The sequence below is a fragment of the Teleopsis dalmanni genome, chromosome X, assembly GCF_002237135.1.
Source record: "Teleopsis dalmanni isolate 2A chromosome X, ASM223713v2, whole genome shotgun sequence".
Classification (NCBI taxonomy): Eukaryota; Metazoa; Arthropoda; class Insecta; order Diptera; family Diopsidae; genus Teleopsis; species Teleopsis dalmanni.
In genome coordinates this window covers 4,107,603-4,179,691 of record NC_051848.1, presented here as the reverse complement: position 1 = coordinate 4,179,691, position 72,089 = coordinate 4,107,603, and the positions used below count along the sequence as shown (strand labels likewise).

At 29.2% G+C, this 72,089-nt stretch overlaps 2 protein-coding genes and 2 long non-coding RNA genes across 5 annotated transcripts; 1 reads left to right on the top strand and 3 right to left on the bottom strand.

Moving 5' to 3' along the window:
- Window positions 1-10,630: 10,630 nt before the first annotated feature.
- On the bottom strand, window positions 10,631-12,626 carry LOC119689314. Of its 2 annotated transcripts, XM_038104116.1 has the most exons (4): window positions 12,559-12,626; window positions 12,403-12,503; window positions 12,165-12,338; window positions 10,631-11,771 (listed from the first exon to the last, which is right to left on the bottom strand). In XM_038104116.1, exons 3-4 carry the CDS (start codon window positions 12,288-12,290, stop codon window positions 10,746-10,748), a joined length of 1,152 nt encoding a protein of 383 aa, XP_037960044.1. In that variant the 5' UTR covers window positions 12,291-12,338; window positions 12,403-12,503; window positions 12,559-12,626; the 3' UTR covers window positions 10,631-10,745. The 2 variants fall into 2 exon arrangements, with proteins under 2 accessions (XP_037960044.1, XP_037960045.1); XM_038104117.1 differs by having other exon boundaries at window positions 12,165-12,332; window positions 12,403-12,626.
- A 13,844-nt stretch (window positions 12,627-26,470) lies between these two features.
- Window positions 26,471-64,432, top strand: LOC119689311 (insulin-like growth factor-binding protein complex acid labile subunit). The gene is made up of 12 exons (XM_038104114.1): window positions 26,471-26,600; window positions 31,816-32,013; window positions 38,341-38,468; window positions 39,841-39,984; window positions 40,196-40,300; window positions 41,927-42,053; window positions 42,236-42,432; window positions 44,078-44,233; window positions 48,564-48,710; window positions 50,153-50,315; window positions 51,031-51,162; window positions 63,238-64,432. The coding sequence occupies exons 1-12, from the start codon at window positions 26,471-26,473 to the stop codon at window positions 63,915-63,917; spliced, it is 2,307 nt and encodes a 768-aa protein (XP_037960042.1). The 3' UTR covers window positions 63,918-64,432.
- LOC119689313 lies at window positions 57,243-57,656 on the bottom strand. Its single transcript, XR_005253402.1, has 2 exons — window positions 57,471-57,656; window positions 57,243-57,397 (listed from the first exon to the last, which is right to left on the bottom strand). It is a non-coding gene; the product is annotated as an uncharacterized LOC119689313 (long non-coding RNA).
- LOC119689312 lies at window positions 57,882-60,490 on the bottom strand. The gene is made up of 7 exons (XR_005253401.1): window positions 60,375-60,490; window positions 59,702-59,928; window positions 59,584-59,636; window positions 59,372-59,524; window positions 58,088-58,189; window positions 57,975-58,025; window positions 57,882-57,913 (listed from the first exon to the last, which is right to left on the bottom strand). It is a non-coding gene; the product is annotated as an uncharacterized LOC119689312 (long non-coding RNA).
- Window positions 64,433-72,089: the final 7,657 nt, after the last annotated feature.

The window sequence follows — 72,089 nt, the reverse complement described above, 5'->3', positions numbered from 1 at the left end:
AATAGAAAATGGAATGCGGAAATTTTTTAACTTGCACTATAGGGCAAAAATAGAGGAATGAGTGAGAGGGAAAAAGCTGAAAGCAAAATGCGAATATTGTAAAAAAAATAAAATTATTGAATGAATGACAAATTAATTTCAATAAAATTCCTTTCATTTCATTCATTTGACATAGCAGTGCAGGAAGTAAACGGCACTTGGCACTTCATACTTCGTTTGGCGCGGCTTCCATGGAGTTCCATGGAGCTTCCATGTGCCATTATGCTGCCTGCCATCGCGATCGAACGAGGTTTGTATTGCGTTAATTAATGAGTTTGTTTGGCGGTTTATGACAGGAATGGCATAAATTTCAATGGGAAATTATGCGAAATGAACAAATACAACAAAAACAAAAATTTATATAAAAAAAAATATTATAAAACATTATTATTATTGTGGTTACTGTTGTTGTTGTTGTTGTTGTTGTTGTTGTTGTTGTAGTTTATTTCTGTGAAGGGTTAACATTTAATGAGGAGAATTAAATTTGCATCTCTTTAAATTGCCGTGAATAACTTCAATTCATGAGGTTTAAAATTTAAGATTCGTACTTGTGCACTGCAGTAGAGCCTATTTTGCATCTTCAATATTTACAATAAAATGAGGGGAGCGGAGAAGAGCTGATCTGAGCTAAGCCGGGCTGGGCTGAACTGGACTGTGGGAGCAACTGGGCAACTGTTCAGTCCAATGTGCATAAATTTCGTTCAGGGAAAATTAAATTTACACATTGTGTTTATTGTGCTTTCCCTTTTTCATATATTTTTTATATATTTCACCACATACCAGAGTATTCAACAATATTCAACCATAACCTGCATTGTTTGCATTGTGCTGTGGATAGATTATTTTGCATAATCATTATTGGTTGACCCATATTCGTAGCCTTCCCGTAATTCCATTATGCAATTTTCTTGTAAATTTTTAATATTGTAAACACAGAAATTATTAATTGCCGAGTTCATTGAAAGTAAACACATTAAATTATTTTTTTTTTATGTGCTGAGCATAAATGTTTTAATGAAAAGCGGATTAACTCTAACAACAATGAATATTTTAAGAGCTGAAGCTGTATTTTAGGTATTATAAACCAAATTAAAAATTTCACTGATTGCGGTTGAGTTCAATAGGTTACTGTGTCTATTTTCAGACTCTTTAAACATTTACGAATACAGGAAGTATTAATCTTATTACAGTGTTTGCAACACATCGAATACAGATATCGTATTTCCTTTAATCTATAAGGGTTTTACGATCTCAAGTAACTGGCTCGATGAACAAGTAACCTAAGTAGTATGGGTTAAATAACAGCCGAAACAAAATATATTCCTATTACATGTAATTTGCTATTGACACTTTATTTATATAGAATAACTTATGAAAATTACAACCACGTAAAGCGTTCTATTTTATTTAATTTTATTAAATTTAATAAAAGATAAATGAAAATATACGAAAAGTATACAACTCGGTCATCTCTAGCATGAATTATGACCTTTAAACGGCCAATAAAGCTAACGTACACTGTACGCAAATGGCTTTGCGGTATTTTCGTCCATTCTCGACTTAGCGCTATCTTCAGACGATCGACATTTTGGTATTTTTTAGAATCGATCTTTTGCTTGTTTACGAACTGCTCAGTTACGAATGGTGACTTATCAAAAAAATTTTAATTTGATTTATTTTGATTTGTTTTATTTAATTTAATGTTATTTTAGTTTATTTCAATAATTTTCTCTAGTTTTATCTTATGGTATATTATTCAATTTTATTTAATTTTATTTAATTTTATTTAATTTTATTCTAATCAATTGTATAGTTAACATATATGAAACTAGTGCTCACATACGAATTGAGTAATTATAATTCTCATTGAGTTTAATTGGTTGTGTATCTTTAAAATGCTCTGCTTCTCATGTTGAATAATTACATTTTAATAAGAATAATACTAATATACACACTTTCCTGGTGTTATGCTGTAATTGACGCCCAAGATAATATAATAAAAGATTATGGGGTGCCATCTTTGCCATATTGTTAAAATTTTTTTTTTTTGTAACGTCTCAGGGCATATTATTCAATTTTATTTAATTTTATTCTAATCAATTGTATAGTAAACGTATATAAAACTAGTGCTCACATATGAATTGAGCAATTATAATTCTCATTGAGTTTAATTGGTTGTGTATCTTTAAAATGCTCTGCTTCTCATGTTGAATAATTACATTTTAATAAGAATAATTGCTAATATACACACTTTCCTAGTGTTATGCTGTAATTGACGCCCAAGATAATATAATAAAAGATTATGGGGTGCCATCTTTGCCATTTTGTTAAAATTGTTTTTTTTTATAACGTCTCAGGGCCACCCATACCGACAAAAGACCATGCAAATAATTTTTTTGTTTTGTTTTTATATAAAGAATAAGAACTAGATTAGTTGAACTGAATCTTTAAACTAAAAGTTGTCTTATGAATCATCGCTTAATCTTCAACTCGAAATTTGATAAAAGTTTTAATATTAACTACACTTATGCTAATACATAGCATGGGCATAGAAAATTCATAACTTGTACGAGACGTACAATAGGTTGTTGGAGTGGAGGTCTTGTACACTAACGGCAACTTCTGCTCAAATGATAGCTCAGGACATTCGCTACTTAGTTTATTGGGATTGTGTGATCTAAATGGATAAAAATTTTATATGAATTGTTGTTTCAACCTAAAGTAAACCAATGTATTTCAAAGATAATGATAGTAGTGTAATATCTGTTTGTTATATATATATTAATAAGTCAATATCGTTCCATATCGTTTTCCTTATAAATATTTATTTTAATAACAATAATAATAATAATAATAGTGTAATATATAATATATGCAATTGTTTTATTTGCAATTAAATTGATTACTTCAGTGTATTTTAAAGAGATAATGAGGTATTGTAATATTATTTTTTGCTTATGAATCATATGTTATATATAAGAAAAACAACCTCTCAAAACAATTCATTAGTTAAATGACAGTTGGAGGAAGTGTGTTAGTTTGTGTGTCTATTACCTTTTCCTTTAACGACACAAAACATTTTACAACACTTCTGAATTTAAGATACTTTTCATCTGATACATACAAAATTAATATATATTTTATACTGTTCAGAAATTATTCTGTGGACGATAGAGAAGAAAAGGGCAGTACCAAAGTTTAAAGTTTTGATGACATGAAATTTTTTCTAAAGTTTTGGTTTAAAATTTTATGTTTTACTGCTGAACGAAGGAGACTGTTGACGGCGCCGAGTGGACCATGTGAATTATGTTCTTCTATTAGTAATACTATTCCCTTGTCGTCAAGTTTGTGAAATCTTGAGAGTAACAAGTATGATGGCGGAAGTGAAATTCTCGAAGATTAGACAAAAATAAGTTTTATCTTGGCTTTAGGGATGTCATATCTTTGAGAGTTTCGAGCATCAGCTCAAATAGTTACAGGATACAAATATCTTGTGATTTTAGTAAGTGACATCCATAGTCTGTCAACTACCTTGAGTTGTTTGTTTAATGTTCAAATATAAAAATATTTCACTTAAAGCTAATTCATCTTATGTTTTACCTCTCGTTTTAATTTACTTAGTGTTCTTTTTATTATTTTTGTGAGAAAGTTTTAGTTTTTTTCCCAAAAATTTAACAAACAAAATTGAAAATCCTTAAGATGTGAGGGAGAATGTGCAAAAAATTACAAACTAAAGGTAAACATTTAAATACGAATTCACGGTGAAACTTGGAAATGGCAACAGAAAAACGAGCTTTTCTTTTCGGTTTTTCTTTTCCTTTCAAGTGTGGCAAAATTAAATTAAAAGAAAATAACGAAAAGTGATAAATGTGTGCACATAAAGTATCTTTAAGGACATAGGCAGTGCGCGAAGCAGCCGTAAACGGCATTCCGTATACTTAATGCACATACGCACTCACAGGACAGTTGAGTGTATGTAGCGAGCGAAGTGTAGAGAAGAGGAGGCAAGGGGTGGACAAAAGCTGTAACACAATCGTTTTGTGGCTAAATTCTAAGTATTTTCATTAAATGTTGGCTTTTTTTGTTCCTCGTAAAAATGGGAATGCGTACACCCAAATACATGATAGGCTACTGCCAGACATATGCCCGCCTCAATGGCACAAATACACACTCGTATGTGGCTGTGCGGTTGGATTGGAGCCCGAAAAACATCAGCAAAAAGGCGGACAAGTGCTTTCAAAATATTTTTGTTTTGGTTTGTGTCCGTGTGCGGCTTGAAGGGGGCGCCTACTTGTGTGTGGCGCTTAATGAACACCGGAAACAATTAGCGTCATGTCGCTGTTATTTTCTGGTGCTGCAGCCACAGTCCCCCTAGTTTTCGAAACGTGTGCTAACTAGCCCAGCAGCAAGGCAAGTGGAAGAGCCTTGACGCGTCATGGTTGTGCAGTTTGATTATTTTTCATTTTTTAAATTTTTTGCTTTGGTCCTTCCTACCGGCTGTGCCAAATGAACAGCCTGGTAGCGGTGTACGGATATTGTGGCCACAGCATCTGAAGTTTAAGGAACAATAAGAGTCAAACAAAAACATTAAGCCTGGGATTTGTTTAATTAAGTACATCAATTCTGTTGCTGCATATTAACTACGAGCGCAACTTAATGAAGTATCTTTAAATGTAATTATTGCTTTTTACATATTCACTTTTTATGCGAAAGTGAATGAATAATTTTAATGCTCTTCTCCAATGCACAGATAAAGAGAATAAATTCATTTTAAAAGGAATGATTAATTGGAGTTATATGTGCTGATTTTGATTTTTATTTCATGCCATATAAAATGTGGCTCTTGAGATTACTCCTTTTTAAGACTTAAATTGGTTTTTAGTGACTTTATTGGGTTTAATATAAAAGGAATACTGAGCCTATATTCGAAAACCAAATAAAAGATTCACAATTAAATTATATTCTTTCACTAATTTATTATATTGAGTTCATTTTCAGTAAATAATGGATTTTATTTGGTCTTTATTAAAAAAACAGATTTTTTTTTGAACTTTTATATTAAATTATATACAGGTATTGAAGTTTACAATTTCATTATCAAGTTGTAAAGTTACAACAAAATTCACATAAGATTTTTTTATGGAATAGCTCACATTAGATTTTATAGGATTATAATTGACATTCTTGAAATTCGATTAAATCAATTGGTCAAACGATTTTAGGAAGTCACATATGTAAAGTAAATATTTTTTTTATCAGTATTAGTAACAGTTCATGGTATTGGTTGTATTAGATATCTTTCCGCAACCCTACTTCATGCAAAAAAAAAGACAAGAACGAAATCCATTTCTTCATATTTAGATATTTACATAGATCTTTTCTCCTTACCGATGAAAAATTATCAGAAAACTAAAAAAAATAATGTGATGACTAAATAAAATAAACCTGAAATAAATGAAGGGAAATATGATATCACTGGCTAATAAGGGAAGCATTAAATGTAAATATATCATCCGATAAATTTACTCAAAATCGATGGAATCAGTACTCTAAAAAGTTTTAGCACAGCGACATCTATGAATAAATAATGATAGGTGAATGGTGAACACTTCATTTACTTATTATCAAAATTTCGTCAAACTCTATTGACATTTCGCCGCGAATCGGCTCAAAAAAAAAAATTGAATCAATAGTGAATATCAAATTTTTTTTTTAATTGGATAGACTTATAATAGATAAAGCCCAAATAACGACCCGTTGCAATACCAGGGTTTACTACTGTTCCTAAATAGAAGGGATTTCCGAAAGAACAGCAGTGGTCAACGTACGAGCAACGCTTAAAAGCACGGTTCCGTCAATCAAATGAAACTGAACGAATCTGACAATTATGGACTTATTTCTTGATCAAAGCCAAGTTTAAAATTTTGCAGAATGACAGCTCTATCAGGTCGACCAATCTTTTCCTATTTAATGTTGGACATTAGGCTGACCTTAACAAAAATCATAAAATTGATCCAGTGTCATAACATGTCTCTGCAGTACGCAAAGATCTATTAACACTGGTACCGTAGTGCTGAGTGGGATGAGATGAGAACGATGAACATGGAATATTTTCTGGAAGTACTGTAATGATTGTAATCCAAAATATGACGATTTCACTTGGGTGATTTAAAGCCAGGTAGTTGGTTTTTGTAGCTTGATTGTACACAATTGTACAAGCTAATGTGGTGCTTAAAATCGTAACTAGAGACGGCGTCATTGTTATATAGTCAAAGCTATAAAGTACATATGAAACTACTTCAGTCATCAGTGCCTGAAAATCCATTTATGTTAATAAGAGAAGAAATTCGAAAATCTGACATGATATACATAGCAACAATGAACCAGCATCTCAGTGAGTTAACTGTGAATCTTCTGAACAACAACCTGTTGTTCAGAAGAAAGGCTTCAGATTTTGGACCTTTCAAATAGAGTTTAATTATATTTTTATAAAAATTATGTAAAATATTTGAAAGTCTTTGATATATTTTAAGAACAATCAGTTATGTCATATTAAAAATATATTACAAAATTTGTTATTGGTTAATAAAAATCTGTTTGGAGATTAACTATTTCTGTAAATTAATAAAAACGAAACAAACTTCTTGTCGATCATCTATCTTTCCCAGTGCTTTCTTGAGTCGGAACGTAACTATTTTCAAAATAGTAGAATAAATGATGAATAAAAAATCAACATTATGAGCACTTGGTATATATTTATAGACTAATATAATTAGACAGCCTGTATATCTACGAAGTGGGACTTATTTTAAATTTATTAGAAAAGTGTGTTTTTTTTATTTTTGAGATACTTTTTGAAAATATGAAAAGTGTAGTTACTTGCTGATCACAAGTATTATACTCTGAGACTACATGGTAGAAATGTTAATAATTTTAAAAAATATTTTATTACTGTGTAGTCAGTTAAGCCTTTATTTTGATTTCTCTTTAAAGTAAACAGAAAGTACATTATATCTTCATTTTTTTCGCCTTTTACGTTGAATATGTCATTAAGTATGCACAGATTTTATCCTTTAATTATATCAAACTTTGTCTTACGATGTAGGTTTTTTTTCTAACACTAAAAGAAAAACTTTTTTCATTTGGAATAATAATAACTTTTTTATAATAAAAATCCATTTTATACAAAAAGCGTGCATAATTACTTATTAATTTATTAAGAAACTTAAAACAGTTTGCAGGTGGAAATAACTTTAGCAAAGTGTCAATAAAGTTAGTATCTAAAAAGGATACAAAAAGTATCCTTTTTAATTCGGACCAATTTACATATAATTTTTAATTATCTTTATTTTTGCAGTATGTGTATTTGTGACAGAATGTCGCATCCCTAAGACAATTGGCAGAAAAAGTATCTTTTGGTCACCTGCACAAAAACGTAAAAGTAGGATTAAAAAAATTCTTAAGCAACTTCAAGAAGGGGGCAGCGGGCAGTATTTGAATAAAAGTTAGTAGGCGAAGCAGATAAGAAAAAACCTTTAAGCCAATAAAGCATGCTGAAGAAGTCGTTGCAGATACAATAAAATGCGTAGCAACTCACAGCACAAACTCAAAGATACTTAGATACTCAGCATAATTAACAGTGAAACTTTTGTTTTAGTTATGTTTTCCATAAGATAAAAGTTAAAATAAAATAAATTACCGGAAGGTATGAGCAAAATAAGGACACATAAATAAACAAATTAAAAAGTTTATCTGCTCGCTGGATTACGTTATTTTATGGATATTTCGTTTAAATTTTTATTAAACAAAGTAAAGTAAAAGCACTCCCTTTTCGCTTATATGAAAATGCAAATTTCAATCAGTTGCATTAGTGGGCATTAGTGTAATGTAAAATATAATGTAGTAATAATTTTCTACTTAAGTTGTTTATTATTGTAACGCTGCGGCATTAAGTCCATATTTGCATGAAAATAATTCTGAGGTAAACCTGAGCGACTCTTGAAAGAACTTACCCGTCAACTTGAAAAATTTTTTAAACAAATATGCATATCCTTCGTGAAAGTTAGACATCGAATCAACAAACTGCAGCGAAACTTAAGCAGGGAAATACAAGCTTCCTCGCTTTCTACTACTAGATTTTTAATCTTATGTTAGAAAAAGTTTATATTTTGTATATATATTTTTTTTTGTTTTTTTTGTTTGGCAGTAGCGGTTTTTGTATAAAATTTAATTTTAGTTTGTATTGTGAGAACATTATTTATTAAAATAATCACGTGCTACCACAAATCCTAATTTTATCAATACAACTGACACTCACGTGTGTGTGTGTGCGCACACACACTCTTCTAACCACACGAATTTCTTCTATAAAATTTACAAATAAGCTTAGTAGCACTTATCCTGAAAGGATAAAAGTCTTCAGCGATTACTTTAAATACGTGTACGCGCATACTTAAACCTCCTCGCACACTGCAATCTGCTCACACATACACTCACACTTACAGAAAAGTAGCGCGGCATGTGGTTTTTAGTGCTGCCCGAAGATGTAATGGAGACCGAAACTTAGTAGCGCCATAGAGTGAACTACTGCCACACTTGCTCAGTCATGTTCGCAGCCACGCTCACTTTGAACGCGTACACACACAGCTAACGCTCACATACGTATTACATTCACACACTGCAACACACACTGTAACACATACTGTAACACACACTGTAACACATACTATCAAACACACTGACATACACACCTACGCATATGAACACATACACATGGGAAAGCATTAAAGTTTGCGGATTTCCGCTTATGCAGTTACAAGCTTTCGGCTTGTAATAATGAAAAAAGCCACGTTGTTGTTGTTGTTGTTGTTGTTGTTGTTGTGCGAATATTAGCTGAAATTTGAGGTACTTGTAATGGCAGTTTTAGTAGTTCTTCGGTTTCTAAAACGAAAAATGGCAGTCCCTGCACTTGTAAGTAACACCTTTCGCCATCGTATTGTACCGCGGTTTGTTTAATGGCATATTAGTTTCGTGCTCAAGGCCCCGCTCGCTGTCACATATAAACGGACTTGTAAAAATTAATACCCGTAATTCCTTATTTTGTTGCAAGTAAAGTGTGGAAGAAGTACGCGGGTGGCGTTGTTATTGCGAATAACGAATTTCTATTCATTTTTCAAAAACATTAACGTTCTATAAAAATTTCATATAGCCAAGTAATAAGCAGTCTTATGAGAGGTATTGAAAAATTCGAAAACCAAAGTAGGGGTATATTTCACCAAATTTGTTTCACTCGTAAATGAACCAGTCAAAGCGATTGAAATTAAATAACTCCAATAAATAGAATAAAGCAATTGGGACGACTTAACGTAAACCTCAAGATGTATAGAGTTTAGGTTTAACAATCACGTTAACACTGAAATCAAATCTCTTGGCTGATGTGGTGATCTCTTTATAGATCTGAGAATAGTTAGTAGCAGATCTGAGAATAATTAGTAGCAGTAATTTGGAACCAGATCCAGAGAAGTGAGTAGAAGGAGAAGCAATGCGTGCATTAAGAGCATCATATAATATTCGGTATGAATTGCTCTTTAACACTAAAATCAAATCTCTTGGCTGATGTGTGCTCTTTATAGATCTGTGAATAGTTAGTAGCAGATCTGAGAATAGTTAGTAGCAATAATTAGGAACCAGATCCAGAGAAGTGAGTAGAAGGAGAAGGAATGCGTGCATCAAGACCATCATATAATATTCGGTATGAATTGCTTTTTCTTTATTAAAATAAACAATGAATAAAATACCATATGAATACGAAAGTACGGAGATCACATCAATCTACTTAGCTGACATTTGAATTTGTCTTCGCATTGGTTAGCTACCACCGGTTACGATTACCATCTACTCAGCTGAGTGTTGATTTGTTTGTAGACTTCAAATTATTTTTCTTCGGATAGATTGGTTATCACCGGTTATATTTACCATCCACTCTACTGAGTTCTGATTTGATTGTGGGGCCAAGAAGATTTTTCTTCGCATTATTGGCTTTCTTTATAACTGATGAAGTCACGATTAAGATCCAATCTGTATAATGTTGATTTGATTCTAAAAAACAGACGATTTGTATTTTTTGGACACAACCTTTTGACAATTTTATCGACAAGATAGTAATTTTATGCAATTTTATCGGCTATGTTTTATGACAATTCTGCTTTTGTGCTTTAAAAATAGAAATTTTTACATATGGTAAAAACCTCAACATCTCGAGAAGTAAATTATATCAGCCTATAGCACAGAAAATGTGTATTGTTAAATCCTAATTAAGTCTGTTGTCGATCCACTTGGTAAATCGCAATCGCGTTCTGGAGTAAAGTAAGAGATTTAATCTTTATCCATAGCCACAGATAACACTTATATTTAATTCGAACACTTAAAACGGCATTCGAATTCCATTAACTAAACAATCATCAAAAATGATTATAGTGCCTTCTGATATATTTAAGGTATTATATATTTGTGCGAACATCACATTACGGCCATTCAAATACATTTAGTAAAACTTTTTATATGGTTTGTAGCTACTTTACTTTTTAAAAGTGAGAGAACCAAATAATTATTTCAGACATAACAAATTCAAAAAAATATTTTTTATAGACTATACTATATAGACTATAGACAAAGACACTAAACTTAGATTTAGTGTTACTAATAATTTACGGTTTACATGCAGAATTTACTAGTTGTAGAACTATTGGTTTCACAACCATTTCGACTACATCCATACATGTTTTCTCATCTGCTTTCCAAGCCTTTGCCTCAATGCCTTCAAGCACCTTATCAAAATAATTTTTTCCTGTAAAGACGAACATTTTTTTATTGTCTTTAGTAGTGCTTGAAAACATTATCCCGGCTGGTTTCTTGGACGGTTCGAATATAAATACATTTTCCTTTTGTTTTTCCTTAACACCCATTAAATTGTACAGCGTGGTTGTATCGGTTGTATCACCAATTTCAGACGACAAGTCTTGACACTCCACACCATTGGTTAACATATCCGGCACCGACCCTGACGCTGCGTTTTTAAGGCCTAACCCAAGTAAAGATTGTTTTATTTCTAAAAACTGTTTGTCATTTTCCATATTAGGGAACAACTTCAGTGGTTCGTTTGAAGTATTGAGACAACTCGATTTAACATAACCTTCACCGATACGATTGACGTGGATTTTCTCCTCATTCTTTTCCCTATCAGGAAATAACTTCAGTGGTTCATTTAAAGTATTGAAACAACTCGGTGTAACAGAACCTTTAGCGAAACGATTGACGTGGATTTTCTCCTCATTCTTTTCCATATTAGAGAATAACTTCAGTGGTTCATTTGAAGTGTTGAGCCAACTCGGTGTAACAGAACCTTCAGCGAAACGATTGACTTGGATTTTCTCTTCATTCTTTTCCATATCAGGGAATAACTTCAGTGGTTCGTTTGAAGTATTGAACCAGCTCGGTTTAACAGAACCTTCAGCGAAACGATTGACGTGGATTTTCTCCTCATTCTTTTCCATATCAGGGAATAACTTTAGTGGTTCGTTTGAAGTGTTGAACCATCTCGGTTTAACAGAACCTTCAGCGAAACGATTGACGTGGATTTTCTCCTCATTCTTTTCATTACCAACCTGGCTAAATGAAGGTACGGCTGAAGTTGTGGTTTTATGTTCCGTCTCCTGCTCATCGTCACATTTGACCTAAATGAAAGTGAAAAGTAATATATATAATATAAAAAAAATAAAAAATTATTATATTATGACAAGGGAACGCAATTTACTAATAGAATGGGTTTTGAAGAGGAGTGAAATGGAATAGCAAAATCTTAATTTTAATTAATTAAACTTTCTAAACCTTTTATGCTGTTTGAAGTATCCCTAAATATGTTACTCATCATCAATGATCGTCAAAAATATTTGTTGGTTTTGTAAGTCCAAGTATAATTGTTGGACCAAAAGTACTAAGCTCAGAACTTTATATGTCGCAAATTAAAAGTAATGACTTAGTGTGTTTTTTAACCAAATAAATAAATAACATATAATAAAAAATGTGTAAAATTAAGAAAATTATATTAATTTATAAAAGTAACTTACTGCACCACGTCCGTCCAATAATTGCATCTCTAACTTGTAACATTGGTTGCAAATGCTTGAGGCGTGTAACTTCATATCCTTTTGGCATATTTCGCACTTGTCATAGAACATTTTTTTTGTATTCATTTCTCAACGTAATACAACCAATATTGGTACTATATACTAAATCTATGGCTGTTACATATCATTTAATATTTGCAAATACTATAGTATTATCGTTTAGGTTTTGTTTACTTACCTCAACTTCGTTTTAGTTATTGTCCGCAAGTATCAGATTTCTTTCCGTCCTTCTAATCCAAGATGTATTTTTCAAACACAACCAAACGACAAAAATTAATACTAAATTTTCAGAAATGTTAAAATCAATGTAACTTTAATCAGGATTTATGCCTACTTTGTTAAAATAATTGGTCAGAAAGTAAAATTTTTCATTTCGATTTGTATTTGGAAAAATTCAACGAATGGCTCTGGAATTACAGAATATTCAAGTATCACTACATAAAAACACTTTCCAATAATAATTTTCATCACATTGTAACAGAAGTACTCACCAACTTATAGTATGGATAAATAAATTCACTTGAACTGATAAGTGATATACAGTTAATAAAAAAATATATGAAATTATCTTAAAGAAATATAAGTTTAAACATTTTTTTTACAATTATAACAAATGCACACTTTGTTATTTTGATTAAAGTTAAAGCGTAAATATTGTAGTTAAAGTTTATTTAAGATTCCATGGTATATTAGAACAACCGATATACGCAGAGATCTAAGGATCGACTCAGTAAAAAAATATATCAGAGACAGAGCCCTAAAATTATTCACAAAAGCTGATACGCTGCCCAACCCCGCCTTAACAAACCTCACGTCCGCCTCAGGACCCACAGGAAGATATGCTGTCCTAACAAAAATGAACGATTTTTTGAGAAAAACCGATTTATCACATTAAATTTATACCGCCAAGATTCATTTTGGCATTCCAAAAGCATGTGAGTGTGTTATATTATCAATCGGCAATGGATTAGTATCTCTCCCTAAAAATGTGACCAAAGTAGTGGTTCCTAATAATTATGACATTCTTGAGATTTTTATTATTCACAATACAATAATATTTTAAGTCGTTAGTTTAAATAAAGGGCGGTTTCTGTAGTTGTGACCTCCTCCCTTCACCCACTTTCAGATTATGCTTATATTGGTTTGTTGCTTTTTTTTGTCGGTAAGTGTTTTTTTTTGAAAAGCTATCAATCAGATGATATCAAAAGAGCTTCATGCTAATCGAAATTTTCAAATCTGTATATAAATAACCTGTCAAATATGTGATCTACATAGAAATACTGATTTCTGATAGGTCTTGTTTTCTTTTCAACGCATCTTAATTAATAGTTAAAGAGCAAAAACTCCATTGAAAATGACCAACCGAACCGAATCTACAGTAAAAATGGTGAAATTTTCACCGACTCTATTTTAATTAAAGCTTCACGTGGGATATAACAATATAACATACAATAATTAGTTAGTTAGTTAAGGTGGAGGGTGGACGAGTCCTTCTTAATTAGCTAGAAAGCCGTTTTGAATCTACAAAAACCTCGTAATAGTGGGTAGTAGATAGAAGGTCAAACTACAACCAGCCAGAGGCATTAACAAAGGCAAGAATCTGGCTAATGCTGATGCTGGAGATATATTCAAGTGAATTGAAGAATGGGGCCCCTAGACACTTATTCCCAGTTCTGTCCAGACCTGGATAAAGGCACAACAGGTGTTCTGGTGTCATTTCCTTATAAAGAATTATTTTTCTTAAATAATTCTAGTTAAAATTTTCAAATAACTTTGATTTTGATATAAGCACATCAATTTAGCTTTGAAAGTTTTAGAAGTCAAATGGCCTCAATTATGTGATTTAAATTTTTAACGACTTCCACATTTGTACCAAATAGTTCGGTCTCTTGCAGTATTTGAGCATTTAGCACAATAACCACATTAGCACGAATTTACACCTACTAAGAATTCGAATTGGAGCCAGAACGAAAGCAGTATGAGACGAAGGTTGTCATTCATTTGTACCTGCATGACCTTTTATGCCTTTGTATGCAATCAGTCAATTAAGACTTTAAAGGACATAAGCTTGCAATAGGAAGACAATACGCAAAATACACAATCGAAACAAAAATCCTGTGAAGTGCAAGACATTTACCAATACATTCGAGCAATTTCTGGGCATGCACAGGCTCTGAGTAAAATAAACAGGACAACCGTCAGAATTGTACTGAATAAACATGAGGTAAGCAACAAAAATATACATAGTTTGGTGCACTCGAGTACACAGAAGTGGAAATTGTGCTGCTGAATGCATACAAATAAGATTGAGGTATGCACGTACGGCACACAAGCACCGAAACCAGAGCTCAAAGCTCCCATCCAACTGCGTTCCCATCAGTACGACACTTTCAAACATCAACATTCAAAATGAATTGCATTAACAGATCCAGGCTAAGAGCCAAAAGCCATCAAATTCTGCAGCTAAGTGCATTTTTGCGTTATCAGTCAGCATTTTCAGCTGTGCTACTTATTTCATTATTATCCTTTGACGCATCCGCTTTGTGAGTCCTGCTGCATACCAACAATTTTCAGAAATACTTTCTACTGTGTTAACAATATTGTTTTAAACTAATGTCCTTGTGCGAGTATCCTTGAAGACAGTTAGCAAAAATTTCTTCCGACAACTTTTGTTTTTCTATTAAACTTTATTTTGCCAAAAAAAGTCTTATTGCGACTTGTTGTTGAGGGCGGCAAACATTGCTTAATATGTAGTAAAATTGTCAGTTAACAGGCACACGTCCTCCTCCAGCTTTTTCCGACGAAATTTCTGACATATTTTTGAAAACGTTTGCTTTCAATTTGTGCCACGTTTCCAGTTTAGCTGCTGTTAGACGTCAATGTTTCGCAGCCTTTTGTGTAATTTGTATCTAAAATATTCCTCGACAGTTTTTCACCTACTGCATTTTCCTTTCCGTTACATTTTCACTTTTATTGAGAGTGTTCTGTTTCTTTTTTATTGTTGTTTTGTTGTTTTGTTGTTGTATCTTTCTTTAGTTTTTCAGTCACGCATATGTTTGCTTGTATGACAGAGGGAAGCAATACCTCTCGCCAAAAATCCAAAATTCAAAAAATGTATTTGCAGTTCGGAACAGCGTCGAAAAAAGTTTCTAGTTGAGATAAAAAGACTGCAAAAAATACATATTGAAATAGAAAAAAAACTATCGTGAAATTTCTCGTTGAGCTTTGTTTATTGAAATGACGAGGCATGTAAACACGCTCCTTGCTCTGAATGTGTATTATACTAAAGTGGCTTCGAATTCCATGGAGCTAAGAGCAGATTTCATTGTATCTGTTGTCTGCTGTTTTTTTTTCATGCGAAAACTCTTCAATATTTGGACAAAGACAGTTATGTACATCGAATGCTCTAAGGCTGCAAAGTTCCACAATATAGTTGGAAATTAAATCTACTGAACGAAAGCCTTGTGTTAGGTTTAAAGTTACAAGTTTTGGAATTAACAGTAAAGTAAAATGCTTTAATTTCCAAAAAACAAAATTTTAATTAAATTTAGCAAAACTGTGTATAGATTTTTGTATTATAGGCAACTTAAAAATATAAAAATTAATTTTATAACTAATTAATTAATTCAATTATTCTACAGCTGATTTATGGTTTCGTTCTAATATAAACACAGCAAGTGAATTTGTTAATGAAACGTTCACAGTAAATTTACGAAATATGTGAACATAAAAGTCAAGTACGGCTTAGTTTCAATTGAGCAAGGAGCGCTGACTCTAAGCTTCAAATTTGACAGGGCACGAGTTAAATCTTTGATATTTATAGTCTCAAGAAAATTATTTACGAACAATTAAATACAAGAATTGGTCATACAAGAATTAACTGTATGGTCAGCCAAAAATTTAATTAATTAAAATATTATAAAATGAATTTTTGTTGTTTTAGTTTACTACTGTTCCAAAAACCTTTTTAAAAAAATTAATTTCAAAATCGACTATGACGAAAGAAAGTATTTTTTAATAGAGAGGGTTTTGAACAGTAGTGAATCGCAACATCAAAATTCTTATTTTGAATTAAATTTACTTCCCATTATCAGTGTTCTTACGGGAAATATTTCTTATATTTAATTACGCGTAAATATTTTTTAAAAAAGTACTATAACTTAAAAAAAAAAATTTCAAGATCAGTTACTAAGACTCTCAGCTCGAATGTTAAGAAAATAATTTTTTCCATACGCTAAATTTAGAGCATACATGCCTATACTACTGGCCATCATTCCACTCAAAAACAATAGTTCATTGCATCCTCCTACATAATTATATAAAATTAATAAATTAATTTAAATAAAAAATTATAATCAAAACAATAGGCTTCTGAAATTCCTATACTCATCCAAAGTTCGAATGTCCTCAGCCGCTGACATTATGGGTTTTATTTAAAAAGTGGCATGTCCTATGCTTCGTTAGGATTAATAAATAGCGCAAGAGATCAAACATTGTCTCAGTGTTTTATTCCTTAGGAACGAGTATTCCATTTATTTTTTATCTTATTCTAAGATAAAATCTTTAATATCAGAATCACCTTTTATATATTAGGGCTTTTTAAAAAGTAATTTATTTGAAGAATTATATTGACAAATAATCTTGAAATTAAGATTATGATTTAATTAATCTTTCATGCGATCGAATGTGACAAAAATGCTCAAAACGCAGCCTTAAGTCTATTACTTATGGAACCATTTTGAAGCTTCTATAACACGCATAATGTTTTAATTCTGAGCACTGGACAATCTTATGCGAGAACTATGGACATATTCAAATATGAAAATCGCACAATGGTTAGAGAATAATTGTTTCAGTTTTAACTTCTTTCTTCTCACTTTTATAACATTTAAAATATTCATTCAAGATATCTAAGACCATAGAGATATCTTCTCTTATTAAATTGTTTAAGTCCCTTAATTTTTATAAATCAAATGTCATTGACATTAGATATTACACAGGTATCGCAGCATCATGCATGATAATGATAACGATAGGTATTCCAATATCGTTTCTATTTGCGTTCCTAGGAAAGTTAAGTCCCATGTCTGGTTAATTCATTACTCCTACAATTTCTCACAGTTTCACTATGCCCCAGAACTCATATTAGACGTACACTGAAAACGGTTCAAATTTTATATTTTTTTGATATTAGTTTGATATTATTTTTGATATTCTATAAGAGCTACTTTTCTAATTATTTACACCTCTGCTTGCTAATCGCTATAGCGATAGTATGACAGATAGATGTACAGACTGTTTTAATCCTGTGCTTCAAGAAAATTTCAAAACAAAGTCTTTCGTTTATTTATAAGTTCAATTCTTCTTTTTTCCACGACTTCCATGTATTACATTTAATTCTAGATAAGATTTATTTCTTGAAATGTATCACTAAATTGTGGAGTGGAAGTATAAGTGTGTAGATGAACCCATTTGATCCACAAATAATTATTTATATTACTTTGAATATTTTATTAACCTTAATATTATCATTTTGGATGATATTACTGATTGTTGGTTTCAAGGAATTACTGAAGAAATTAATAATTATGTATCCCGTGTAGGAGTGGACATCTACTATTTTTTTTTTTTCATAACATTAGGTCGTCAAAATGAAACTATTCAATTTAACACAAGTCACTAGAAAAATCTTCTATATGTACTTAAAGGTCTATCCATAAATCGAAAGCCTGTATTTGATTGCTTGATGTTTAGGTAAATGATATAGATTTTCTCTAAATGTGAAAGGCATAAGTGCGTGTAACATGAAACATTAAATTAAGGAAGAGAAAAAGTTAAGTAGGATATGTAAAATGAATGGGGAAAGAACATATTAATTCAAATGGCAATTGCAACAACAACAACAACCACAACAACAATAGTGGCAGCAGCAGTAACAGCAACAAAATTGTAATCAACAATAAATGTAGAAAAATTACAAATCAAAAATACCAAAAATATTCCAACAGAAACACACAATTGAGCATTCAAACACGTGTAATATGCCAAATATTTGGCACAACATAGTTCGGAATCACACAAAAGAAGCACACAACACACAATAAGACACACAATAAAAAATTCATCCAAAGGCAAAAAAACTTAAGCATACTTAAGTGTGCTTAAGCAGCATAAATTGGAGGAAGAGAAGGCATTTATGGCATATAAGGGAGAGCGGAGCAAAGCAACTACTTTGGGTTAATTTAAGTTGATCTTAGTTATAAACACCGCACTTAACAGTAACACACAATGAAAAGAAGCCAGTAACGGCGGCAGAGAAAGGAAGTAAAAGTTGCTGCCGCCGACATTGACAACACTGAAAAGATAGCTTCGAAGCATGTTGTGTGCTGTATGTTGCATGCTCTTTGCTTTGTGCTTTACGCTTTGTGCTGTTTAGTGTTCGCTATTCGTTCGCAAAGTGTACACTATGTGTGGCATGTGCATATTTTGTTTGATTTATCATATTCAATTACACACGCAGTGGCATGGATAATTTAGCTTCCTTCTTCTTTTTTCTTCTTCTTCGATTTCAAGGGTCCATCCATTCACACATTCGCACATTCACACACTCACACATTTATTCATTCATTTATTTATTCATACATTTATTCGCTTATAGGTTCGTTCAATCATTCCTTCATTTACACGCTCTCGCTCATTGTTCCCTTCATTACACATTTTATTGTATGAAATTGCTAAAATGCTAAAATGTTGAAAACTGATATCGACGATTACTTTCAACGGCACTTCCTTTCCTTTCCTTTCCCTTGCCTACCATTTTCTGACTTTTGTCTGAGCCGCAGTATATTTTTTTTTCCAGCTTTTTTTTTTGTTTCTTTCTTCCTTACACTTCTCCATTCAAACGTTACACGTACACATCTTATTTGTACTAAAGTGTAGGCAAGCAGAAACGAGCGGTAGTGGTAAGTTGGTTAAGTGAAGTGAATCTGCCTACCCAGCAATGCTAATAAAGTTTTGAGTGCACATCTAATGGCTTAATTTTATGTCTGCCACTGTTTCGCTTCGCAAGTTGAATATGTGCTGTATGTTAGGCGTTTGTCAGGTATTCTTGTACGTATGTGTGTGTATGTGTCAGTGTGCCTGCGTGTCTACATATAGTCCTTAGCTTTTGAGCTAAGAACTGAATGTGTGTGAAAATTTCGCTTCTAAACTCGCACAATATGACTTCGGCTGCGGCTTTCGCTAATGTCGTCAAATCAACTTGCAATGTTTTTGGTTAAATTTTGTATTTGACGAGCTTACAAGCTTAATGTGATGCACAAAACTTTGTGTTGTTATTGTTGTTGTTGTTGTTGTTATTGTTAAGTAATTGAAACTCAAAGTGACTTTAATTGGTGTTTGACAAATTTTATCGCTCATACGCACTGTTGTACCAGCAAATTAGAGCATTAAAAAAATATTTTCGAAAATTGTAAGAATTTTGAATTTGAGAAAAAACTTAAGAGACATTAATCCTTTCCACTTAGTGAATCTAATAGAATGCAATTATTAGATTTTTTAAGTTAACCACTCTACTTCGAAACCCAGCAGAGAGAGAGTAAATGATTATTGTCCATATGCAGTGACAAACAAATTAATGATGGTACCTACCGTGGACATAAATAATTGACCTGTATTTTTTTGTTGAGATGATCTTAATCAATATTTTGAAGTTTTATGTCTTTGATTGTTGGAGAAATATTGTCAGTTTATTAGAATATTTGCAAGTTTTTTATTATTTCGGCTCACCTTTTTTTAACAAAAACCCACAAAATCAATAACATAATCAAGGAATACAAAACAAAAGCCAAAACTTAGTTTCAGCTCCATAAGTATTCTAGCAAAGCCTAACTAAACATTGACAGCTATTAAGTTGACTGATTTTATATTCTAAGTAATATACTATGATCATAATCTATACACTATATATTGTATTAAAATTCATGCAAATAGTTCCATACAAATGAACGTATATACAAAGACGCTATATACTATATACTGTATTTAGACATATTTTTAAAGCTCTATATTATATCAGAAATGAAGAAATATAAAAAGCTCGAAGGTCGATAATGTGTTGAAGTAAATGAAAGACAAAGTAGATTTAAATTTATTTTTTATTAAAATTCAGAATATAATGAATACACTCTTTATATAAAATATTCATTTAGTATAAAAAAAAAATTTAGTTTTATAAATACATAAATTTACAAAAATATTATGCCATATTATCATCCAAAATAAAACCAATTAAGGTTAAATTTACTTTTCAATTATATCAATAATTAAATCAAACCTTTATTTTCTCACACATTTTCAACAAAAAAATCAATTGAAAATTTATCATCACACCTGAATGTCTATCCTAAAAAGAAAACATGTACAATATCAATAAAGAAAACATTATATAAAAAAAAAGTTTACAAACCACGAAATCCTTTTCAAGCTCCAATAACAGAAATATACCACACTTGAACGGAAGTACACGTATACAATCCAAACCTCAGATTATTCATTCCCAACTTGTACATCATCTGAAATCAAGTATAGGGTACATCCCCCAACAACTTAGCGATGCCTCACTGGAATGTCTGCTCTTAGAAATCTTAGAAGCGTGTTTATAATAATCAGATGTCTTTCTGTGTTAAACAGTAAATGTATACACCTCCAATTGTAGCCCAGATTAGTAAATTTGTCTTGGACTTACTGCACAAATCTTTAATATAAAAATGAAAGAATATGAATTATTATTTTATGTCAATTGTTTTATTCCTTAATTTATTACCTTAGTACGAGTACAAGGTAAACTTTTTGGAGTTTGCACGAAACTCTATAGGAGCAGGGCTTATTCACAGAGCCTTAAAAAATTTGCTCACAATCTCTAAAAAACGGTTTTGGACTAAATACTACCGTCTGGAGTCTATAAATGAGTTTTGTGCTTATCTGTCTCTGCTTAAATTATACTATCAAGCAAATATTCAGCGTAATTTGACAATACATTGAGACCTAAGAGAAGTAATGCGTTTAAATAGATAAAAAATTTCTTAGGACCCAGGCATAGATACTTACTACTAGTTAGTAAGTGTTGAATATGGGTATTTCGTCGCATTTGTAAAATTGTAATGACAAACATGGGATAAATTTTTATGTTCATGAGGCTACGAAGTTGAGTTATTAGTAATTTTATCGATAAAAACTTCATTTTTTATACCTTTTGATAATACTCATATTAAATATAAATTTTGAATTTAATCTTAAAAAATATATATCTTCTTATAAACAATTTTGAAACTCATTCTATATTTCTAATATATAATTTGGTATATCAATTTTTGGAATAACTTAATAAGGGTTTGATTCAAACTTCTTTTAGAAAAATAATTAGGTGAAATAAATATATTTTCTCTTTGAAATTTAATAAAATATTAATAAACGTAAAAATTAAATAGAATATAATTACTTTTTTTTATAAAAATTGTGTTGAAAATAAATTTATGTTTATTATTACTCATTATTTACTTACCAAAATTATTATATATAGTAAATTAATGAAAATTTTGTTAAATACAAACGAATTTGTTATAAAATGACTGTCATCTATTTCCTCTTTATATTTTTTAATATATTATTGATTCGTCCACATTATTATTTCTAAAAATATAACAGGCCTTTCAGCTTAACGCTGTAATTTTTTTGAGGTCGGTACATTAATAGTACATCACTGATGTCATCAGTAACATATACTGTCTTGAACTAGTGTGGATTGGGCAACATTATAATAATTTGAGTAATTCTGAAATACAGTAATATAATATAGTATATTTTAAAAATGTATGGTAATGGTTTAATTTTTATTTCATTTCAAAATTTTTGTTTTATAGAGTATATAATATACTACGTATAATTGTTCATTCGGTTTCAACCCAACTTATGGTTCTGTTGATTTTTAAAAATGTGATTTAACTTTCGAATGTTGAATTTCACATCAGTGGTAAGCGACACTCATACGCCCCGTTGTGTCGATCCTGTTTTTATTTTCCTTTGACTATCCAGAATAAACATTGTCCATCTTAATAACCAATCTTCATTTTATTCAATCTAATCAGTTAACGAAATACGTATTCTAATTTTCATTCAACCATAATGTTTACATTACCATGTATTTACAGTCGTATGTGTTCCATGGTATTGCTCCTGATCTACGATGTCGTATCTCCATTTCTCTGTTTCGTTTAATTTGCCGATAACATATTTTCAATGTTATCTATAAGTAATCATTATTAATGTTATTTATAAAAGAATCATTTTCTTTGTTGAGTAAGTTTGCTATTTGAGCTTCTGAGAGTCTGCCCTATCTATTTATCTTCCGAAGTTCTTCTATTGTTCTGGTATGACCCCATCAAACTCACATATCTCTATTAGATATTCTCTGGGGCATTTAGATGCACAAAATTTTTTGGAGTCATTAGTTTATATAATAAGTAGTTCTAATAATTATATGGAATGTAACTTAATCTCATTAACTTTAAGCTTTAATTGAAGTACTTTAATGAAATTGAAATTATATTGAGATATCATATAATTAATATAATATATTATATCCATATTTAAATAAATTTTAAATCTTTAAACCTCCATTGTGTTACCCTAAGACTGAAAATATTTTTGATTTATTATGCGGTGGTACGAAGTCGTGGGAGAAGTAAAAGCTACAATTGCGAAAAAAACAAATTGGTAGAACAATGCAAGTACCATATCTGCAGACCACGTTGTTATTTTATAGAACAATGCACCACAACTCATTCATTAATACGGAATAGATAGTAGAAACATATCTATATGGAATCTGTTTTATTAAAGCTGATTGCAATGCTTGCACTGGCGAATGCTTTTAGCACAAACACCCGCGTGAAGTGTTCATTTTTTACGCAGGCAGTCATATGCAAATAAATGTGGGACACCAAAAAGCATTTCAGATACATAGAACTGCAACAATAACTACACAACACACGTGTACTCGTGTACATCGTTTCGCAGTAGTCATAAACGGCTGCTGGTACCAGGACCAAGAATTGACATGCCACGTTTCCATTATACGACAAGTTTCTACTTCAACGCGATACGGCAATGCGGCAATACTGCAAACTGTTGTGAAAATTTTAATTTTTGAAACGTTGCCACATTTTTTTTTTGCTAGTATTGTTTGATTTTCAAGCATTCATAAAGAAAGCTAACAATAAAATATTTATAAAAACAACAATCGTCCTTTGTTTTGCAAAAATTGCAACGTCCCAATGTTTCTCTAAAAATTCCATTAAAAATTTAAAGTCCTCTCCTACTCTCCTACACACTCGCCCCGAACGTTCGCAATCAATATTTATATCAACTAAACTCCATGAAACATAAAACTTTCAAATCTAAAAGAAAATTTTATATTATATTTTTTTTTTGGTTGCAAAATAAAAGAGTTTCCTGTTAAACACATTTTGTTGAATATTTAAATTTTTGAACTTAATTACAACCACAGAAAGCCAATTTCAAAATTTCACTGTTGATAAATTTTATTTACCTCACAGGTGCGAATTTCGACAATTTAATTATTGTCAGCATTCGGCAGCATGTATAGTAGTAGCAACATCGACATCGACAGCGACATCGACACCGACAATATCACAGCCAAAGCAATGACAGTGGCGACACTAACAGGAGCAATAATGAAATGACAACTCCAACAACAACGACGACAACCTCCATTTTATTGCTTTGGATAATATTTTATTGGGCAGCGGCATGTTGACAATTTTATGGCAGGAACATTTCGCCTTTCCGTCGATTTAACTCGGATAATTAATAAAAACTATATTTCATTAAATGCGCAAAATATGATATGCCAACGCAACAAATACCAAATTATTGGTCATTGTTAGTTGACGGATAGACTCAATTATATTCATATTGAATTGAGTATTATAACTCAGACCATCCATGTGTGTATTTAGCGAATGATATTTTTTTAATGCTGCTATAATATCAGGGAGCCCATAATAGAGTATATATATATAAAAATAATATAGTTTTTTATTTGACATTTTTAATCTGTTAGGTTCTCCCTTTCAGCATACCTAAACCAAATGGAAATCTACACAGACCGCCCTTAACTCTTTTACTTTGAAAAATTCCTCAAGACGAAAAGAGTCTTGCCTGTTTGTCGGCAGACAAGATATTGAAGTAGTCCTTAACAATATACTTCCTAATACAATAGCAGTTGCAATCTCTCGGCTAAGCGTTGATAATGTATTGACTTCGTAATTCAATTACTATCTAGCAGGAATATTAATGCTGCTATGGGTTCATCAACGCCATATAGACAGCTGAGCTTTGTATTAGTAGCGCTTAACATACCACGCCTAATAAAGCCTAATGCTTCACTTAATGTCGCTTGGTTTTTGAGTAACAAATGGCGATATATTTTGCTTCTAGGCTTAAATTTAATTCATAGTGAAAGACAAGTAGCTATAGCCACAGTTCTATTCTTATTATTTTCAGTGTAACTCTAAGAATTGCTGATTAGTTTTCTCCATTTCAAGAGAAAATTTAATCTTGATTTTTCTTCTACAGACACCTGACTGTCAGGAAGTCTCTTTTAAGAAATTCGTTTTACTACATATACTGCCACCCCTAAAGTAGATACTAGTGTAAGCAATAAAGACTAGAAAACTCTATTTATTATTAGCTTTCTGAATAACAATATTTTATAGATGGAGATTATCACTAAGAATAATTACAACTTTCTTCGAAATTTGTAATATATTAAGTATGAGTGTAAACATACTACTTCAAAGTTCTTGAGTTCAAAGAAATTTTGTTAAATTCATATATTTTAGGTTTTCTCATCACTACAGAATTTCTCAGACAAAAATGTTAGCCATTAAAGAATTTATTACTTGTCTGGGAGTGTATAATATATTAACCATAAATACAGACAGCTAAACTGCTTTACAATCCTTAAGTTCAGTCCAATTTACATGGAGGACACTTTTTGATTAGTATGTATATCTGAACGGTTGAATGTTGAAGCAGCTCAGTATTTCACTTTTATGCGTTCACGGTTATACGGATAGATTTAAAAATCTTAAAGTACTTAACTGAGGAAATTATTCAGAACATCTGGCATACAATTAGCACTATGCAAACAGTTGATACAAGAAGGGAAGACTCAACAATATGCTGCATCTGCTAGAAAAAAATCTAATAAATCTCATTGAGACATCTTTTAGAGATATTCCTCTTATGATAGGTTTGTTTAAGGGTCACAGTCATTTAGGAAATCTTACCTTTAATAATTCCCATCGTAGTTGTGAGGAAGACGAAAAAAATGCCTTACTTATACTTTGTCACTGTCTAGTACATGTGTATTTTCGGTTAACCATCCCAGGTACTTTTTTTCTAGATAACCAACAGATGTCTAAGATAGTAAATAACTAGATGGATAAGCAACATCATAACCTTTCTTTTAACTGCAATCAAATATCACACTTTTCCATATCATTATATATCTAGTACCTTAATGTAAAGGAAAAAGATTTGAAAAAAAAGTTTTGAGAAAATTGTTTCTAATAAGTGCCTCAATGACTTTGACAATTGAAAACTTCAGAAAAAGTAAGTTTGTCAGGGTCACCCAATTATATTTATGCAGATTCAGCCTCTATGAATCTGCGTAGAGTAAGGAGTAAAAAGGTTTATGCTAGCATTTACTAATTTTGAAATCTTACAAATAGTAAAATAACATATCTTATTACCTATAATATTCATGCATCGTAAGTGAGTCTAAGATATTTGACTGAAATATTATCTGTTTTGAATTTAATAAATGAATGGATGGAATGGAAAGCAGAAAATAGCGTATGCTTATTTGAAAAGTTTTTAGTAACCTTCAGAAAAATTGCTTAAGATTTTTTTGGGGAATCGGTCTGTTACGTTATGCGTGTTGCACTTCCACCTTTAATGCAGTCAATTTGCTTTTCATTCAAAATTATTTGAGCTAATGCCAAACAATCATCCAAAAAACTGCACAAGAGAAACTCAAAGAAAATGAAATGTTGGGAAACAAAAGTCTTATTTTATTAAAAAATATTTCTGCTATTTTAAATTCTTCGCATATTTCCATTTTGCATTTAAATACAAAAATTATTTCTCGTTTTTTGCAGATGCTGCTCACATGGATTGGGTTATGTCTCTGGGCAATGCCCGTGCTAACTGGCGCGGGCCGGAAATGCCCCACAGAATGCACTTGCAGCATAGACGAACAGAATCGCTATCAGGCAGTCTGCACAAAAGGTGAGCAAAAAATTTCCACAAAATAAAAATAAATAAACAAACGCAAAGAACAGGGGAAACTAACAATGGAAAATAGTTAACTGCACAAGAATATCCTTCTGAAATTTTAAAATGGAGAAAAAAATACTAAAAAAAATTGCAAAAAATAGTAAAAAATAGTAAAAAATAGTAAAAAATAGTAAAAATTGAAAATAAAAAAAAAATCAAATTATTTAATAACAATAACTTAGTGCGAACGAATTTCAGTGAACAAAAAAGGACGACCTCTGCACAGACGTTTCGCCGACTATTGATAGAAGAGCTCCTAAAAGAATGAAGCGAAAATGAAGAAAAAAATTGAATGAAAAGAAAAAAATGAAGTAAAAATTAGCGGAAATGAGTGCAGCGGAAATCAAGTCAAAGTGTGCATGCAAAATGGTTTGCATAGCGGAAACATACCATTTTACAATATTTTCGTATCTGTGCTCATAGGTGTGATAATTTTATGCTAAACGGAAATGTTGCTTTCTGCCCTAAGTGCGCATATTTGTGTTAGGAGCACGTTTGGCACGTTCTTGAATTATGTGCGGAACGCACACAAAGGCTAAAAATTTCATATCCCAGCCGTACTTTATTTATTTCTTTTTTATGCGATTTGATTCATGGCATACTTAAAAGGTGGATCCGGCGAGTACCAGTGCGAGCACCGCGTAGAAGCACAAAAATTTTATCGCAGAATTCAATATGCTCAGAACGGGCACCTTTTTAATTGTTGTGCTTAAAATATGGAAATAAATTTACCCAAGTACTCGTACGAGTAAATGTACTTAAATTGCTTAGGTACTTACCCATTGTTATGTACTTAATTTTCTCTTATTTTTCAAAAAGAAGAAAGAAGTAATAAATGTTAAGATACAATTTTCTATTTAAAGAGTTTATTTTTAAACACCAAAATTTTTTAATTAATAAGTAAATCTTCAAATAAATATACATTCTCTATAAGAGTATCTGGAATAATTATACGAAACACATAGAAATTCTAATCACTAACCGCACGAGCGATACGACGATCTTAGATCAGTCATTGAATATTCACGAAGTGTTATACAACTATACTAGCAATCAATCAAATCATTTTTCCATTCTCACACTAAAACTACGTTTACATTGTGAGCATAAGTAGATTAAAGCAATCATCCAGATTAAAGTACTTATCTAGTTGTTTAATCACAGATTTCCCATACAAAACTTAATCTCGTTTTTTTGAGATTAATTCTAAATCTTCTTAGAAATGGGAATTTTCTGTACAACTTAGAAGAATTGGAAAAAAATATCAAAATTTGGAAATTTGAAAAGGTCGAAGTGAGTTAAGTTTTTATTGAATTTTCATACTAATAGTTTAATAATAGTTTTATACACTGGCGTTATACACTGACGATACGTGTATACTCTACTCGAATAAATGTGCTCTCAAAAAAACCAACACACTTTAAGAGCATATAAACTTCATCCTAGAGTACCATATTTCCAGAAATGGGAAATAAAAATCTAAAATAAGAAAACTGAAGCTCATTACGTATAAAAAGAGACAGAACCCGTTGAAAGTGAGAGTGGGAGATATGGTAATAAACTGGGTGGATAGCATTAAGTATCTAGGGATCACAGTGGACAAACGATCCATATGACTTAAACATGTTCAACTGAAAAGAATTAGCTGTGCCAAAATTCTCCATTACCTCCAACCGCTATTCAAAAATGAAAATTTCAATGCTAAGAACAGGAATTCGTCCGTCACTTCTATATGGATGTTCAGCATTTAGCAAACCTTCAAACACTACTATTCGCCAGCTAGAAATTGCATAAAGCCAGGCTCTGAGAAGACTTTTCAAGGTACCGTGGTACGACATTGAATGCTTTATTTACAGAAATTTATTAAACACTCGAAACGAAACATAACCTCAAAATTTATCTCCAATGTAGATGATGTAACTTAAAAATTTGGATTAACTTAATCTCGTTCTCTTAAGCTCACAATGTAAACAAATTTAAAGCGAGCAAATGTTCTACCTACGAAAGTCCGTCTGGCTTTGACAAAAAAACGAAAATTTAGTTGAAACTTCAAAAGGAAAATAAAGCAGATATAACTAATAAAACTAAAATTTTTCTTATTATTTTTAAGAATGAGAATCTCGAAGTAATTAGATGCTAAGATTGAAATATTAAGGATATTTGTGTTACTGTATTAATATTTTAACGCCCCAGCTAATAAAATAAATCACGACAATTTCTTTCAATACTTGAAAGTTCCGTTTTCGGAACAAAGCCAATGAAATCCTTATGAGCAGTAATTAATTTTTCTTTCCCGATTCACAATATTACACGCAAATCTTAAGTAAATTAAAAAGTTGTCTCTCGTTTGAACTGAAGTATTTCTGTCGATGCTTTCGATTTTGTCAACCTCAAGGCTTCAGTGAATCACTAAAGCAGACGGATACCATCACACGCTTCGTCAGATGTTAAGAAAGAAAAAAATCATGAAATAAAATATTATTATTTTGTTGCTGTTATCCTTTTTGTGTGATTTAACTTTTCAGTTTACAGTTCGTAGTACCTTTCGCTGTTTCCGTCATTTTGTATTTTATTGCATTTCTGCCATTGCATAACTGCACACGCCAGTTGCAGGCAATGCAGTGTTGCCAACATTTGCTTATCACACACTCTGCTCTCTAGTTCCCATGAATTCATATATATTTTATTTATTTCTCTCTTGATTGTTACGACATTAATTAAGTGCGTTTTTAAGTTACTTCCTTAAGATATTTGCATGTTGTTTGTCGAAATGATTTGTTACCTGACGAAACACGGCGCACTAAACTGTAAGTCTAAGGATTAGTCTAAGGAACTCTAAGGTTTATATCGGGAGTTTGTGTGGATTGTTTGCCTATACCTTGTATTTTAGCAAATTATGCAAATTATTTGTTGAAATTTATATTAATTTTTGAAATTTTATTTTAAATGTGAGATATCGTGGGTTTAAGTTATATATTGCAAATATAATCAAATTCTTCAGTTGAAGTAAAAAATTTTTAGCGAAAACAAATTAAAATTTTTTTTTTTTCGTAGCGAAACTTTAATAATAACATAATGACATTAACGAATTGTAGCATCTCTCTACCACTCCCACTCCACTCTACCGGCAATTACAGTAAATATCCTTTTCCAGCTTGTATTTTTAAGTAAATTTTTATTGCTATTTAAGGAATAAAACTGAGCAGCAAATAAATTTATGAAATTGCATCAAGGATAACTGCGAACAGAAATTAAAAAAAAATGTCTGACAAAAATATTCTAGATGAAATCAGTTTCCAGTTTCCAGTTGCCAGTAATGCAAGCGCTGAGAAATAAATATGAAAATTATTAAAATTTAAAAAAAATATTTAATTTTAAATTAAATACGCAAAAGGATAACAACACAATAAGACAAGCAAAAATTCAGGCAAAATAAATATTTTGTTTGTTTAAATGTGCGTTTACATTATTATAATCATCATCATGAATGATGATCATAATTATCGTCATCATCATTATGGCAATGATAAACATCATTATCATTGCTGTCATTAACAACGTACCGTGCCTGTGCTGTTGGGATGTGTTTTGCAGAGAATTTGTACTGCTTTTGGACCGAAACTGCCACGAAATTTCTCGTGATGAAGTGTGTACACTGCCGTGTTGCATACAACGTGCCAAGACTCCCAAACTGAATTGTCCATGCATTTTTCATGCACTTCCACGCAAACAAACGGTGATGCAGAGAAGTAGAGATGCAGAGCCGCAGAGATACCTTCGCTTATCTACATAAATAGCAGCGAGTATGTGCATATGAACCTAGAGGATTCTCAACAAACCGTAGTATATACTGCAGGTGCATTAGAAAGGAAAATACATAAATAATTATACATGTGTACAATTAATTTTATTAATGCACAACTGTGCACACATTTATAAATCTCACTAATTTCATAAAAGATAACCTGAAAGCTTAAAATTCCTTCATACAAATTTCAAGTAATTACATTTTAGCGGGCAACATCCATGGGCCTCTTACATTTTTTTTAAATATTTTCAACCTCAATTTTATTTTTGCTTTTCGTACGAAAATGTTCACATACATACAACTTAACTCGAATTTTCGTTAGTGAAAATTGAGGGATGTCCTACCAGAATCTAAGTGTTTAGAAACATTCTACATAAATTTCCCAGTAAGTGTCGAAATCTCCCAGAAGAAATCTACCCTAAAGAGCACGACTACATGAAAATTAGAATATATTCAATGACTTCTATTTATAGAAAGCACACACTATGACTTTATAATCCTAATAAATTTTAGACAATGATTAGACAATAACAATTGGCCAATTTAGCTTGAATATCGTAACATATAAAAGACTGTTTAGTTTTACGATATATACTGAAATGACTATCGCTAACAATTTTCATCAACTGAATACAGCAGAAATAACAAATAAAGACTACTTATTCCCAAAGGCTTAGTGCTAATTTAGTACCAACCTAAATTTTATTAGGCTACTAATTCGGGAGGAGATCTGAAGTCTTAATTCGTTTAAGTAATGTAACCGTTCTTGGTACTTTACCGCAAGCTTTTGTATTACTGCAACTACAGATTCGATCTTTAAGTGCCGATGGAGGTCAGTATGAACCACAGAGCGTTGAGTAAATTTCTTAGAATTTTGTTTTGAATGATTTGAATGGATGATTTTGGTACACATCACAATAACTGGACTCCATACGTTCAGACCGGAGCTAAGACTTGCTTGTATAACCATAATTTATTGTTTAGAGAAACCTTGTTGATTTTTTCCCAAGAAGCCAATATAATGTTTTCTGTTTTAATTCTAGCTGTCTAATAGCTCATGAATGTAAAACTATATATACAATTAGACCCCTACAGATTAACTAATTTCCGGTGCTAAAGTAACTAAGTGAATAAAAATGTTTCATATGTATATATATAAATGTACTCCCACGATTTGTTTCGGACTAAGTATCAGCAGATTATGTGCCTGTATATATACTAATCCTGTAATAAATGTTTATTTAAAAGAAGCTATTCAAGCGGGTAATATTGAAAATATCGAACTTTGTAAATTTAGTATAAGAAGAAAAAAAGTTTTTCATAAGTAAATTAATATAAACATTCTCTTTTTTCAATCAGGTGGACTAACTGCTTTTCCCACAAACCAACTTGATTCTGATGTTAAAATCATTATAATTAGAGGACCTCGGAACACCATTACAATTGGACCACTCCTGCGTCAATTTACAAAACTGGAGGTTTTACGCATTACAGACTCGAATTTACCAGCAATTGGCAATGAATCCATTTGGGGTTTGAAGTATTTACGCATTTTGGGTGAGTAGAAAACAAATAACTATAATATGAAATGAAGAATGAACCTATAGACGGACGAAAACTGATTTTAAGTGGCATAAATACAGTTCAAATTGAAATTAGTTTTTCCAAGTAAAATTAAAAACTAAACTAAACTTTATTCACTTTTTAAAACAAATTATGAGCGCTTAAAACTTTTTAGTTGACTAAATACTTTTCTAACAACTAGTAATATTAACAAACTTTTGGCTCTATTAGTTGATAATTTAATAAAATATTGATCTCACATATATGTGAAATAAACTTTATGTATTTTCATAAACTTTTCTAATGCAAAAGTATTCAGTTTGCTTTTACATTTATTTATAAGAAGTACTTTGACTTGGAAGTTCAAAAATTATAACAAAAAAAATCCCCGCAAAAGGAGCGGATAAGTGATACTATAATACAAAATAATAGTATTTATTCATATATTTATATATCAAAAATAAAAAACAGAAATAACAATATTTGTTCCATAAAAATTCCCAAACCAGAGCATACTGATTTCGAGGATATTCGAAATGGGTATGTAGCGTTGGATCGTCAAACATTCAATGGAAATATCTCGTTTAATATACGAGATATTATAGGTGTCTGACACAAATATTTGCAAACCAACTATGCTCCACTAGGTCACAAAAAACACAAAATTTTAAGTGCATACCATCTAGAGGATGAAAATCTTCAAAAGCTCCTTTGGAAAGAGCTGATTCGTTTTCTTGAGATACTTAATTTTAAAATACAAAGAGGTGCACAACAGATCAAGCTAGTCGAAGTGCATAAAGACTTTAGCTTAATACATAAACCATTACCATAACCATTGCCATTACTCAATTTTTAATCACTACACCTTCATTGTTATGAACAGAAGTGTTCCATTATTTTATGTGAATATCAGTATGTTGAAGCTAGTTGAGTCAGTGCAATTGAGCACTTTTACTCTTTATTAACTGCAAGGGTTTTTCATAACCTCTATCTATGCCTTGACAAGATTATCTCTTCATCAGACTAAGCAATAACTGAGATTCGATAATGCGGTATTGGTAAGCCTGTCGGTTTGCATAAATAGTTTTAGGGCTCAATTCTTTATATATTTTTTTGATCGGATCCATCTTGAAGTTCCTGAGGTGATAAAGAATTTTCACACAGCTAATTCTTTTCAGTTGAACATATTTCAGCTATGTGAATCGTGTGTCGACCGTGATATTTATATTTGTATGGTATGATATTTGATATTCATGATATCATGATATTTGATATTAATGATATCATGATATTTGATATTCATGATATCATGATATTATGATATTTTTATATGTATATATAAAATAATCAATCACTGTGTGTCTAACTACTCGATGCACTAGTTCAAAGGTTTTAACGGAATCCAATTGGTGATCGGGAATAAGTCTATTTGCCTTGATTGTTGGTGTGACATGTTTAAGAAATATTATTTCCATGACTTTCGTTTGCAGCGGTTATAGAATTATTGGGCTATATGATCTAATATAAACCACTTAAAATTTTTTATAAAAATAACATTAAAGAAGAGTGTTGACAAATTTTGGGGAATCTAGACATGTCGGTGATGAAATATTGGTTTACTCCAGATTATCATGCCATTTTTATTTAGTTTCAAAACCATTTCACTAAAAATCAATTTGATATTCCATACTCAATGTTTCCATTAGAAGTATCCCATAAGTATCCATAAGAGCACACTGTTTTCAGTTTTATCAAAATATTAGGTTTTCGCAGAATGCAAAATAACAACAACGTAGGTTTTGAAGTGACATGAACATAAAACTATTTCGTTACCGTAAGATATGGGAGATGTCGACTCAGAGTACTTGTAATAAACCAAAATGTAGTTCACTAAACGTTGTGCAAAACTAGCCATCAATATATCAATCAAATCGTCAATCAGTCGGAAACCATAAAACCGAAATGCACTAAAAATGAAACAAAACCGAACAATCAGCAAACGAAATAGGGAAAAGGGAAAATTTAATCAATTTTACTGAACGCAATAAAAGTACGCATAAAAATACCATTATGCCATTATGCCATCCGCAGCAAAGGATAAACAGCAAAAACGCATTTTTATGTAGTGACAGCGATTTAGAGGAATTCAATTTTACTAACCAGAAGAGTAGTTAAAACCAAAACAAACGCCAATAGATACAAATACAATAGATACGCAAATATTATTTTAATGCTTTTGTTGTTGTACTAGAACAATGCGTGCAGCTCCAAGAGGAAATAAAAAATAAAAACAAAAAAAAAATATCGTAAATTTAACGACTTTTCATTTATTTTAACAAAACAAGGATAATAAAAGGAAGACAAGTAGGTGCGGATTTAGTAGCAAAAATGTTGGTTAGTATTTGAATACGATTGACAATGAAATGAAAGGAAATAAATGTAGGAGTAAGGAGAAAAAATAAAAAAAATTGAAAGCAAATACAAACACAAATACAAATTCAAGTACAAACATTATCGAATAAGGATCGAAGGCAAGGACGAGACTAAACATACTGACTGGCAGACACAAAAACAAGAACGCATAAAACTTCAGTGCTTAGCTTTAATGTTTGTTTGATTTTTGTGTTGGCATTATTAAGCGATTTGCTTTCCATACGTACAGTACGTACAATACGTACAATACGTACAATACGTACAGTAGGTACAGTACATACTGTGAACGAATATTTCGGATTTATGATGGAGTTTGTCATTGCCGGGAAATTAATAGCATTATTATGCATTCACAGTTGTTCTGCAGATTTCGGAAGATTCTTTGTGAAGAGATTGATGGTGCTGAAAGTTAGCCATGCGGTTGATTGCATTCAGGCTGTTAAGCCATTTACGCTTGCTACTGTCTTATTTGATGGGATTAAAGAAGCATTTAACGCCATTTGAGTCATTTGAGCTGTTTCGTGGTAATGATAACAAGTACGAAAGGTTAAATGATTTGAAGCAGTGGAATTATTAAAGGAAAGTTAATAAATTATTTATTAAGTCACATGTCAAAAATTTCTTCATTAAATAATTAATCTTTATAAATAGACTGCTACATTACGATTAAAAAATTTTCGAATTTATGTAACTTAAAACAATGGTAGCATTTTTAATAATTAATTTTAATTACATCAAAAACTGCCGCTTACAACTTCTTGGTCGATTTCTGGACATGTGCTGCACATGTTTTCCTTTGAAAGAGCTACATGAAGGCCCGTAAAACGGTTGTAGCTCATTACAATATGAGGCCGCCCCCTTTCTGGCTATTTCATCTGCTTTCTCGTTTCCCTCAAATCCGCTGTGCCCAGGGGTCCATATAAGGTGAACCCCTTGAAAATCAATATACAATTTATTCTTCCCAAAACGCTTGGCGATTGCAATACTCTACAAAATTTTTCGAAAGCAAAAATAAACCTATAACTTAGAGCACTACATGTAAAAAAATTCATAAGAAATCTACTCAATCACTGTCTTTCAACCGATGATCACCCGAACCATATTATGTATGTGACGATTACTGGTGTTGATGCAGTTTTCTTTTGTATCCTTCACGTAGATTATCTTAGCAGCTTATACGATCACTTTTAAAAAATCTAACCTCTTAAAAAGTTTGAATGAGAAGTAATTTCTAACACATTAACCATTTCGTGAAGAAAGTCTGTTGCCTTTAAATACTTTATATATATATTTTATTAGAAAGCAAGTTGTCAGATATGGATAACTATTTATAGAAAATTATCTTGCACTACTGTTTCGAAAAATATAATTATGTTAAAAAAAAAATTTTGATTCTATTGGGTGCCTATCACTTTGGGAAACGAGTTAGAATAATCCCGATGTTAGGTATACTTATCGTAGAAAAAGACTAAAATATATTAGGCACCACCATGTACTGTTTAGTGGATCACTAGTAGTGAATGAGATTTATCTGTTACAAGGCTAGAGCTCACAGCTTCAGCTAGCTTGACCAATTGGGGTCCCACTTCCAAGGTAGTTGAGTCTACGTCATGTCACCGCTGCGGAGTTGCATAGAATATGTTCTGATGTTTCCTTCTCCTCATGACAGAGTTGACAGAAGTGCCCTGTAAAACGTTCAGTGTAGATTTTAATGTCGTTTCTGCCAAGCATCAACTTTGAAAATTATTAGTTATAAAAAAAAGGTTGGAATAGTATATATTCAGCCAATATTTCTGAGTTACACACCCATCATTTAATACACAGTATTAATCAGAATATAGATATATATTATAAATACATTCACCTAGTGATTAAAGGTTCATCCGTTATTTTAAAATAAAAACTGTTTTTTTATTACAAATGGTGGAGACATTGAAGAGTGCAGAATTCTTGAAAACTCTTCAACTAATTCTTACTATATATAATAAAGGTTCTCCTTATCTAGAGAAGAAGTTAGGAAACTTTATTGGTGGTTAAAAAACTGTTATTAAAAAAGTGACTTTCCATAAGTGACTTATCTCATCCGGCACTAACTATACTACTCAATTGCGCTTCCACAGTAAAAACTTTTACGTTTAACATAAGCAACTCCAAGGATCCAACTTCATGGTACGCGAGAGTAGTTTGAATTCTTCTATAGTTTCTGATTTTGATTTTTCAAACTCGAAAAGTTGGTGAGCAAATGATGTAATAAAAACCAAAAGAAAGAAAGAAAAATAGCGTTGGCAAAAAGTAAGGAATAAAGTTAAGTGAAAAATCAAGTAAAACAAACAATAAAGAAATACAAATGATGATTGTCGTAGCGCATCCTTTTTGGTGTTATTGTGCACAATTCAAAGGATTTTAAGTTGATTGTGTGATTGTGAGAAATGAATATTTACACAAAAAATAGAATAATGTTAAATTAAATAAAAAAAACGACTGAGCAACAATAGCAACAGAAGAAAGCAAATGTAAACAAAAATAACTTCTCTTTACCAAAATACAAAAAAAAAATATAAAAAAAGCGAAACTATAAAGCGAAGATGTAAAAAATCCTAAATAAACATATGCAAATTCGTGTTCTGCTCTGCAAAATATGTGGCGGTGCATACGTTCGTCTCAAAGGCGTGGTTCAGTTACATATCAGAAAAACGCTTTTCACAAAAAAAAAAATATAAATAAATAAAAAAAAATAATAAGCAGTTGAAAAAATTTTAAAGAAACCATGTGAAGCCACAATAAACAAGCAATCTGCAGACAACAGGGCGTATACGTAATGCGATTATTTCGTTTTGATGATATTTAACTTAGTATTCATATGGGATGTGTACGTATCTGCTTTTTAAAATTGATTTTTTTAAGAGTTTTTTTTTAGAAAAGTAATAAACTACAACAACAAAAATTCGTTTTTATATTATTTTTAATCAATTGAATTTTTGACAGACCATACAGCTGTTTCGGATATCACCTATCATCAGTAATCTTTGAAATAATTCTTGTATTTGATTATTCGTAAATATTTTTGTCTGCAATTGTAAGTTTGTCTGCAATTACAATTCCAGAAACTCCAGCTTGACGTGTTATCTATAGGATTTATATCTGCTTTAGTTTTGTTAATTATATTCAGCTTTTCAAAAGACTCAATCACCAGTTTTGACGTCACCTATTGAGAATTCAGTGCCTTCAATGCTACTTAACTATCACTTAGCATGGACTTATATATAATTAAGTTTGTTTTTTTTTTGATATCATCTGTTTTCGTATTATTTTTTAAAATAAAGATTTTTCAGCTATCAGACAAACCACAATAAAACGTTTTTATTTAAAAATTTGAAGCAGATATTTCATCCTTTATTTTAGAATAACTGATGATGTTCTAAAATAAAGGACGAAATATCTGCTTCAAATTTCTAAATAAAAGCGTTTTATTGTGATTTGTTTGATAGCTAAAAAACTTATATATAATGTCAAAGTGCTTCTTACAAAATATATTTAAATATATTATGCGATTCACATATAAATAATTCTGATCTATTGATTTTGTGACTACACATTTCATTATTTAAAAATATTACTAATAATAATAATATTTTTAAGCAATATCTATGTATTGTTTTAACTTAAGTAACTCAAAACATTTTTTCTTGTTTTTTTTTATATAAATCTTGCCATATATCACACAAAATTTAAACGATGATTTATACACTCCAAAAAATTCTTCGACTATATGTCATACTGTTTGACAAAAAATGAAATTTGTTTATGACTGAACACGTCACGTCACATGATGACACTTGAATACTCGCAACTTACACAATGTGAACGGCTTCCAATACTCTACAACAGATCTTTCCAAAAATAACATAACCAATATAAAGGAGAACAATTTCCGGGGACAGGACAATTTAATTGAATTGGATCTTTCCAAAAATAAAATTCTACGTATGGCAAGTTCAACATTTCGTCATCTGAGAGTAAGTTTTTTTCTGAAATATTTTATTACACATTTTTTTAAGTTATATACAAAAATTGTGTTTTATTTTTAATTTATATTTTATTTTTAAATAAAATTTTTTATTTGATTTTCTTCTTATTATTTTATAACACTACTTAAAATACTTAAAAAAACAATAAAGAATTTAATAATCTCTTAAAATACTTAACAAATTCCTGGCAATGATTTTTTCTCTGCAACAAAGTGTGTGAAAATAAACTGCCAATGTAGAAAAATGTAAGAAAAATCATAAAATTTATACGAATTTCATTAAAAGTGCTATTCAGAATATAAATAATTTTAATAACGACATTATATAAGAAATTGAAAGAATGTTCCTTACCATTAATGTTACTGAGCAAAAGATATCCTCAATATTCTCAGCTAAAGTTTTCGTTGCAAGCACTGCATTTTTATGAGTTTACTGTAGCTGAAACTGCAAACTGTATGCACTTTTCAATAATATACAATGTAATATCCTTTAAGTCCAGCTCATCTGCTGCTGTCGTTGCAAGTGTCATAAATTTCAAGAGTTTTTCATACTACAGTATGTTGCACTTGGTATGGCAAATTAAATTTCACTTGTTGTGTGCCAAACCAAATACACTTCAACCCTATTCAACCCAATTCAATCCAAGCCAGCCAGTTGTGTATCCAGCCAGTAGCTCATTCCAACGATTCCACTCATGTCATCATTTTCAGTTGCCGGTTTTGATAGGAACATAACGCAAACTTTATTAATGTAGAATTTTAATTTCACTTCGCCATTTTCTCCATTTTCTCACTGTTAATAAACTCATGTTTCAGGATCTGCATCCTGTATATCCTTACAGTTTTTCAATTAATTTTCAAAACTATAAGCAAACAATTGGGTTACTTAAGGTGTCTTTAAGTGTACATTAAATCATATCGTTAGCTACATTATGCATACATATATAATCGTACATATATATATGTATGTAAAGTAAATAAAAAATATACGTAAAGGTTCTTCAAACTCTTGAAATATGCATTCATTCTGTGGATGTGGCGTACTTAAAATTCTTGGTTAATGGCGGTTTGGCTGTAGAGAGTAACCAAGGTTTTCCTGCCCACAGAATTTATTACCAAAAAAACACGCAGAATTACAAGCAATAAAAATCTTTATATTTATGTTTAATTTAAAATCATTTTTTGTTAATTTTTTAATTTTTATTAAATTTATTGTATAAAATTTTATTAATTTTATTAATTTCATTAATTTTTTTTACACAAACTTGTGCTCGGTGCGCTTTGTAAATTAATATTAAATTTTAATTGCCATTGTAAATCCTTTTCTCATCCTTTCCTTTATGCGCTGAATGTATGTACAGGAATTGCAACGTCTTAATTTGGCAGATAATTCAATTGTAGAATTAACACAGAGAAACTTCTTTATGCTCAACAACTTAAAGTATCTCGATTTAAGTGGAAATCCGTTGCAAGATTTACAGCCGGATGTGTTCCGTGATGTGCCGGTAAGTAAATTTGCATACTTAAACATGGGTACGCATGTGAAAATCAGAAAATAATTTGCATTTTATTCCAAAAAAAAATGAATAAATAAAAAAAATAGTGTTTTAATTAAATTTTAAATTCAAAAACAATTTATTGCTCTTAAAAGTATTTCCAATAAAAAAAAAAGAAAATATTTCTAATAAAAAGTTTCTCTTCATTCCCCTTTTATAGGAATTAAGAATATTCAAATGCCGCAATTGTCAACTGAAGAAAATCAATCCACAATTGTACAATTTACTACCAATGTTAACCGAATTGGATTTGGGACGTAATGAGGTAACTTTTCTTCACAGAGCAAGGAATAAATTATTCCTTTTAAAAAGTTTACAAATAATTTCAACACCCATACAGCATTAAATTCATCTATAAATTTTTATTATAGATAACGACATTTTTTCTTAACAACAGTTTAAGTATTGGAAGCAAATATTTGAGTCAACTCTTGTAAATATCTTAGAGCAAAGTGAAGTATATATAGGTCAACATTGCTTTTCTGTTACTTAAGTACATATATTTTGGCAAAGTTTCAATTTGAAATTTATAGAAGTAGTAAAATGTATTAAATTTTTTAATTGATTTTAGTTAAAGATATAGCATAAGAGAAGGGTATAAAAAATCCGAACGATATTCACACATATCCTTATACATCCTTTTCGAAGTTCAAATTGAAAATAAAAAAATATTCAATATATAAAATATAGCATTGGTGATTGCTGTTAGGATGTTGTTTTGATATCGTTGGATTATCCGCCTATATGATTTAAACGATAAACCCCAGAAATGAAATCCGTGAGGCCAAAGTAAACGTAATACCTGTATGTATACCATTAGCTTGTTTTCCATTCACATAACAGAATGTTTTCCAAGTAGCCATTTAATTGAGTTGAACTTGACCTTTAATTCTTGACCTTTTTTTGACATATTTCGCATCAATGACTTAGAATCATAGTGGTTTACGCAAGTTTCATTCACTATTTGTGATCAGATGAAACAAAATATACTTTATATCTTTACTTCAATGCTGCAGATGTTACAGAAAAGCCAGATTTGAATATTTTTTCCTATGATGCTAACGATTGCGACACCCATTATTTACCTAGATTTTTGAAATCCCAATATTATCATAATATATTGTCCACTATATTTCATGAAGAGCGTAGAGTTTTTATGAAATCAGTAGATAAAGTCACAAAATCATATCCGAATATTTGAAATAGTTTTCTATGTTCAGATAGTTTTTGAATGTTCTATACAGGAATCATCTTCAAAACTTTTGTGACTGGTTTTATAAAAATTAACTCACTCAAAAACCATTGTTTTGAAGAAGAAGATTTATCTGACACTTTAACTATTCTAAAATGCATTTTGTTATTTTTACTTGTTATTTTTGTTACTTTTTTATTGTATGTAAGGTATTCTTCTTCAGCAGAACAGAGTTGAGATTGTTGGTTTCATATTTAAAAGGTCACCACGGACTTTGTTATCACCTTAACAAAATGGGTCTGTCCAAAGAGATGGATTGTCGACTTCGCTTTGTGCGGTTAGTGATTACTCTGAGATTGGATAGTGCTAAGTAGGGTAGCCTGTCGGTTTTCGCATATAGCTTTAGAGCTCAGTCCTTATGTATTTTTTGACCGGATCTATTTTAAAGTCTCTTAGCATAACATTCGTGCGGATGTAGCATGGAACTTGTATAAGTAGTTTAAATTTACTTAATTAGCCCACATTATTATATAACAATAATATAGATTAAGTAAAAATAACCTTTAAATAAATTACCTGTAAAATTCGAAAAAGTGTAGAAACCTTAAACCGGTGTTATTCTCAATAAATATATTTTATTTCAAATCAAATGTGATATGAAATAAAACTATTTTTGTATATTCTTCCATTTAAATTTAGTTTAAATTTTTGGACAAGGACGAGTTTCGCGATGTAAAACGCCTAACAAAGGTTCTTCTCGATGGCAATCAATTATCTGTCGTTGTCGATGAGCTGTTCCGTATGCAAAAGAGTCTCAATCATTTAGGTAAGACAAAAACTATTAAAACTAAAAATGTTAAAATCTATTGAACTTTAAAAAAAGTTTTAGTTCTTTTTAGTTTCAAGAGATTTTTCCATTTCCTTTATTTTTTTTTTGTATGGATTTTATCTGGGATGAAAAATTTTTCATTCTGTTTGAAAATTTTCACGTAATTTTTTTTCTTCCAGATTTATCCTATAATCGTTTGGCCAAAGTACCCAATGACTCCTTTTTGCATTTGAGCAATTTAACATTTTTGGATTTATCGTACAATAAGCTGGTGCGACTGGAACCGCAATCAGTGCGACGTTTAGGCAATTTGCGAACATTGAACATCAGTGGAAACACACAAATGGATTTGCATGAAATGCGTGAAACTTTCGAGGTGGGTTCATTTAACATAAACTCTCCACCCAGAACTGTGAACAAGGAAACGTTCACACTTTTTATGTTGAACATATTTGACACTCTGTCATGTCAGTCGTCTCTCAACTAAAATTTAATACGATTCACAAATTTTTACAATAATTTCATTGTTGACTTTTCAAAAAGCAAAGTTTAAACAAATTAAAATTACAGGGTATGAAAATTATGTTAATAAATGGAATCTTCATCATCTCCAAAGTGCAGACAGAAATGAAAATTCACAAATTTCAGAGATATTTAAGAGAGACTTTAAAGGAAATGTTTTGTCGAAAATTAATTTAGTAGGGAACTTGTAATTAACTTTGAAGTTTGAGAAATTTATTTATACTTTCCCGGTATTGCTTTTACGGTAATTTATTTTTATCAAAGTATTTATTTAAAATTAATAAAACAAATAAATTTGTTATAGAATAAGGTGTTTAAAATATTTAAACAAGATTTCGATTTTAGTAATCAAGTATTTATAGATTGTGTAGACTTGTTTGGATCTTGTTTGATTCTTCAGAGCTTTTCCTTTTATTTAATTAACATACATGCGCCATTTTGTTGAAATACACACGAAATAAAAAGTTGGCAATTCCTAAAATATATTAATTATTGGCACAATATTTATGCACTTATAAGCATTTTCGACACACTTAGCATTTAGTCCAAAAAGTAGATTGGTAAACACAAAGCACCCTTAATTCTCATTCAGCTTTAAGATATGTAAAGAAGACTCCATAAACATGAACTTTACAGGTTCTACCCTCCGTCTAGGTCATACAAATGATCTTACAAAGATAAATAAATCAAAAATACGATTAAAAATATAACACTTTTGCACTGGAAATTAAGCATAGATAGTGTCAGACGGAACCTAGGATCTTGCAACTGAATAACATGAGCCCATATTCCAGTTCAGTGCAAAGATTGTTTGAAAAAAACCAATTTGAACTTTATTCTTGAAAAACATATATATTGTCTTCTTTTTCTCTTCTTTTTATATTTGTTTTTAAACAGAACCTATTACCATCATCCATTTTACTCGAAAAATTTAACATAAAATTCCATATACAAAAAAATTTTCACAATATCCAAAATTTTATGGCGACTTTTTATTATATGAGGTTAGGTTAGATAAGGTTACCCCTAATCTAACCCTAATGCTACCGCATTATTATAAACCCAAGGGTTAAAACCTTTGGTAAAACTTATGATGCTATTTAAAGCGAGGTCCTGAAGTTCACCAAGATCCTCAAAAAATAAAGCCCCTATAATGTTAAGGTGGCGCCGTGCATGTGCCGGACAGAAGCACAGCGGAAGGGAGGCACTTTCATCACTTAATGATGATTAATTTTTATAACAATTTTTTGTGCAAAATAAGTTTTCATACCAGATTTAAGTAAAAACTTCACTTTATGTGAAATTTTGACGAAAGATACGTTACATCAATTCAGCTTCCCTTCACTCTTTTGAATGTAATTATCCGCTTTTGATGTTCAAAACTATTTTTCAAAATATTTGAAATGTAAAAACTAGAAAATATTTAAATTGAATTTTTGATAAGCAATAAAATTGATTGATTTACATTTTTTAGTATTAATCACTTCATTTTTTTACAGCTCATACCACAGTTGACGCATCTCTCCATTGCTGACATGGGTATACTGCCGATGGGTTTACTTGTCCCATTCAAACAATTGCGTTATTTAAACATATCTGGAAATCATTTGGACAATATGTCATTACAAGTAATCGATCCATGCAGGGAATTGGAGGTATGTTGATAACATTTAACATTTCAAAATGCAATTGTTGCAATAAAAATTGTCCTATCATTGTTAGCAGCATAGCTAACAACAATGATGCGACAACGGCAGCAACAGTATAGAAACAACAACAGCAATGACATTTGCGAATATATCGTTTGTTTGTTATTTTTTTTTTTGTTTTTGTTATTTATTTTGTATCTAACTACTCGTATATATATATGTATGTATGTCTTCATGGTATGCTGCTAAATGCTGTCACAGCAACAGTAACAGCAACAGCAACAGCAACAATGGCTGTTGCAATACAAATTACACGAACTATGCACTTTGACAAAATTTAAACAAAAACTAACAACAACAACAACAACAACAGCAACAATGAGTAAAGGAAAAGAAAATAATTTAAACAAGAAAATCATTTTTAATCCAAAATGTTGCAAATTGCTACAAATACTTATACAAACAAGAAAAACAACAAGAACAACCGATATGCTGCTAACAACGTTGGGTACGTAACAACAGCAACGCAGCAAGTACAGCCAGCCAGCCATCAAATTAAATACAAATACTAGTACGAGGGAATAGGGTACCAGCTGTGCTGGTAACACAGAACACTCAAAATCGCACTTGCATATTGTTTTTGTCATGGTAATCGTAGTCGTAGTCGTAGTCGTTGTCGTCATCATTGTATTTGTTATTCTTGCTCTTGCTGTTGTTGTTGTTGTTTATTTAATAGTTACTGTTACTGATTTGTTATTGTTTTAACACTGTTGTTATTGTTGCTGTTACAACTGTCAACAATATGTTTGCGTTGATGCTGATAACTTTTTGGCCAATTGCAAATCCTTCACACAAAATTCAACAATTGCACTGCACACCCCCTCAACTTACCCGATATTTCCACAAACAACAACACTAGCATTGGCCAAAAACAACAATAACAATAACGTTCAAATGATTGCAAATAAGAAGCAATAAAAAAAACCAAAAAAACCAAAAAAAAAGAAAATGTTTGTATGCAAAAGTAAGGACACAAGAATGTGTCCAACTTTTGTTGTTGTTTGGTTTTTTTGTTTTGTTTGTGGTAATATACAATGTCAATTGTGTATTTATGTGCGTGCCAAGTGTGTAATACTGAATGCGTGTGTGTGTGTGTGCGTTATCTGCTTGTTAGCAAGTAATAAATTGTTCATTTGCTTAATAGCAAACCAAAGAGCTCCGTTGCTCTTGTTTTATTATTGAAAACTTCTTTCCGTCCTTGTTGTTGCTCTTTTATCAGAAAACCACAGCGCCTCTTGCGCTCTTGACCAATTTTTATTAGATTTTTGTTGTTTGGATTGTCTTTGCTGAATTTTGTGCAACATTTCCGAACGCAATTTTATGTTGCACATCTTTTTTGGGAATTTGTTAGCAAAATTGCAATTTTATTGCTTTTTAAGCCTTTAATTTAATTGAATTAGACTGTGCCCAAGTTGTGTCTCGAAATGTTTTATATCCTTTTTGGGTTTTCATCTGTTTCTATACGTAGATTAATTCCTTTGCCAGTTTTGCAAATTAGGCATAAAATTTTAATAACAATTTTCGATAGAACTCGAGGGTTTCGTCACTCGCATAAGGGTGTCCTTCAAAAGCAGACGAGAGTGTGCAAATGCATTAAAAATGACAATATTGAACAACAGAGGCTGAAAGTAACATTGGTGAAGCTTAAAGTGCACTTTGCGATTTGGAAAAATATGATTTTATGATAACAATTTTGTTGACAATATATGGTCGTTGGCAAGGAATAGCATATTGGATGGTTCTTCCACTTTAAAGTAAAAGTAAAGAAAATTTTACAATGAAATATTAAATATAACATATCGATTGCGAAGGTGTAAGCATGCATATGAATAGGCAGGCATGTCCAGCAATCGAAACCAGATTCACAATTTGATAAACTTCTATATATTATAATATGAATATTAAGCAGTCACTTCGTGGGTGATAAGATAACGTTAGGTTGATGCAAAGGATCTACTTAAACCTATCGATCCAAGGGATCAACTTAAACCTATTGTTCTACAATACAAAAAAGTCAGAAGTTTTTGGTTCATTAATCATTAATAAATGCTAAAATGCTTTTTAGAGACAGGTCCTAGAGTAAGCTAAAGTCCTTAAAAAGGAAACCCCTAATATAGTTAATCGGCTCCCTTTGTTGCTGAGCAATAACAAAACAGATGCGAGTTATTTTCATCGTACTCTTTACGACTACGACAGAAATGATTACATATGGAAATAAACTTTCTAACATGGTTCTCTAATCGACTGTGACCCGTCAACATACCAAAAACAAATCTGATGTCTTTACCGGTTATTTCAATTAAAGTACAAGATTCTTTCTTAAAAGCGCGCGGCCAACCAGCATACAGATGCCTGCATTTTATTGAGTCCTCTCATTGTTTATTTAATTGCTCAGTACTAATTTAAGGTTTCATTTGAATTAACTTTTCTTAACCATAATTTCCCACGACGAAAAACTCTTTATATGTCGCACATTCCCCTCAATCCTTTTTCTGACTTAACCCTTAGTCAACCCAGTATATCTGTTAAATTTTTCAGAAACTTGTCATTTATTTTTAATTACATAAAATTTTGTTCAACGTTTGCAAGTAGGCAAACGAGGACTCTTAATTCTAAGCAAGTAATATAAATATTGCTGATGAGCTGTGATAAATATGCTTGATCAAAAAAATCAAATATGGATGTTATGGGTTTCAGATCAAGCTTAACGAAATTCCGGAAACGAAATTGCAAACAAAGTTGCGAAAGAGTCAACAATATCATTGGTTTAAAGTTCAAAATGAAGAAGAGCCGCAATGAAAACTATTTACAATGGCTGCCATAATCGAAATATTATAAATCAGATACATAAATATGTGAAGTATTGGAAAACTTAACGAAGCTCTTGCAGACAATTTGAATCATTTATTTTCAGCTATAGCTCAGTTACTAGAATCTTTCCAACACCTTTAGTAATATCATTGATTTTGTAATATCGATAAGACATAATTCTTAAATTTACTTTTACTGTATGTAGTCACATTTGATATTTCTTTATGGTTTCGTTTATACTATATGTTATCATTCAGTGTTTGGGGAGCTTACCCCGGGCATTTTACTTGTGAGGCTTGTTAATGACCGTTCCATAGTGGTTCAGCTTTTCAGTTTTGCGTTACAGTGTGTTCAGAAGGTATTGTCTTCAAACTTTAGGAGATCCTCGATTCTTCTTAAGTACTGTACTATTCGTTCGTGGATTGTCAACAGCATGTTTTGTCCTCATTAATCATTAAATCTGAATGTGTTACTAATTTTTTTTTTTTTTAATAGGGTATATAATAGGGATTATATTGTTGAATGTTTTTAATTTTTTTTTTTGTCAATTTTACATAAAAAATGTTACTATTGACGTTAAAGGATTATTTTCATAAAATATCTAATATGACAAATAATAAAGCGAATTTATTTTCAAATTAATTTTATTTTGTTCTTTTTTTTTGTCATTACAAAATTAAAACATTGTCCCTTTTGCTTTATCTGAGATTACTATTCTTTTAAAGTAAATTATTTTTGTTCATGACATTTTAAAACTTGGAACAAATACTCTGCAGCTTGTGTACGTGTTCCACAAATTTTGTGAATAATCCAAGGATAATCTAACTGTTGAATAAGAACTGTAAGAGAATGTAATAGTTTTAATATTTAAAATATTTTTAAAATGAAATTAAAAATATTATTCTTTTTTAAAAATACTTGTGTTGTTGTAAAAAGATTTTTCTACTTTTAAGTGCTGTATTTTTTAAGCAATTGCAAAAAGGAGAATTCTTCGAATATCCTTGTCAAACGAAATAAATTGCATTTTTAATTATTTATTTTTTTTGTTGTAAATATTTTTTTGTTGATTTCTTCTTCTTGTTTCTTCTTATTAATTTATTTTCCTCTCACATTCTTCTTTTCATATTAATTTCCTCCACCAATTGCTGCTGTCACTCCTACAACTACTGTTACTGCAAACGTTGCACGGCTGCATATCCTGCGATTATTGTGAATGCCACACTAAAAACGAAACAACAATATAAAAAATAATTTTACATATCACCTTTTCACATTTTCACTATTGCTCTTCAATGGAATATTCAACACGTCTTGTCTTCTACGGTGCCTTCAATTCGTTCCACTTAACGCGATTCACTTCAACTCAACTCAACTCATCCGATACCGACTGGTTCGCGTGAAATGTGTAATGTGTATTTCGCATGCGAAAAATCCAACTTTTGGCTGTGCTTCTGTACGTTAATAGTTTTTGGATTTATCGCGAAATCAATTGTACGGCATCAACGAGGACACAGCATTAAGGATACAAGGGATTCGAAATGTGCGCCTGGATAACAATCCGCTTATATGCGATGAGTGTCACATGGGCAAATTAATAAATGTTGTGAGACATGTAAGTATATTTTTTACTTCTTTTTAATATCAAATTTTTTTTTCTTACATTAAAGAAATAAGAAAAATAAAAGCTTTTTTATTTTGGAATTGTCAGTCACTACGTTACCAGCTGCCGTGAATATATTTAGTATTATTTAATGCAAAAACTATAAATTTTTAAGTTATGAAAAAAGTAAATGGGTTTCGTGAGGAGCAATATTGATTTTTAAAAAATGTTGTCTGTTCATAGCTTGCTTAGGCGCCTATTGTAGGAATTATGATTGCAAAAATAATAGATTAAAACGTTAGAGTTATGATACACCTGACTAATGTACTGGCAATGCACAAAGACGTGGGTTTGTAAGCACTGAGATTGATATGGACTCATTAAGGTTACGAAGTTATAATCTGCCAATTGGGCGGCTAGAGGTTTGTGACTAACCGTCACTGTGTTCGGCATCGCCGTTGATGTTTGGGAGGTACTGTGGAGCAGCGACCGATCCATTTGCATGAGCTCAGAGGGATGGTATACCTGCTGATTTATATTGTAATACACCCGGATAGACGTGTAATGTACTGAGGGCATGAGTTTGTAGCCATGGGCTGATGGTAGATATGGGCTGATGAGAGCCACAAAACTTCAGGCTGCTAATTGGCACCTTAAGGTCTAAACACGAAATCAAAAATAAAATGTGTTTAATAATAAAAAGGAAGAAAAAAATAATTTAACAACAATTTCAACAGTTTCTTAAAAATTGATAGTAAAAAAAATGTTATGAATTTTAATAAATAATATGAATTTTACACAAATTCTATAAATTTCACAAAACTTTATGAATATTACAAACATTTTTTAAATTTTACAAAAGTTTTATACTTTTCCAATAAAAATCATTTCAATTTAATATTATATTGATGTATTTAAAAGATACTTTTAAGTAGTATTCTTTTCTTACACATCATACATCTTGGTATATATTGAATATCCCCATATGCTTTCTTTTTTTAATACATATTTCATATGATATAAGTATTCTCCTATTATCAATACTCCTAATGGAGCCACACTTTTTTCACAAATAGTGATTCAAACACATTCAGCAGTTGTTAAACCATTTATAATATAATATGGCGAACATTTATTTAAGTAGGTATTATGTGCACCCTGTACGATAGTTCTGTCTAGCAAACATATATCACTGAAATAATGCTGTTAAATTAGAACCGCTAGTGCGTGTAAAAAATTTCACTTTTTCGGAAATAACAGATAGATATATATTAGATTAATTCAAAATGTTCAAGCAATAATATTGAAGACATCTTACATAGATCATGTATTATAAAAACTTTTATTGCTATGATGTATGAAAGTCATATTGCGAATTTTTATATGAACTTATTTAAGTATAACCATTATGCCGAGTATTTAAAAATAATACTATAATTATTATTTGCATACAGTTACAATGGAAATGGGATGCCTATCCAATATGCTTTCTACCAAAAAGCCTAAGAGGTGCCGAAATAACCGATTTAGATGTTGCTGTACTAGATACTTGCTTAGAATACATCACCGATGAGGAACAAAATGCAGCAAGTACTTCACATAATTTTCTTGAACGTGGTAAGTTATGTGGAAGAATATCCCTTTCAATACGGAAACATATAAATATTTATAACCAAAATTATTGCAGCAAAAACTATATGAGAAATGTGTGCAGTTTATTTGAAGTTGCAGTGTACAAATTCACGTTGTATATATAATATTTAACTTAAAAGAATTCTTCTCATATACACAAATCCATTACTTCCACTACTTTTAACTTGTGGAAATGTGAAAATATATCCAGAAATGCTTATACATTTTTTAAGCACAATTTCCATGCTTCATGTGCCTTTTTATTTAAGGATTAAGAATGGATTCCGCACACGAATAAAATTTTTCACTTTAAAATAATTTCCGCAACTTTATTTACTAATATTTAATAATTAAAAATATGCTCTAGAAAAAGCAAAAAAAAAAAACAAAAAACGCTAACATGAAACAAATTAATTTTTCCCCAAAACAATGTATCTAAAACACACAAATATATGTGTTCATATGTATTAATGTATATATATGTATATATATTAAATCCTATCCGTCTGTACACACAAACCATAATCCAAATGTTATAAGTACGGATGGTTTAGATACGGAACATTATCCTTATTTAAAGCATAATGTTTTTTTTATTCTTTTGTATATATTGTACACATTATACGTATATATGAAATGTATATATATATAGATATATATTTTTGTATTTTTTGATTATTTTTTAAATTCCTATTTGTAGGTGGTCTTAATACTCTCGCTATATTGGGTGGCATAATTTTCGTTTTAATTGCCATTATTATCCTGGCTATGTTTGTTTGTTTTTCGAAGCATCGTGCACGTTACTATACACGCGAGGATCGCATTAATAGCAGTGAGTATATGTTTCCAAAGTTTTTTTTTAGTTAATAACAATAAATATATTTTGAAACAATAATAAAAACAAAAAAAGAAAAATTTAATTTATAATATTTTATTGAAATAATTTTTGTGAAATTATGTCGTCACGAGTACATTTTATGTCAGTAAATTAAAAATCCACCTATGTAATCATAAAATGTTATATATTACTTAAAAGTCTGAGTTATATGCATAAATGACTATATAGAAGACATTCAAACTTTATTTAGTGCGGTTACTGCTTTCGAATCCATGCAATATGAGCTTTTAAATATATTAAAAGAGTAAGAGTTTATCTCAATAAAACTGAAATGAATTTAATTTCACTATTCTATAAAAATTGTTACTTTTCTACTTTTAGTGACTATACAAGATAGATAATATATTACAACGTGATTACTTTGAAAACTCTCTTGATCGGACAGTCATCGCCATCCAACTTTTCTTTGTTTAAGAGAGATTTTTGAACAAAAAGTCGTTCCAAATGACAAAAAAAATTTGGTTTTAAAAAAATTAGCCAGTCAGGAAGACAGGATATAGAATCCTAACTGGAACTTCCATGTAATAGCGAAGCTGGAACTGGTACACACGTTCCAATTCACTTCTTATTCTAGACCGATTTATCTCCAACTTATCAATAAACAAAATTATCTTAACAATGAATTCATGTTTAAAATAAAGATATTATTTGTTAATTGTAATTGAAGTTTTAAATAGTAATAATTATTATTGCTAGAAAATCTCTCATCACAATGGCTAGTTTCAATATTTGAACTAATTTATTCACAAACTATATTAGAGTTTAGCTAATTATAAAACAAATAAATATAAATTTATATTTGGAAGATTTGGGATGAGGAGAACGCTTACTTATAGAGACTTTGTTCTACCCCGGAACTATGTGTTATTCGGGATAAGGCTTTCATTGTTGTGATCTGCGTTCAGGTTCCTCTATTTTTTCAGTTGGTTGTCCTTCGCTTGTAATAATATATTTAATTAGTAAATAATGTTATGGAAATTAACTTTATTTAATAAAAATAATTAATTAAATAATAAAGATAATTAATAATAATAAAGATAAAGACAGTTCTCAATTAAATATAAGCAATCCAATCAAAATATCTCATACTAAACTATTGTTTTCTTATAAAATGTTGTGGATTTTTAAAAATATATTAAAATACAAATAAAAAAAAATTATTCGCGCTTTTGTCTTAAATTTGGTAATAACCGAAACGGTTGTATGATCAGCCAAAAATTCAATTAATTAAAATAATACAAAAAGAATTTTCGTTGTTGTTGTTATTCTCTACTTTTCAGAACCTAACTACCAAATATACTAGTTTTTATTAAGTAAAGTAGTCACTTCCGTTAGTCTTCTTCTTCCTTCTCATTACTTTGCTCCAGACAGAACGTGGTGATTCCGTCAAAATACAATTTATATTAAAAATATTAAAATAGTAAATATTCGAACTATAATAAAAATAATGCATAATAATACTATATTATATATAATATCTATAATTAAATAGTATTTTTAAATATATACAATATATCACACTAAGAGATTGCAGTTGTACAGGACTTTGATAAATTTTTCACTGGTAGGGTCAATATCATCAAAGCCCCAAAACACCTGTTGGGTCAAGGTCCAGTCTTTATTTGTTTCAAATTCGCCATTATGGGCTCCCTAGTCTTGAATTTACTTAACGATTCATCGATTTATCCAAGGGGACATCAGCCTGTCACTGGTCAAGCTAAACTACATCCAACTTTAAACTGTGATATCCTGTTATTAAATTTCCTCTTACTCATACATATTCAAGGTGATATCAGAATACTTGTTGTGTCACTGTTCAGGCTTATACACATCTAGTGTTAATCTTATAAGCTCCGTATTCAGTTCAAGATATATCCAGTATTTAAATTCACATTCATAGATATCATACACAGATGATAACAGATATTTATATTCTGTTATCAAATTCATGATAACAGAATACTTGTTGTGCCACTGTTCCGCTTTATACATATCTAGTTTTACTCTTATGAGCTCCGCATCAAGTTAAAGATATATCCAATATTTAAATTCAAATTCATAGATATACTGCAAGTGCTAAGAGTGTACTTATTGAATCACTGTTTAGACTTATACACATCTAGTTTTAAACTTATGAGCATCTCTTCCTCTTACTAAAATTACGAAGAACATGAGAATTTGACAGACTTACCAATATCGCCTTATCAAATCTCAGAATGGTTACAGGCTCCTCGGGGAGGTATACAAATCTGAGATCAAATATTGTTTAATCTGATGAAGTGATAAACAATAATCCAGTCAGGACATAAAGAGGGATTTTGAAGATACCTTGCAGTTAATAGAGAGTAAAAGTAAAAGCTTCAACAAAATAATGAGATCAAAATGGCTTTTTTTAACTAATTCATGAGGACTGGGTCGTTCTTTTACTTCGTCTGCCTACACACCTATTCATTAAGTTACGAAATTGTTCAGAGCTGTAAATTTTTATATAACTTACTATATATAGTTTTTAAAATTTTTATTATATTTATTAAAAATTTAAACTCTTTAAAGTGTTCGGCAAAAAACATATTGCATTTTTCAATTTTGTTTTTTCAAGAATTTTAGTCAAATTTCGACGTCAACAAAATCTTCATGTAACCCTGACCCATAATTTTAAAGAACATTTTTAAAAGGGTCATTTTTTTAACGACTCAGAAGACTTAAGCTATGAATTTATATTTTTATTACATTTTAAATGAAACAATTTTAACCTTTGTTTTCAATTTAAGAGAATACAACGAAAATGTTAATTTTTTCTGAATTTATGTGCGAAGCTTCCAAAAACAACATTTATATATATACATATATATATATATATATATGTGTACATGTATATACATGTATATGCAGATATATATATATAGATATATATATATATATTTGGAAAACAGAAGTAAAATGCAAACTGTTAAAATAAAGCAGTGAAGGCGTAATTTATAAAATAAATCAGGCATCACTGCGCCAGAACTGATGGCTTTACTCTCGCGGGCATTAGGCCAATAACTTGAGGGAAATGTAAACAAAAAGTTCTGCTGAAAGTTAAATAAGAAAAATAAAATGTAGCAGAAGTTGAAAGGCTAAAGCACAGGACAATTGGTATACAAACAAGCAAGCAAGCGAGCAGGCAAGCAAGCAAGCAGGAAACGGAAGTGAAAAATTTTGCACTTAATTAATCAAAACAAGAGTAAAGCTTAAACAATAAACGTTGAACGCGTAAGTTAATTAAGGGTCGAAAAGCAGTTGAAATAATAAATGCGAATGGACAGAAAAATATATTAGTGCATCCAGTCAGTTGAACTTCATGAACGTTTAATACCTACTACTTTTCCAACTTAAGTCATTTATTAAAATCCAAAAATTCTACAAAATAGACAAAGGCAAGTGGAATGGCAAGTGGAATGGCAAGTCTGGCAAGTTGAGAGAGTGAAATGCATTTTATTAAATAAAATATTTAAATTTCTTTTAGAAATTAAAAAAAAGCTTTTACATATTAATTTATTTAAAAATTAGGTAATTTTTATTAGGTTAATTAGTGAAACACATAATACCACTTACTATATAAGTTAATTATACCCATTACTATAATTTAATTTAATTTTTTTATTATTGAAAATAATTTATTAAAACTAATATAAAATTTTTATTAAGTTAATTAGTAAAACATAAAATACTACTCTGTACTCTGTAAGTTAATTATAGCCATCACTATATATTAATCAATTTTTATTATTAAATTTCAATTTATTAAAAATAATTTAATTTTTATTAGGTTAATCAGTAAAACACATAATACCATATACTATGTAAGTTAATTGTAGCCATTACTACGATTTAATTTTTATTTTTATTTTTTATTTTATTTTATTGTATTAAGAATAATATGAATTATAGGAAATATGAACAATAATATTCTTCCGCTTTTCCTTACCGCGCTTAGCGACCTTGTAGAGAAACATTTGCATAGCTTCTTTGTAAAATTGCATAAATGCATAACAGATGTCTCTACAAAAAGAATAGCTTTGAAACAAAAATTGGCAACTTCCAAGAAGATAACCTTTCAATTCGTCAAATTTTTGTGTCCAAATAATACTGGAGTTTATAGGCTCGTTCTTATTTAAAAACAAGGCAAGTGCTTTGGTTAGTGTCACTTATTAAACAAAAAATTGACAAAAAACCTGGAACTTGAGATTGTCCAGTCTTGTCCACTTCTGGAATAACACTATTAGTCATTGCTTCTAAGAACTGTTGCCATAACTTTGGACTTTGTTCCATTTCGGTTATATTTATTTGGTCAACCAATCACATATTCTTAATAACGGATATATCTTCTACATGTGAATGTGAATATACATAAATGACAACCAATAAACAATACATGCACAAATGCTGATTTGTTAATAATTCTTCATACAGTATACTTTTAATTCACTCTATTGAAATCTTTAACTATATTAGTAATTTCGTTTATCAACCATCAAATTCTATATAATAAACCGATTTAAAATATATTTTATTGGGATTTATGAATATATCGTATGTTATATTTAATTGGAATATATGAAAAGTAATATGTGATCTAGATACACACTATCTAGATACAAGTTTTTAGATCTATGGTTACAGTTATCGTAAGAGACTGGTACATTTCATCCTAGTACATCAACAGTTTGATTTTATATCGCTGGGACATATGAGATATAAAAATAGTACAAATATAGAAGTTGTTAGATTTGTAGTTATAAAGGATTGAAATATGTACTTAACTGACATGCATACATCAATATGGACTCTTGAACGACTTTATTTACAAAAATATGGTAATAATTATATATATCATATTGTTGAAATTTTTTATTTAAATACAATGAAGGTGTCTATATTGAGAATACCATTCTGTAAACGATTTTAAATATTGTGCTAGACGTCTACGTTTATTTCATTTTCAATATTGACTAAAATATAGCAAATCAAAAAACAGACTATTAAAAAATAGGTTATAAGCAATTTTTTTTAAATACTTAACCCTGTTCTGTCTACTATATCGATGGCATAATTAATATAATGAAAAATAAATTATAAAATAAGATACGAATCTACTTAAAAACAAACCATAATATTTCTTATAGTGAAAAATTTAAATCATCGTAAATATATAAAAAATAAAAATAAAAATAAAAACAAAATTAAACTAACCAAGCCTAAAAAATTAAAAAAAATACATAATTAATAATAAAATCGGAATAAAAAATAAAATTACAAATAAATTAAAATCAAAATAAAGCTAAACAATAAATTACCGAAATCATGAAAAAATTTCCAAAATTATAACAATAAATAAGAAGTAATATTAAAAATTAGAAGTAATATATCCCATGCTAAATAAGCAAATAACCATTAAGACCATGTCTACAAATTATAGACGAATAAAACCAACATTTTTTAATAAATACTTCAGAAATATATCTCTATAAAATCCTTCTAAGTCCTACATAATTAATTCATAAATATGTATATATATAGCTAAAGTGATATAGCATCTAAAATCTTATTGAATTCCTTATCGGTTTTTATATGTCTTAGGGGAATTATTTAATATGCAGCTTGTTAAAATATTAATAGATATTTGAACCAGACGTCTGTTAAACTACTACCCTATTATTTTTTTGTTGTAGACAAAAGTCCTATTAAGTCCTGGTTAATACGAGTATTTAATAAATTTGTGCATTTTATATAAAAACTCCATGTTTACATTTTTTTTGTTTTTTTTTTTAATTTTGTTAGCTAAAGTAATTACATATAATAAATTTAGACCAAAAAGTTTTTTTTTAAATTAACTTACAAATACATTACATACTACACTTTTAATTTTAATATTAATATTTTCCGAGTCAAGTTGTATATCCTTTCACACACGCTTTAAGGACTTGGTTTGCATTAGTTGAGAGAACTACACCCTTCTCGGTTTCATCACATTTACGTTCCATAGGTTTTTGAGAGCTTTCTTTGGTATTATTATCACAAAAATTTCATATGTTTTTATATATTAAACAATTTAAACTTTAAATTGTTTATATATAACAAACAACAAAATTTATTGCACACAATAATACAATTTCATCACATCTGCCTATATTAAATCATAATTAGAAATAAATTAAATATTAGTAAATAAAAATAAATAAATTAAGTAAAGTACCAACCTTTTAAGTTTATTATTTAAAAAAAATACCCTCAGTAATCCGCCTATATATCTTCATAAATATATAATGTACACCGCTCAACAAAGTTTGTGGGTCAATATGCTCCTCTCTTCTTTTTTGTTTTTTTTTTAATTATATGTTTTTGTTTTATTTTTACCAGTATATCCAGTTATTTAAAAATACATATATATATTGAGCTGCGAAAAAAAATTTTTAGATGAAATTACAAAAAATTTACTTATTGTTTCCTTTAAAAGGCAATGAATAGCGAAGTTCTTAAAAATATATTACAAAAAATTTAATAAAAAATTATTAGTAAATAAAGTAAAATAACTATATATTAATAATTATATATAAATTATAAATTTTAAAATATTCGTACTCACTTATATTTCAATTCACATTATCAATAATAATATAGTTAATATAGTAAACGAGTTTTTCTTAAAAATTAAATTTTAATTTAAAATTAATTTATTAATATTTATTTATAATATTACTTACCTTTACACGCATTTCACACATCAAACACAAAGCATCCAAAATATATTGATCCTATTAACATAATTAATATTTAATTAAGTATATATAATAATCATAATTTCTTTTTTACTTACTGTGTAAATTCGCTTCATTATAAATAAGACAATAAATTTTTTTTTATAAAAGACAAACGTCTTTATAATACTTCAAATTCTCATATTTAAAATATATTTAGCCTGTCAAATAAATAATAACAATTAATTATTTCTTTTTTTTGAATTGAATCAAAAGATTTGCTTAGGACAATGAATACTAATAGTTTTTAATCAATACATAATAATGTAGAATCTAATAAATAAAGTATTATTTTTTATCAAAATATATATATATTATTAAAAAATATTACTATTAATGATATTACTTATATTAAAAATTGTATACATTTTAAGGACTAAGAAGTTTGAATACTAATAATTTTTAATCAATAAATTTTAAAAGTATTATTTTTTATTGTAAAAAAATATTGCTATAAATAATATTACTTATTTTTTATCACAATATATATATTAAAAAAAATGTTACTATCAATTTTAAAGACTAAATATATATTTTAAAAAATATTGCTGTAAATAATATTACTTTATTTTTATTAATATATATATATTATAAAAAAATTATACTATACATGATATTACTTATATTAAAAATTGTATAAATTTTAAGGACTTATGAATACTATGAATATGAATTTAATTAAGAAATTTTAAAAGAACTATTTCATATAAAAATATATATTTTAAAAAAATATTACTATAAATAATATTACTTATTTTTATAAAAATATATATTATAAAAAAATTATACTATTAATGATATTACTTATATTAAAAATTGTATAGATTTTAAGGACTAAGGATTATGAATACTAATAGCATTTAATTAAGCAATTTTAAAAGAACTATTTTATATAAAAATATATATTTTAAAAAAATATTACTATAAACAATATTACTTATTTTTTATAAAAATTTATATTATTAAAAAAATATTACTATAAATAATATTACTTATTTTTTATAAAAATATATATTATAAAAAAATATTGCTATTAATAATATTACTTATATTATAAATTTTATAAATTTTAAGTACTTAAGATTATGAATACTAATAACATTTAATTAAGAAACTTTAAAAGTATTATTTTTTATTAAAATATATATATTGTAAAAAAATATTACTATAAATAATATTACTTATTTTTTATCACAATATATATATTAAAAAAAATGTTACTATCAATTTTAAAGACTAAGGATTATGAATACTAGTAGCATTTAATTAAGAAATTTTAAAAGACCTATTTTATATAAAAATATATGTTTAAAAAAAATATTACTATAAATAATATTACTTACATTTAATATTTTTTATATTAATAGACAGCGCATGCTTATCAAACAAAATGTGAATGGCTGTTTGATGTAAATTTTTTGTTTTTAGTTGCAATCAATCTGTTTTTTGTAAAAGTTTCTTTACACGTAATGTCGGCAAAGTAAAATAGTTAATAACTAATAAATAAAAAATTTTATTATATATTTTATTTTAGTTGTTAAATTGACTCAGTTACCGTTCCTTCACAACAGTTTAATAATTATTCTCATAAATCCAAAATCTGTGTACCTTCAGTTACAAAAAGTGCATATAAGTTAAATAAAAGACTTGTAACAACTTATAGATCAACTTACTTCAAAATGAACTTCAATCAATTATATAGGGCCCAAATACTTTTTTATAGTTTTTTAGCATAACATATCAAGTGTATAGTGTAGCTTATCTATACATTGATATGTATGGTTATCAATCCTTAAGTATAAACTTTTCAATAGAATTAAAGCTTTTGATTCCATCACATTGTGTACTGCCGCCATTGCAAATCAAAGACCCTTTCCAGAACGAGTTATTGGTACAAGATCTAAAAGTACTTCTTTATATAGTGTATTATTTAATTTAATATATATTAAAAGCAATAAGTTAATCAAATATGCGGAGTATTTACGATCTCGGTAAGCACATAACATTGTAAAAATGCAAAGCAACAACATGAAAACGGATTTTTAGTAAAACTATTAATATTTAGTTTTATAATAATAGTAATATGTAAAACTAATATATATTACTTATAATTTAACTAATATCATAACTAGCTCATATTAACCCACTCGAGATCATTACCTCTTGTATTCAGTTTTAATCAATGAATGTGGGTTCAATTCTATATAAAATGAATTCAAGTTACAGTCTCTTAGTTGTTAGTTATAACAAAATTTATTTTAAATCATAAATAGGGAGTATTTTTTCATTATTTAGTATATTTAAGTGTAAATTGGTTGAACCTATTTTGAGGTTAAAAATACTTACTTCCAATCGTAACACAACAATATGAAGAAATCAACGTTTTCTATTTTATAGCAATCAAGTACTCTGGTTTTCATGATACTTGATTGGTTTTCTGTGTTCTTTTTTTTTTTTTTTTTTTTCTTAAAATATAAAGAAATTTTTTAATTTTGGAATAAATCGAATAAGAAGAGAGCACTACTTACATATAAAAAAAATGGTATTATTCTTTTTTTTCTTTTTTTGTTATAAACCATTGGTATTGGTTTATAACGATTGAAGAAATTCGACCCTTTTGAAGTAGTCAAATATACGCGTTGGTTTTGGTTGTGCTATATATATATGTTATGATATTGAAAAAAGTAAAATATATTTTAAATAGTACTCACGTTTTTGAGCAGTTTGAGGAAGTAACTTCTTTTGTTTTTCGTTAAATTGACAAATCTGGGTGTACTTTTTCTCAATCGTATGCGTCAAAGGATACAACTTGAAATATCGAATACTGCAAGTAAATATTCGGAATATAATAATTTGTCAAATTTTTTTCACTGATTTTATACCACACACCTTCTCAAAACACAAGACATTTTGTTTTTTTACGAATCAAAAAAAAAAAAAGATTGAAATATTATATGTCAATAATTTTGTTCTAGAGAAGTAAATCGAAACCAACTGTTCAACAAAAAATTTTATAATGAAAAAACAAATAATATTTTTAAGTTGTAATAATATAACTTAAAATATTTCAATGCTAACTAGAAAATTTTTACACACATGTCAAATTTTTGTATCTATTGTATATACAGTAGACTCTCGATATAACGAAAAATATGATGTGAAATCTAATTAGACATTCATTCTATTACATTTTATATGCAACATTCATTAATATAGATAATATTTTTGTTTCGGCGAATAACAAATTATAAATACTTGCCAGTTTGTTATTTAAAGGATTCGTCAGACTCCACCGAACCCTAAATATAGTGTATATATAGGGTCTCTATTCGTTTACATTAAATATATGAGTATTTTAAATATATTAGCATTTTCAAATTTTCATAAAATTCACTTTAGTCTAAAAAGTTTGTATTTTGAACTGTCAAATTTTATTTTGAAACTGTCAAATTTTTTTTTTGTCAAATTTTTTGTTTTTACGAAAATTATGTATTAATTTTGAAACTGGCTTATTGGTCGTAATTATGAATAAAATTTAATTCAGTTTCATAACTTTTCGCGAATGCCAATAATATGATAGTTCTCATTAGTTTTTAAATTTCAAAAATGTTATTTTTTTTTACCAAAAATCATAAATTAATTTTGCAACAAAATTGGTCATTTAATTACAGCACAACTTTATAGTTTTTATTGATATTGTTTTTCGTTATTCCGATTATCTTAGATAATGGAAAATAATTTAAGCCACGATAGCGTATTATCACATTCTATATTTAATTTACAATTTTAATAATTATAATTATAATAATTAGAAAAATTAGAAAACGAAATGAAAGACACGTCAAAGTATTTTCTTTAATTTTCTCACTCACCTTCTCAAAAACAAAGACATTTTGCTTTCCAAAAACCAAAAGGATCTGATAAAATTATAAACCAATAATTTTGTTCCGAAGATACAAATTGAAACCAACTCCTCAACAAAAAATTTTATAATGAAAATAATAATATCTCAAATTACTATGAAATAATTTTGAATATTGCAATGCTAACAAGATGACCCACTTGACCTACTTGATATTAAGAAACTCATCTTCAGAAGGTATCAAAATGATTATTTATATTTAAATTTTACTTCACACTCCATATAAGAAAAAAATACTTATAAAATTCTCTAATGTAATAAATTCTCTATTTTAATTAAATAAAAAAAAAATAATTACAAAAAGTATTAACTGACGTAAAATATGTATATACTGCTAATATAGTAACCTCTATAGACAGGCCGCCGCGTTGTGCTTTGAGCTGTCATCATTACTGTATCCCACGCTGCACTTGAAATCAGATTAAAAGACTCTATTTAACGCAAAAAACCAACTTATTGCGTTCCATAATGATTCAAATTAGGTCCACTTTAGTAATATCTTAGTACAAAAACTTAAGGATCCAGATTATGACAAGTTGTTTATGTATATAGTATATATATCATCTCTATCAAAAATCTAAAGTACACAATTACCACAATATGTGTGGCTTACAGATTGCTATCTGAATGGCACATATGTTATTATAATTTCCTATCTCGCTGGACGTGATATCTAATTTGTACAATTCCTCTTTAACAACCTCAAAAATGGATCATTCATCTCTATAAGTTACCATTTGAGTTGTATCTGCTGACCCTTGGTTATATGGATTCCTGATGGGAGCCTATTAAAACATTACATCGATCTTCTAACTTTTTTAGGACCCATGTTCATTGCACCACAGTTCTATTGTATTCTTCTAGCAAATATAATTATAGAAAACATGATTACTTCCGAATGTCAGAACTGTTGTGAGTAAAATTAGATCAGCACGTAGCCAAGTACAAAGTAGTTGGCACATATCAGGAATTATCAGGAATTAATTCTGTGAATTTTTTATTTATTATTTTACTGTTAAAAGGCATATATTCAAAATCATTTAAAAAAAAATATTCTTACCAATAATTGCAAAGAATTATTTTTCATTTTCAAAATTTTAACTATAAATTTTATCACGTATCTCTAAAGATTTCTACACAATCGTTAAATTTTATGACTTCATCGGACTTATGTCTTATGATTTTAAAAGTATTAAAACTATAAACCCTATAAATCTAAAGCTAAGTTCATTGTACAAAACATTTTTTTTTTTTGGAATAACATTTATCTTTCCTTTACTTCCGTAGGCGAGGGCAAATGTTTGGAAAAGAATTTGGAAGCATCCGCAAATAATGCCAACAGCAATGGTAACAATGCAAACACAAGTAATAATGGCAGCGGTATCGGTAATGGCAGCAACAAAGGCAATCGTGAGGCAACCGGAGGCAATGAAATAAATTTCAAATTTCCCATTGATGATCGCGTTTGTACAATTGATGAGTTTGTTTTGCCACCCGTGCCACCACCGCCAGCACATGAACCACCAAAAGCAATGATAAACAATAGTGGTAATATAATGTATAGTGCAACACCCACTAATGGCATAAACGGCAATGTAACTGCAATAGCAGCTGTAGCAGCTGCCGCAACTGTTATACCACCAGGAGTACCCTCGGTAACAACAACGCTCACGCCTGCACGTATTGTACCAACAAAGACAATGGGAGCTGCAGCAGCAGCATCCACAGTGAATGCACGTGCCACTACCACATTACCACAGGAGACTGTTGTAGTTGTATTGCAATCACCACCACCAGCAATGCCCCTATCATTACCGCCACCACCAACAGCAATTGCAAATGCTGCAGCAGCTACTTCATCATCAACAACAATGACAGGAAGTGCGATAGCCGGCAACGTTGGTCAACAACCGGAGCAGCAATTATTGCATTTGACCACACTTGAGCCATTGGTTAGTGTCAACTGACCTCGGGGTAATATCGGTCATTTTGGTGGCTCAGCCACTGCCATTAATGTTATAGCTGTTGCCATACCAACCACAGCTAAAACAACAATTCAACCAACTGCAAAAACACAAACAACATTTAAAACTATAACAACAACAAGCACGTAGTTAGTTACTTCTTCATTATAATCACAGTCATCATTATCAACATTAACATCTGCAACATAACCAGCAACAACAACAACAACAACAATGGTTGCTGCAATTGCATTAATATAAAAATGGAGAAGAAATTTTTTAAGTAAGCAACGTTGCAGTAAAAAGGAAACCCATAAAAAAGACAAGGACAAAAATAACAGAGAAATATAAGACAAACGTTTAAACAAGATAAATATTGCATTAAGGTAAAGAGAAAAAAAAAAAGAAAAATTAAGTAATATAAGTTAATTAAATTAAGATAGAATAATAAGCGACACAAATAAAAAACTTATATATACTATTTATATATATGGATATATTTAAGGATTTAAGTGTTATTTAAATATACTGCAGTTCAAAAAAACAAAAACAAAATGTAATGTCTTCAAGCTTTCACAATGAAGTACTGCTTTCTAATAACTTTCTCCACTCCCTACAGACAATTTCACCTTCTAGAACAAAGCAAAACTTGGTATTTTCCCAACAAGCATTTATTTTATATATATGTTTATATAAATGTAATTATATACATATATATTAGACTGGCCATAAGTTGTATGTGAAAAAATTTTTTTTTGATTTTCATATGTTTCTGCTTGTTAAAATATTCCTTTTGATGATAAATTAAGGAAAATAAAATTTCAGATCGATCGCATTGTGCCAACCCGTGCCGAGTTGAGCTCAAAGTTGTAAAAGTACCTCAATATAGAAAATCTCATCAAAATTACTACTTTGCTCGTAAAATATATTACTAACAGTTTTATTTCAGGAATATTTTTGACTAATTTACATTATTTAAATGTTTTTACGTTATGATATTGAATTCACTTACGTCTGTTTCTATTCCCTACATAATTTTTGATACGAAGTAACAAAAGCTGAGTAGTAACATTGCTGTTATAGTTGTTTTTTGACTCTCAAATTGACAACGAGAAAAAAGTTTAACGATAATTGATCATTTACGTTGCAAAAATTAATCTGAATTGATATGGATTCCGTTTCATCTTTGCAATCAAAATCATCTCTAAAGCGGCTTAGATCCGATGATGATAATATATGGTATTTTTAATAGGAAAATGTGAAAGCGAAGTCTTTGGAGCAAACTTGCCGCCAATGAAGCAAGTATGTTACTTCAACTGCTTTTCTATAAAATTCGTGCTGAACACAAGACCTTGAAACGAAGTTTTAGAAATGTGATTGATTCCGTATTACCATTTTGGCAAAAGGCTCGTATTCCTACTCTAACTGAATCTTATTGCCGAAAAAAATTACAAAAATTGTACGATGAGTGGAGGTTATTACAAAAAAGTAGCAAATCTCCACACGAAAAATGCCGAATCAGAGAAAAAGAGTTCCGTGAAAAGATAGAACATTTTATATCCGATATCGCAGTACCTACTGCTGTTAAAACAATGAATATCCAAGAAGATAAAGATTTCTTGATTCAACAAAGAAAGAAAGACCGACCAGGAAGCATAGCAGGCATTGATAAAAAATTATCACAAAAAGAAAAGCGCAAGTTAGAACTATTGGAGAAACTTGATAAGCGTAAACAGTTTCTTTACGTTTCTTTATTTGTTTTCAATAAACATACATGAAAGTATATTTTTCGAATAGCAGCGACAGATTCTAGACTCGATATTGAGCATAGCGATAATAGTGAAGATTTTATGGAATATCCATCGTTCTCGGAAGTAGCAATAGAAGAAAATATTATAATTGGAATACCAAATAGTCATTTACGAGGAAAAATACATTTCATTGATGATAGAATGCTTGCTTGCATGGATAAATCTAAAATTTCTACTAGAGATGCGATTCATTTCATAAGTGCAACAGCAGCTGCTTTAGGTCATCGCGTAGAAGATCTTGTTCTGAATCGTACAACTGTCCACCTGATGAGAAAAGAATACCGATGCAGAAAAGCGCATGATATTTTGAAGAATTTCAATGTAAATTAGTTAAAGTTTTTACTTTTTAAGTTTTATTTAAGATATTTAATTGCAGATCCCTCAAGTTTTTGTATTCCATTGGGATGGAAAACTTCTACCAGAAATGAAGGGTAAAGAAAAGGTTGATCGACTTGCTCTTGTCGTCACAGGAGAAAAAACCGAAAATATACTTGGTATTTCGAAACTAGATAACAGCACTGGTAACAAAATCGCACATGCAATTCATCAATTTTTAATTACTTGGGAATTAGACAACTTAGTTGAATTTATTTGCTTTGATACAACAAGTTCTAATACTGGTATTCACAAGGGTGCCGCCTTTTTGCTCGAGCAGAAATTGGAGCGTGAATTACTTTTTCTCCATGCTGCCATCATATCAACGAAATATTTCTAAAAGCTGTTTTTGTACTGGATTTTGGCACCTCATCAAATGACAAACAGTATTTATTGCAAGTTGTTGAATATTATTGACACATGTATCCATCTCATACTAAATCGTCACTACTAAGCCGAAAACATGAAAAATGTTAAAAACTATAACAGTAAAACAAACAAAATAGAGTATAATTAGGTGAAAACATATAAATAATGTAAATTATTCAAAAATATTCCTGAAATAAAACTGTTAGTAATATATTTTACGAGCAAAGTAGTAATTTTGATGACTTTTTCTATATTGAGGTACTTTTACAACTTTGAGCTCAACTCGGCACGGGTTGGCACAATGCGATCGATCTGAAATTTTATTTTCCTTAATTTATCATCAAAAGGAATATTTTAACAAGCAGAAACATATGAAAATCAAAAAAAAATTTTTTGCGGCCACTCTAATATATATGTTTATACAAATATATATAAAAACGCTATATATATATATATAACAATACAGATATACTTGCGTATGTGTGGACATACTCATTTTCACACTTTTCCAGGAAATACATTTATATTATATCATTTCTATGAGTTTATATATAATTTAAAATTTTGAAATTATTTCAATGCAAAATTTTTAATATATATATTTTTATTATTTATGTGGGAAAGACATTATATTTAAATTTCAATGCAAATCACGTGTTTTAAGTCCCGGAAATAGGTTTTTGTGCTCTAATAATTTTTAAAGAGATTCTACATAGCCGAAATCTGCACATTGCTGGATGTAACTGAAAACTGAATATATTATATATACATATATGTAAATATTAAACTCTTACATCTTTTCAGATTGTTTTCAAAGTAACTAAGTAATATATTGAAAATGCTCCCTCATAAAAAAAAATAGCTACAAAGCACAACATATATAGTATAAATATCAACTTTATATCTATATAAATATCTATGACAAAAACAAATTCTGTTTAAGCGTTCCTCCATGGTATGTACAAAAAAGAGGCTTCACCCTTTAAATAAATATTTTTTATAAAACATTTATTTACATATTATATTAATATAGTTTCACATTTTATTTTTTTTATTATCATATTTGAGGATATAATAAAAACAATATTAAATCACATGCATAAATATATAAAGTAATGTTAAATTAATAAAATTTTTGGTATAATATAAATAATTTAAATATTATTTACTTAAATTAATATTAAAACTTTAAGCCTTAAAAATCATAATTTAAAAAGTTCTTCAGTTATATTAAAACTGCGAGATTTTAAAATAAATATAAATATGCAAATTATATAATATATATAATATTTTTTCCACAACTTTTTTATTTTATAAATCTAAGATCTATATTTTTATTAATTTTAAATATACATAATTTATTACATATATTTTTTTAAAAAAAAATTAATTTTAAATAAAATTTAAAATAATAATATAGATTTTTCTTACATATTTTTTATAAATTAAAATATAAACATTTTAATATGTAATTTTAATTTATGTGAATTAATTTAATTATTAACAAAATTAACAAAATAATAAATACAAATAAGAACAAATTATTTTCTATACTTATACTTTATTAGTTCATTAATAATAACGTTAATTTATAAAAAATAATTGTAATTGTTTATAAATTATTTTCTTTATTAAATTAAATTAATTTAAATATATTGAAATTATATATTGAAAATTTCAAACATTTTATACAATAACAAATTTTAAAAATTTAAGTTTATAAAACATTTTTTTATGAATTTTTAATCTTTTAATCTTTTTTATATAAATATGCTCAAAAATAACCCATAATATTTAGTGTTTTTAATAAATACGAGATATAATTTTTAAATTTTTTGAAATTTTTTTTTAAAATATTATTGTAATTAAATTTCTATGCAATTATTTATATTTTTTATTTTTTATAAAATATTTTTAAATAAAAAATATAAATCATAGTTTTTTTTTATTTCTAAAATGATCAATTAGCTCGTTAATTAAAAATTATTTAAAAATATTTTTTCAATATATATTTATTTTTTATTTGATTGTGTCTTGTATGTCAATATTTTTCTATTATTATTATTTTTTCTTCTTGTTAAATATAATATAAAATAATAATAACTATTGATAGTTAATAATAATTATTAACATGTCAAATTATCATTAATAAAAATACTTATAATTAACTATTAATAGTTATTATTAATTGATAGTTAATAATAATTATTAATATGTCAAATTATCATTAATAAAAATACTTATGATTAACTATTATTAGTTATTATTAATTGATAGTGAATAATAATTAATAATATTTGAACTTATCATTAATAAGAGTACTTATTATTAACTATTAATAATTATAAGTATTTTTGTTGATGATAATTTGATATACCAATAATTATTATTAACTATCAATAATTTTTATTATTTTAAATTATACTTAACAAATAGAAAATATAATTAATTAATTAATTAACTATTAGTAATTATATAAAACTGTTATAAAAAATGAGTTAGATGAAATATTTTTTTTTGGGTGTCAATGTTTATATTGTTATATTTTAATATTAATACAAAAATATAACTTTTATTTTTATTCTATGTTTACACTTAAAATTAACTAACCTCACTAGTACATTTTTGCAGGTATTAGGTATAGATTATGTATTCACAATGGCAACTTTTGTTCCCCACATTTGTGGAGTTAATTTCGTTAGTGTAAACGTGGTGTTAATTGCTCGTAAAGTATTGCATTTTAAAAATTTTTAATTCTTTTTTGAAGTTAAATCAAACGTACAACGGAGCATCAAATATAGTTCGCCGGGTCTTTGATTAGAACTTCAGTTATAGAAATACTAGCAGTTTCTAAAAATTGTGTCCACATAAACTTTATTATGATTTTATTTAGTTGTATCGATAATAATTTATGAATTAAAGCATAGTTTATTTATTTTGTTGCTTCATCTATTATTAACTATATTTATAAATGATATATTGATGCCTACCTTACAATTTGTTAATTCATTTAAAAGCATTTCAACACAACTTCCCACATATGCGCAAGGTCTTTACAGTGCAAATAAATTAATTGCGTGTGAATAGTGGGCGTGGCATTGTGTATATAAACTACATTAACACTTAATCAACAGACGTTTTCAGGAACTCCATAAAAAGGAACAATTTACACCTAAATCACATATAATTTTAAACACCACATTTTGTTGGCTGTTGGTTGGTTGTATGGTTATATGGTTGTATGGTTGTGTGGTCGGAGAGGGAGCAGAATAATAAAAAATTATATGCTGAAGCATTTTGGCAAATCTAAACATTTTAATAGTGCATAAAAATGGTGTTATTAATGCATACGTAGAAGAACAGGATTGCTTTTAAAACTATTTTATTGCAACATGCCTGCATGCCTTCCAAAGGAGTGGGCTCCTGCCGTCGTTTACTCACTAGCAGTTGCAGCCAATTTGTGGGTTGCCACACAAAGTCACACCGAATCTTGGCGAAATCATACATTATTCAAGTGTGTGCAAGGATTTCACTTTACTTTCAGTTATTTTATTCTGATTTTACTCTACGTGAACGTAATTGAGCCATTTTCACTGATTTATGTAAGTAGGATATTGCACGATTAAAAGTTTCGCTTCAATTCCTTGTTATGCACTTCATTGAAAATTGCGCAACACCATGAAATAGCAAAAGCATTAATACGGTAATAAAAGAACACATAAAAAAAGCTCAAATCAAATAAAAAGTTTAAAGATACGAAAAATATAATAATAATAATAATAATGGTAATAATGAGTGAATGCAGAAGATACACAATTAAGTGAAAAGGAAAAATGCATACAAAAGTTTTTCTTAAATTTCTTAAATTCCTTGAGACTGCATTTGGTGTTTACTTAACGATGAATTTCAATTCATTTTGTTCCTGGTTAGAATAGTTTGAACTTAAACTAATTTCTATTGCATCAATATATACATTTAAATTGCATCCACATCCGCACCCACATCTACACTCACTATAACGCCCACCACAGGACACGCTCCATTGAGCATTACGATTCTATATTTTTATTTGCATTTTATGCACTCATTTCAGAGGGAAGCCATTGTTCGACGTCATTCGCCTTGTCGAATGACGCGTATAATTATTTTCCAGAAAAAATGAAAAACTTTCTATTTTCACTCACTTTTTTCAATTTTTCATTTCAAAATACATTTCACTTAATTTTTCAGTTCAACTCTAATGACTTCGTAGCACATTTTCTGTCAATTCCTTCAGAGTAATTTTTTTCCAGTACTCAATTTCAGAGAAAGTTTAAAGACAAATTATATAGTTAAAATAAGATAAATGATAATGACAGAATTTTTATCTGAATTCCGAAAAAAAATTGTGAAGAATATTTGTAGTGTTCCATAAATATGCAGTCACACATATAGCTACATGCTAATTAAATAATAGTACACACACACACAACACATTATTATTTATATATTGAGGGATTTTGCACTGAGACCTAGAGATCGATTGTGCCCCTCGAAGCATTTCTAAAAGTCTAACACAAAACATACTTTAACACACACACACATTCAAATGTGATATAAAATGAAATGTATAGAAAAAATAATAAATATATATATATATATATATATATATGTATGTATTAAAATTAATGAATATATATAGAATCTATATAAATATAAATTAAAGAGCAACGCGTTAAAATACAAATCAAATTTGTATAATAAACTCCGATTTTATTTAATAATTAAGTAATTTAAAATAAATATATGTAATACCAGTGTATAAAACTTAATATCTATAGTGATTTTGTGTAATATAATGTATCTCAACAAAAACAAAAAAAAAACAGGGAAAAAGTTTGATGATAACTGATTGAATTAAAATTATACATATACATAGTATTTGCAAATATAAATAAAAACTGATCATTTGGTTCTTAATTATTATTATGATCATTATTAAAATAAATTTGAAAAAAAAATTAATTTAATTTTTATTTTACCCGACGTTGTATTGATTGTGTCTCTTATGTTATCTTTTTGAGAATTTAAATTAAATTAAGAAAATTTCAATAAAATTTGGTAAAGGTGCGTTGACTCTGAGCTTCAAATTTGACAGCGACCAAGATTGATTTTTAGTACTTGTAGTCTCAAAAAAAAAAAATTATTTACGAATAATTATATAAAAGAAATATTTCCAAGACCACTGATAATGTGTATTTGGTAATAGTCGAAACAGCTGTATGGTCAGCCAAAAATTCAATTAATTAAAATAATATAAAATGAATTTTTGTTGTTGTAGTTCACTACTGTTCAAAAAACCTCTTTATTAAATTTTTTTTATTAATTCAAGTTATGTAGAACTTTTTTATATTCGTTTTTCTTAGTTACTAGAATTTTATACGAAAGAGATCTAAAAACTGAGTGTGGGTTAAAACTTTTTTCATAATGTCCAAAGACACAAAACATAGTTCATGACTCTCATTCTTACTTATTATCATTCAATTCGGTTTGAGTTAGAGTTTGCTTTACTGTGCTTAATACTTACTCAATAAACACGATTAAAGGTCTTGATTTTGCAATTTCAAATAATAAAAGAAAA

Excerpts from the sequence above, each read along its gene's own strand:
- LOC119689314 (XM_038104117.1), bottom strand. The coding sequence starts at position 12,290 with ATGAATACAAAAAAAATGTTCTATGACAAGTGCGAAATATGCCAAAAG. Across the intron at positions 11,772-12,164 it reads TATTGGACGGACGTGGTGCA|GTCAAATGTGACGATGAGCA; the intron begins GTAAGTTACTTT and ends ACTTTCATTTAG.
- LOC119689311 (XM_038104114.1), top strand. The coding sequence starts at position 26,471 with ATGCTGCTCACATGGATTGGGTTATGTCTCTGGGCAATGCCCGTGCTA. Across the intron at positions 40,301-41,926 it reads TGGATTTGGGACGTAATGAG|TTTAAATTTTTGGACAAGGA; the intron begins GTAACTTTTCTT and ends ATTTAAATTTAG. Across the intron at positions 42,433-44,077 it reads AAATGCGTGAAACTTTCGAG|CTCATACCACAGTTGACGCA; the intron begins GTGGGTTCATTT and ends ATTTTTTTACAG.